Source organism: Aulonocara sp. 'chitande type north' Nkhata Bay, linkage group LG7 (genome assembly GCF_057382095.1).
Source record: "Aulonocara sp. 'chitande type north' Nkhata Bay isolate Kocher_YH1m ecotype deep benthic linkage group LG7, A_spYH_male_GT1.1, whole genome shotgun sequence".
Taxonomy (NCBI): domain Eukaryota; kingdom Metazoa; phylum Chordata; class Actinopteri; order Cichliformes; family Cichlidae; genus Aulonocara; species Aulonocara sp. 'chitande type north' Nkhata Bay.
Window position 1 is genome coordinate 68676067 of NC_141350.1, and position 72089 is coordinate 68748155.

The 72089-nt window shown below is 42.3% G+C and overlaps 3 protein-coding genes and 1 long non-coding RNA gene across 4 annotated transcripts; 3 read left to right on the plus strand and 1 right to left on the minus strand.

Moving 5' to 3' along the window:
* The first annotated feature begins 27769 nt into the window (after positions 1-27769).
* Positions 27770-30448, plus strand: LOC147326834 (uncharacterized). The gene has a single exon (XM_086302192.1). It carries the CDS (start codon positions 27839-27841, stop codon positions 29222-29224), a length of 1386 nt encoding a protein of 461 aa, XP_086158318.1. The 5' UTR covers positions 27770-27838; the 3' UTR covers positions 29225-30448.
* A 642-nt stretch (positions 30449-31090) lies between these two features.
* On the minus strand, positions 31091-32787 carry LOC147326835 (uncharacterized). Its single transcript, XR_015130632.1, has 3 exons — positions 32159-32787; positions 31962-32073; positions 31091-31884 (listed from the first exon to the last, which is right to left on the minus strand). It is a non-coding gene; the product is annotated as an uncharacterized LOC147326835 (long non-coding RNA).
* Positions 32788-46260: 13473 nt separating this feature from the next.
* On the plus strand, positions 46261-48087 carry LOC147326836 (uncharacterized). Its single transcript, XM_086302193.1, has one exon. The coding sequence runs from the start codon at positions 46324-46326 to the stop codon at positions 47707-47709; it is 1386 nt and encodes a 461-aa protein (XP_086158319.1). The 5' UTR covers positions 46261-46323; the 3' UTR covers positions 47710-48087.
* A 13840-nt stretch (positions 48088-61927) lies between these two features.
* LOC147326837 (uncharacterized) lies at positions 61928-63895 on the plus strand. Its single transcript, XM_086302695.1, has 4 exons — positions 61928-62587; positions 62887-62940; positions 63038-63385; positions 63496-63895. Exons 1-4 carry the CDS (start codon positions 62572-62574, stop codon positions 63636-63638), a joined length of 561 nt encoding a protein of 186 aa, XP_086158821.1. The 5' UTR covers positions 61928-62571; the 3' UTR covers positions 63639-63895.
* Positions 63896-72089: the final 8194 nt, after the last annotated feature.

A 72089-nucleotide genomic window follows, 5' to 3' on the forward strand; every position in this document is an offset into this window, starting at 1 on the left:
TCATCAGCCGGCAGAGATGGCTGTATTTTCTGCTCAGATTGCAGTTAATTACACCGACGTGGGATAAAGAGCACGGGTGGCTCATCTGTTTCTGCCTGATTCTTTCTAATCACTGAGAATTAACCAGAGTGTTGATGATGTTGGACGTCAGCCTCTTCGTGTCCGGTTCGGGTCCTGACATGTTGAACGCTCACAGAAACATCAAATGTCAGCGTCAGGGATACAATCACGCTGGGCTGTGAACTAAAGGATGCTTCATCGATGAAAATGATAAACCTGCAGGGGGCTAAAATCAAAAACATGACACCGTGTCCTGATGGAACTCCACCCACATCTGAAGCAGGGCGTCGCCGTGGACAGTCTGAGGTGCACCCTGGTGGTGTCGGATGGACCGAAACATAATGTCCCCGAGATGATCAGAAGAGCACGCCTATCACACGTGCTCAGGGGGAACCTGCTCTTATCTGTGAAGGGCACAGCTGTCCACTGGTGGGCCGGGCAGTGACCCTCCCTGTGAAGTGTATCTCCGATTGGTTGGTCAGAGACGTTGACCTCAGCAGCCTGCCGGAGGTCATTTTGTAGCACTGGCAGCACTCACCCTGCTCCTCCTCGGTTGTGTCATTGTTGCCCCTCTAGAGCTCCTGTTGTTAATTTCATGAACACCAAAGCAGCTGAAAGTGATGAACAGCCCCTCTGATGCTTGACTGACCAGGTCAATATCCCAGACGTTTAACTGACCTGATGCCGTACTCTGATTAAAACGTCCTCCTTTGATGTTTCCCTGAAACGTGTTTCAGGAACAGAATTAAAGTGTTTAATTAATACATACTGAAAACACAAGGACAACAGCAAGTTTAGCAGGTGAGTTTGTAGCTGCTTTTAAAACATGATCACAGATGTAAGACTTCCAGAGTCTGCGAGCCACTGTTGCAAATAATGAGTCGAGCCATCTGTGTGACTCATCAGATGTGTGCGACAGCGAGTTGACGACTTTGGAAAGTAAAGTTGAAAAGTAATTCACAGATGAGCAAAACACAAACACAAGCGATGCCTCTTTTCAGCCGCGTCACAGCAAACAATGAAGCGCAGCCACGTTTTTATTAAACACCAGCAGCCAGTCTATCAGGTCGAATGTACGCTTCATTAAAGAATGTAAAGGTTACTGGATAAAATGATACTGGAAACCTGATGGTTATGAAACTCAGTTCTGACAAAGAAAAAAGGCTTTTGCACATTTTCGATGAAAGATTTTTGATAAAACTGTAAAGCAGCTTCAGCGTCGTGTGAAAGCTGTCAGACGCTGGAAAGTCTAAAGCAGGAGAGAGAAACTGTGTCCATGGTGACACCATCCATCAGCGTCACTGCGAGTGTCAGAGTGGACCCGTCGAAGCAGAACGCCGCAGGGCGCCGAAAAACGTTTGACAGCTGAGAATGATGCAGCTACTGCGAGGCACACCCCCTGACTGAAGATCTGATGATCGCTCATCTTTTATCAGAGACGCTCGCAGCTCAGTGATGATGATGAAAACGCAAAAAGATGAGCTCATGAATTATCAGCCTGGTTTAACTTTACTATTCTGGGACACGCACGCACACACACGTGCGCATGCACACACACGTGCGTGTGCACACACACACACACACACACACACACACACACACACACACAGGTTAAGATAAGATAAACCTTTATTCGTCACAGCAGACAGTACAAGCTGAGAGCAGGAAAATTAAGAAAAAAACAGAAAACAATGTGATAGAATAAGATGCTACTGTATATAAAATAGAATAAAATACCATGTACAATAGAATAAGTACTATACAAATAGAATAAACACTTGCACATCAGTGACAGTTACATTTGTGTGCATGTGTGTGTGTGCAGTCATCTGCAGAGACCACGTTGTAGAGTCTGACAGCAGTAGGGAGGAAACATCGTGGGTGCCGCCACTGATGGAGCGGCTCAGTGCAGCTCAGGTTCAGCTGCTCAGTGATGCAAATCATCTAATCGGCCAATCATGTAGCAGGACGGTGCACAGCAGCATTTAGGCATGTAGACACAAACTGAGAATCAGACTGAGGTCAGCTTAAGTGACTTTGACTGTGGTGTCATCTGCTGGGATTCAGATCCAGGGTCCTGCCTTGCATCAGCAGTGCAGGCTGGTGCTGTAATGGTGTGGGGGATCTCTCCTTGGCTCACCCTTGACCTCCTTAGTCCCAGTTTAGCACATACCTCAGCCTACCTGAGTGCTGTTGTCCATCTCTGTACGCTGCCTCCAGCAGGACGTCACAGAGCTCAGACCTTCTCAAACTGGTTTCTTGAACATGACGATGACTGTCGCTGTGGTTTGGTGCTACATAAGTCAAACTGGACTGAAGTCAAGTCAAGTAATCTTTATTTCCCTGTTGGAAATAATCCCTGTTGGACAACATCTCCCACCCCATGCAGCAGACTGTGACAGCACTGAGCAGCTCCTTCAGTGGGAGACTGCGGCACCCACGGTGTGGGACGGAGAGATTTCGCAGGTCTTTCCTCCCCACTGCTGTCAGACTCCATAATAAAGACTTTAACTGATCAAGCACACACATCCACACATATGCAATAATACTAAGTGCAATAATCCTTTCTGTCATCGTTGTATTTTTACTCAGTTGTATATAGCATTCGTATTCTATTTTTATCTTATTGTATATTTATTTTATTCTACTGTATATAGTATATTATTTTATTCTATTCTGTACAGCTGTGTACTGTATTTATTCTTATTGTATTCTAATTTTTGCCTCATAACTTTTGCACTGTCCACTTCCTGCTGTGACAAAACAAATTTCCCACGTGTGGGACTAATAAAGGTTATCTTATCTTATCTTATCTTATTTATATAGCACATTTAAAAGACGTCAAGTGTCGGCCAAAGTGCTGAACAGAGGGATGATATGGTCAAAGAATTAAAAAAAAAAAAGAATTGTAAGACATGTAAGAGTATATAGCATATAATGTAGATGCAATTTTCCCATAGAAACATAGAATTGAATAAAATCGATTCTATGTTTAACTGGTAGCCAATGTAGAGATGCAAGTACCGGGGTAATAGTCTCTGTTTCTAGTACCCGTCAGGAGCCTTGCGGCTGCATTTTGAACAAGTTGCAGGCGGGTCAGGCTTGAGTGACAGATGCCTAAATAGAGAGACTTACAGTAGTCAAGACGTGACAATAGGAAAGCATGGATAACAGTGTTCAGGTCTTTAGATGACAGGATATTTTTGAGTTTAGAAACGCTCCTGAGTTGAAAAAAACTGCCACGAACGACTGAATTTATTTGCTTGTCCAGCTTGAGAGTGGAATCAAAAATGAAACCAAGATTTTTTACGTGGGGATGTACACGAGCTGATAATGGGCCCAAATCGTTTCTTATGAGACTAACAGAGTCCTGCTTACCGAAGATTATCATGTCGGTTTTGTTGTGATTTAATTTGAGAAAGTTCAGAGACATCCAGCAATGTATGTCGCTCTGAGACTTTCTGCAGCGTACTGTCAGCACCTGGTTTTAGAGAGAGGTAGAAATGTGCATCGTCTGCATCGGAGTGACAGGAGATCTGGTGTTTCTGAAAAATGGAGCCTAATGCGAGCATGTATAAGGAGAACAAGGCCGGGCCCAGAATAGAGCCCTGAGGTATTCCACAGGTGAGAGTAGCTGGGAGGAGTATTTGTTACCCAGCATCACAGAGTAGGATCAGCTCTCCAGGTAAGAGGCAAACCATGTTAGAGCAGAGCCTCGAATGCAGACACGTCTGTAGACGGTTTAACAGGATTGTGTGGTCGACAGTGTCAAAGGCTGCGCTCAGGTCTAGAAGGATGACAACTGTGCTTTTTCCAGAGTCACCAGCTAGAAGCACATCATTGAACACCTTCAGTAGAGACTCTGCTGTGCAAGGCTCTGAAACCACACTGATATTTGTCTCAATCTCAGAATTAAGGCAGTTCTAAAAAGAGCGTCCAACCCAGTACAACAAAGCCCCAGTCAGTGTACTTTCTCATTTGCAGTTCAAAACCAGCTGGGCTTGTTCAGACTCGAGTGCCTGATTACAAAAGCTCTTTGTGTTCTGCGCACTCTGACCTGCAGCTCAGCAGGTCATCTACTTATTGAAACAGTTGGTAGTTTGATCCCTGCCTGCTCCAGACAATCAAGACACTAACCCCCGGTGGCTCTTAGATGCATCCTTTGGAGTGTGAACGATAAATAATATATTCATGAAGGTAAAAAGTATGAACCAGTCCCAGTATGAGAGTGGTGCTTTCTGTCCTCACGGCTCATGAGCAGTGAAAGAAAAGCCTCTCTGTGGTTTTGAATGTTTCTACATCATGTTTGTTTGGAAACATTTCTATTTTGTTGTCTTCTTTCCTTCCCTGATCTTAAAAAGCAGTCTGACAATGAAAAAGACGTCAGGAATGCAAAATCAGGAAGGCGACACAGGAGAGGAAAACTTCCAGGATGAAAAAATGAAGCTCGACGGCTGAGGCTGTCTTCCAGAAACAGCCTTGGCAAAATAAAGATTCAGATGATCTCAGAGGAGCGTGTAGCTGAAAGCCGGGTGGAAGCAAAACAGGATGAAGCTACGGAGAAACAGAGAGAGCCAAGACGTGCAGGAAATGTAAAGGTCAGCCTGGATCCACGAGGCTGTTTTTCAGACCGCAGCAGCTGAAGGTAATCTGAGAGTGCCAGATGTCAACAGCTGCAATCAACACTAAGAAGGAAAAACAGCAAAGTGTTCGCCTCGTGCTTCTCCAAATGCTGCAGGAAGGAATAGATTCAAGATACAAGCAGACATCTCACAAACAAAAGGACAACTGACGCAGCCTAAGTGCTCAGCAAAGGCCATGAAACACCAGAACCGAGCCCAGAAATCACCATCCTCACGGTGTCGCCTCAGAAACTCGTGTTTCTAAGGCTCGTATTTTTATGTATCTGCCTTTAATGCTGCGTTTTTCATCCAGACCGGTGCACAGATCTCTGTGGTGCAGGGCACAGCTGTGATTGGCAGTGTTTTAGGAAGTGCCCAGTTTGTTTTTGCATCGCCTTCTGTTGGCAGAGCATGCATTTTAATATTGCTTTATGGTGTTCGTTTGAGTGAAGCCAAGATCGAGATTTGATCAATGGTGCAGGCCTTGATTCAAACTCGTCTTTTATTCTCTCACACCTAAATAATAAATGGATCGTCCTCACAGACCAGCTTCACTCTGACGCCCCAGTAAGAATGTAAAGCCTGAGGTGGCAGGTCCACACTAACAGTCCCTCATGTGGGTGCAAAGTGATTGACCGGAAGCAGAGGAGAACATGTCAGCTCTGCACAATCATCAGTAAACTGCAAATATATTTAGCACCTTTTATCCTTTAAAGTCTCCATCAGTCCATCGATTCAGCCAACACGGCTGCTGTGTCAGTGTCAAACGTGTGGCCTGTGGCCCAGAACTGGTCACCAGTTAAAAGAACCACTACTGTGGAACTGGTTCAGTTCTTTTCTAATCCAGATTCAGGATTTTACCTGTTCAAGTGACCGGCCTCAGCCACACCTCTGAAACTCCGGAATCATCTCCCTCTTCACATTATCGTCCTCACTGACAATCTTTACCTGAAAACAGCCTCGTATTATTATTTTTCTCAGCTTCAGACTTGTTTCAGGTTCCTGTGTTGTTGTTTTTACTTTAATTGAATGATTGACTGCCTCTTGCCTTCTAGACAGCTGGGATACGCTCTGGTCCCCCGTGATCCTGAACTGGATAAGGAGAGGAAAAATCGATAGCTTTGGAAAGAAAAGCGTGGGGACTTCTTTAAGTTTCCTGAAGATGTTTCATCTGAGAAGCTTCTTCAGTTCTCAGAGCAACTGGTGGAAAGTCCCAGGTTTAATCCCTGTGGGACGGACCCCCCAATCATCCTCTGCCTAATCACACAAGCCAAGGTGTGAAAACTGGTGTGGGTCACAATCAGCAAAGGTTTCAGGTGAACCCACTGTGAAACCTGGCCCCACCCTATCATGTGATTTCCTGAGCTCAGATGGCCCCTGAAACTACGGATACTGGATGCCTGTGCTGGCATTTCTCCTGCGGTGTTGCTATCAGTGTGTGAAGAGTGGGAGAAGAGGGTTGCATTGACAATCCAACACAATGGGCAGCACATTGAACACATTTTATAAGTGGTCAGAAACGTAAATAACTCATGAAAGAACAAAGTTACGTTGAAACCAAGCACACCATTGTTGTTCTTGTGACATTACCAATAAGTTTGATGTGTCACATGGCCTTCTTCCTATTGAAGAAACAAAAGTTGTATCCAAGATGGCCGACTTCTAAATGGCCACCACCCATCTTAAGGAGTTTGCCCCTCACATATACTAATGTGCAGCAAACAGGACTTTAATATCACCAACCATTCCCATGTTATTATGGTGTATCCATATAAATGGCCCACCCTGTATATGGCAGACAGTTGGTGTTGTAAGCCCCGCCCTCTGTTAAAAGATGGTCGTTCACAGTGGACATAGATGTTTCTTTCACTCCTCTTCAAACCCTCTTTCTTCTCTGTCCAACATGTGAACATTGGTGTCCTCAAAGTGTGACCTTTAACCTTCAGATGCAGATATACAGCCAAGTGTTGTCTGTGTGGAGTTTGCGTGGGCTCTGTCCGGGTACTCTGGTTTCCTCCCACAGTTCAAAGACATTCAATTCAATTTTATTTATATAGCGCCAAATCACAACAAAAGTCGCCTCAAGGCGCTTCATAGATACAGAGAAAAACCCAACAATCATATGACCCCCTATGAGCAAGCACTTTGGCGACAGTGGGAAGGAAAAACTCCCTTTTAACAGGAAGAAACCTCCGGCAGAACCAGGCTCAGGGAGGGGCGGGGCCATCTGCTGTGATTGGTTGGGGTGAGAACACTAACATGCAGTTAGTGGGGTCAGGATTGCCCATAGGTGTGAATGTGAATCTGTCTCTATGCGTTAGCCCTGCAGCAGACTGGTGACCTGTCCAAGGTGTGCCCCGCCTCTCACCCTAAGACAGCTGGTATCGCAACCCTGACAGGGATGGATGTTTCTTTGATACTTTTGCTTCCTGTGCAGCACTTTAGTCAAAATCTGAGTTTAATTTTGCCATAAAAATAAACTGACTTTAATGAGATGGATGTACGGAGCGTAGACATGTCCTCGATGCAGCTGAGGAGCTACAAAGTGCAGTGTGACTGAGAGCAGCGAATAATAAAACTTTCAGGCACTGGCTTTCTTCTTACTTCCTTTTAATGGTCAAAATGAAACGAAAGGCGAAACTAAGGTCACGTTCGTGCTTAAAAACGTTGATGCTTTCCTGCGTGATGTACAACTTCTACCAAGACTGCTTACCTCTCAGTGAACCAATCAGATGATGTTGGACAAAGATCACAGCGCAAATTATTCAAGAGGTAAAAGGTGTATGCTGTAATGTCCGATGATGTCAAGGTGGGTGAACGACCTGCTGTATGTGTTTGTAATGTTCGCCCAGAAGGAAACACCAAGCTGCATGACTGTGATTCAGAGATGATTCGAAAAACATTTGAAGTTCTTCTGAGAACACGAAAGACCTGAAGAGCTCGAAATGACGTTGAAGCAGAGATAGGTGGAAAAACACGCATGTCACATGTCCTAAACCTCATTGTTTGCCACACCTTCAAAGCCGTTTCTGAAGCTATGGATCTGTTTATCAGTGTGCCCACACTCCACCACGACCAGTTTCCTGCCGTTCAGAAAAAGCGACGCAATGAGCACCGAGAGCTTGAACACCCAGAGGTCATGCACTCTGCTAATTCCTGCAGCCTTCAGATGATCAATGAGCATCTTAATGCAGCCAAAACTGTTTTGATTTCAGTTCCAGTAAATGCTGAGCAAAGCCTCGCAGTGAACTCCTGATCTGCAGAACTGTGAGAGATCTATCAACTGCATTCATCATCTCGTACAGAAACAGCTGTTTGTCAGCGCTGCATGGCTCAGTCAGTCAGCTCTGTGGCTTTTAGCTTTGAGGTTGAGGGTTCAACTCCTGCTGAAAACACTATTCTTTCTCTTCAGCCACAACATTTAGATGTTTCTGCTTCGGGGTCCATGAATGCAGCATCGACTTGTTTGGTAGGAAACGTGACGAGCTTGAAACACCCGATCGAGGTCGGGTTCATGATTATTCATACGGCACATTTAATGTAGAGCACTTGGGTCACACGGTCTTAAAACTGTATCTAACCCCGAGAAAAACGTCACTAAGGATCCAGAAAAATCAAATAAAAACGATAAATAAAAGTAAAAGCAGAATAAAGTGCAGTCAAAAGCTTCATCCCCTCGCCATCAGAGCATCTGGACAGATGACCTCAGAGCTCTGATGTCTTGGTCGGTCGGTCCTCCTCGGACAACCTAGTTTTTGTATGCATGCATTCTCCCTTTTTCCTCTCCCCTGCCTGTGGGACTTTGTTTACAGAAGTTTCCAGTTAAGACGTGGCTCGAACGGCCTCCAACCCGGAAGTTTGTTGGATTTTTGGGGCACTGTAAATAAACGCACTGTTTTCATCTTCACCAGAGCGCTGCACCTCCACAGCTTACAGGTGTGAGCTTTGAAATCAAGTTTAAGCTCAGTCAGTCAGTTTTTGTAGCTTATTTCCTGTTTGCACTGTTAGTGCCTCCTTCATTACATCCATGAACCAACTCTGAGGTCATAATCTTTTCAGCCACCACTGCGCCTCCTCTGTGCATATCCAAACTGTCTCAGCGTCGCTTCTCTAGCTGCTCAGCCTGAGCCGTCCCTCCGATGAACTCGCTTCTAATCCTGCCCCTCCTGGTGATCCTCAACTCTGCCACCTCCAGCTCGGCCTCCCGTCTTTGTGTCGGCGCCAAAGTCTCCTCGCTGCCGTTTAATGAGAGCTTATCAGATTTGTTGGCTTGGACAAATTGCTTTGCTCTGAAACAGTTCACTGCCCTGACGGGCGAGGACGGTTCAATTATCACTGCAGAGCCAAACGAAAGTGGACAGAAAGAGCGTTAACCGTTTCTGCACGCTCACCATCTGCAGTCGCACGAACAGCACGGACTTCAGGTTTTGCCTTCTTCAGCATTTTGCAGCGTCTGTGAGAGATGCAGTGGAAGATCAGGTGTTTTTGTGCCATGAATCATTAGCTTTAGATGGGTTTTGTTGATTGGTCCAAACTCAGATGCTCATCTGTCTCTTTTGGAGGTCTCAGATTTACAAGAGATAACCGTCCCACTTTAGAGACCTAAAAGTCCACCTTAAGAGGTTGGAGGGATGGTGGTAGTATCACCATCCTGTCTGGACCTTTACATTCTGCATTTTCCTTCATCATAATTTCTTCCAAACTCACTGATTTCATTTTTTTTTCTTGTTAGGTTTAGTCACTCAAGACTGCTCGGTCAGGTTTTAGGTGCTAAAAGCACCGTGGCTGGGTCGAAGAACACACACCTGACTGCTGAACCTTTGCATGGCTCAAGTGTGACAGTTTGCGGTGCTGCATTAGAACAGACTGTTTGTTACAGTCTGGCTGAGGCAGACTGTAAGGAGTGAAGAGGCAGACCGAAGTGCAGACACGAGACAAGGAAGAACAACCGACGCTCGGACGAGGAATGAATGAACACACAGACTAAAAGCACACAGGAGGTGGAAACACGTGGAGAAACAGCTGACGCAAATGAACATAATGACGTCACAGTGGAAGAGTAAAACTAAACACATTGAACACAGGAACACAAGACCTCTTCAAAATAAAACAGGAAACATCATGTTGTCATGTCTGTGTCTCATTAACTTGACAATAAGAGACATGCAGACATGAAACACATGAAGGAAAAGGGAGACGTAACACGGGCTGAAAACACAAGCGGAGACTAACAAAGCCTAAACCCTAACCATTAAAAATGAATGCCTAACCCTAAACCTAACCAGTGATGGGAATAATGGTGTTACAAGTAACGGCGTTACAAACGACGTTAATTTTTTTTAAGTAACAAGTAATCTAACTAATTACTATTCCTATCGTTACAACACCGTTACAGTTACCAACAAAAAATGCCGCGCGTTACTATTTTTCAGCAAACAGACGGTTGAAGTTGTGTTCAGTTTACCGCTTCTTATATCAGCTGCACGGACGGTAACGATCACACCTGGATCGCACGAGTGCTGCTGTTTGACTGAGGAAGAGTAAAGTAGTCGTGGCAAGCCAATCACATGACCACTTAAAGACAAAGCAACAAGGTGACATATACCAGTTTATAAACTGTGTTGATCGGCCACGTAAAACCAGAGTCATGATAAGAGTTTTGAGATGTGAGAGATTTGTGACGTTCAGCGTGTTTGGAGTGTGTAGTTAATGTGTTGTCTTGTGTAGTTAGTGTGTAGTGCTGGGAATAGTGTGTGTCAGAACAATGAGGCGACTGCTGTCGCAGTCTGTGGAACCAGCTTCCAGTTTGGATTCAGGAGACAGACACTATCTCTACTTTCAAGATTAGGCTTCAAACTTTCCTTTTTGCTAAAGCATATAGTTAGGGCTGGACCAGGTGGCCCTGAATCCTCCCTTAGTTATGCTGCAATAGACGTAGGCTGCCGGGGGATTCCCATGATGCATTGAGTTTTTCCTTTCCAGTCACCTTTCTCACTCACTATGTGTTAACAGACCTCTCTGCATTGAATCATATCTGTTATTAACCTCTGTCTCTCTTCCACAGCATGTCTTTATCCTGTCTTCCTTCTCTCACCCCAACCGGTCGCAGCAGATGGCCCCGCCCCTCCCTGAGCCTGGTTCTGCCGGAGGTTTCTTCCTGTTAAAAGGGAGTTTTTCCTTCCCACTGTCGCCAAAGTGCTTGCTCATAGGGGGTCATATGATTGTTGGGTTTTTCTCTGTATCTATGAAGCGCCTTGAGGCGACTTTTGTTGTGATTTGGCGCTATATAAATAAAATTGAATTGAATTGAATTGAATCCAGGTAGAAACAGCAGTGACACACCTGCTGCTGTCAGACCTGCAGGTATCAGGCTGTGATGTTTCCTTTATAGTGGACAGAAATTATTGTTTTGGAGTGGCACAAATAATTTGTGGCATCTTATTGAAGAACAGCTGATTGTTCTGTAAATAGTTTGAAATGGTTATTTAAAAAAGGGTAAAAGGTAAATGGCTGCAAATAACTTTGTTGTTTGCAAAACTTGTGCATATGATTTTAAAATTGACCATTTATATTTGCATTTAAAGTTATGAAATGTGATTCATTAAACATGTTTGTGGTTCTTACAGTAAAAATATAACTTTTTCTATTCTGATATGTGTGTTTGTCTGGTTTTAGATCAATTGTGTTAATACAGTTTGTCAAAATGAAAACATGACTGTAAATTCAGACACGTGAGGTTGTGCTGAAAAGAATGAGACCAAACAAGGCAAAGTAAACAGTTTTTAAAGGTAAAATGTGGGAAAATCAAAAGTAGTAAAAAATGGCCAATTCTACCCTGGAGCCCAGAGGGTTAAACTTTTTTTTTTTAAAGTGACGCAGTAGTTACTTTTCAAGTAATTAATTACTTTTAGAATATTGTAACTCAGTTACTAACTCAGTTACTTTGTTGAAGTAGTAACTAGTAACTATAATTAATTACTTTTTCAAAGTAACTTGCCCAACACTGAACCTAACCTTGTGAGTGTGTCCTCACAAGTATAGTAGAATGCAGATATCCGTCCTCATAAAGATAGCTAGACAGGAACACACACACGCACACGCACGCACGCACGCACGCACGCACACACACACACACACACACACACACACACACACACTGAGTCCAGTTGTTGCAGAAAGAGGCTGGATCACAGCTGCTCCACAGGAATAACCAAAGTGGGTGAGCTTCATATTGTCAGGTAGATCCTACAGTAATATACAGAAAACCCAACAATCATATGAGCCCCTATGAGCAGCACTTTGGCGACAGTGGGAAGGAAAAACTCCCTTTTAACAGGAAGAAACTTCCAGCAGAACCAGGCTCAGGGAGGGGCGGGGCCATCTGCTGTGATTGGCTGGGACGAGAGAAGAAAGGCAGGATAAAGACTTTTGTCTTTGTTTTCACCAACTTCTTGTGTTGATCCCAGGATGATGGGCAGCACTATATCAACAATATCGACTGGATGAGCAATCAGCTTTGGCAGGGGGGCGTCGTCACTTTGCTTTCCCTCACACGTTATGCATATTTACAACAACACACTCAGAGAGAAAGGTTATCAAAGTGAATAAAGTACATACATATCGGACAGACACACCATCAGGGAACTTTGCTGATTAGTTAAGTCTGCGCAGCGGCTTAGTCCCAGTTCTCTCAGTTCTCTTCGCACTGTGTATGTGCAAATACTCTCACTCTGACTTTCAAGCATAAAACCGAGTTGTGCTATTGAAGTCTTGAACGACTTTCATCAGAACACTGAAATTCACACCTCTCTCTCTCACCTTCGTCCTCCCAGGTTTTAGTCAAACGTTGGGATGTTCTTCACACATCGGGACCTCTCCTACATTTAAATCAGGATGAGCTCAGAGTACTTTCACTTGTGTTGTTCTCACTCAGGTTTTTTCATTTTATCTTTCACTTCTTAAACTTTGTCATTTTGTCTTTTGTTTTGTGTTATTCGATTGTTTGTGATTTACAACAAGACATAAACCTGACTTGGTGCAGGACACGTGCGTCCGTTATGGTGAACCTGTGGGCGGTTCTACAATAGATGCAGCTCACAGCTTCACATCACATCAGTCACACGTGAGAGCACAAATTTCCAGCATGGATCACTTTAACCTGCTGTCTCTCCAGGACTGTGATTTGCACTTGTGTGAGAATAGAACAGGAAGTGGTGAATTCACAGTGAGTGGGTGTCATGTGTCCCTGCCTGTCTCCACGGCTCACGCTGGCCATCGCACCTCAACCAGATCCAGCAGTGTGTCTGTGGTGGACAATTTCCTGCAGCGTGTTACACGTGACAAAGTCTCTCCTGAGTTCATGTTTGGAAACGGCTTCAGAGTCCTGTGAGCGCCATAAGAGACCTGCACATCCTGCTCCCTGGATTGATTCTGGAAATTGATTTTTTTCTGCAGGTGTGGACACAACCTTTTTCTCTTCATCTAAAAATCTAGACATTGCCTTCGGCCTTTTATAGACACTGAATTCTAAAATCAAAGGGTTTTTGTGCACAGAGAATCGCACTAACTAGGCTTTGCCCGCAGCATGCTGGAGGAAGAACATTCCTGCAGCTAAAGGGCAGCTCGGCTTTGTGGAGAAGGCACCGCAGACCAATTTGAAGGATGAAAAGCACACAGAGGTGAAAAGAGCAGCAGCCTGTTATACAGGCTTTGGATAGAAATGTTCAAAGGGTTATCTCTGTGCAGCCGCCCAGTCAGAACTTTCTAAATCTCTCTGCTACGATTGTTAGACCACAGGGGAGGCGAGAGGCGGGGTCTGGGCTGGACTGATCGCCAAGCTCATGCAGGGCTATTGTTTCCTGTTTCTGCATAGAAAAGGTTTATTAAAAGACAGAAGGTGCAGAAATAATGCACGGCACAAGGAGACGGCAGCAACATGCGTGAAACGATGCGCAGCTGCAGACTCACACTGAGGGGGATGCAGATGACTCTCAGTCCAAGCACGACACGGCGGGACTGAAAGTGTTAAACAGCGTGTTTTTGTGTGTATTTAATACAGTGCAGTATTTGTTACCGTGGTAGTAATCGCTTTAGTTAAAGCTGGTTCAGTCTGCTGAGTGTTCCTGTCACCAATCGCTGGATCAGCGATCCTCCTGGAACACGTCACCTGTGCCGTTTCCTGTTTCAGGTGACAAACGGAGGCTAAAATGAGGCATCAAGAGGACCAAACGCAGGTCTGCAGCAGCAGCAGGGCGAAAGCTTTTAATCCGAGAGACGACCGGCACGTTACCTGCAGCAAGGAGATGAACATAAAACCCGTTTGCTGAACACCCGTGTGAATGTTGGACGTTTCTCGGTGCTAACATTAGAAAATGAACTTTCTCCCTAAAAGGTCAAATAAAAGCTGAGAGTAACGTGGTGTGAAATGCTTTTCTGATGGTTTTCTCGTGTTGTGCCTCACTTACCTGAAAGCACCCTCGGGGTGTTATCAGCAGGCTGCACATTAAGGGTCTGTCAGTACCCTTGAGTGCAGACAAGCATCATGAAACGGCCCAGAAAATACCAGAATTGGACCAAATCTAACAGGACGGCCGGGCCTGTTACCTGCAGACGGACAGAATGTCGGCTCAGTGAATTATTTTTTTGTTTGCTCTGATTTTTTTTTCCTAAAGAGTTGTTTTGATAGTAAAGAGGAGCATGATTGGCTAAAAGAATCCTCTACTTGGTCTTTGTGCCTTTCTTCTGCCTCCTTAACAGACTTGTAGAGGCTCGTTCCCAATCATACATGAAAGTTTCGAGCACTAAGTACAAATTCAGGTCTTTACATCTTGGCTCATCAGGATGATTAAATGTCCTGAAGCTAAAATCGGTTCAGACGAACATCTCAGTCACACCAACATCTCCAACTAAAGGAAGAAAGTGAGCTTTTAATTCAGCAGGAAGCTGTTGGGATTTTAAATATTGCTGCTTCAGATAAACAGCTTCCATACTGAGCAGCATCTCTTTAAAAATAATCTGTCTCATCTTCAGAGGCGGCAAAAGTACAGACTTTCAGTAGAAGTACAGATACCAGTGTTTAAAAATACTGAAGTACTGAAGCAACTTCTTTACTCAACTAAAAAAGGTTCAGTCTGTGAAATGTGCTCAAAGTAAACAGCAGCTCCTTGGAGGACAGTCATAACAGCGAATGAATGTCAGCATCATCAGCTTCAATGCAAATTCATCTCTGCTCTGTTTTCTCTGGCACAAAGAAAAAAATGCGGCTTTTTGCTTGTATTTGATGAAATTAGCAGACGATGCTCGCTCCTCATCTGTGGCACCAACCAGATGCAAGTTTACAGAGATGCAGCTCTGCGTGAGCACGGCAGCCGTGTGTGAAGGCAGGAGTGATTTTCAGCCCTAAATGCTCCAAAGACGATATAAAGGAGGAATCTAAACATTATGTATATTTAGTCCAACACTGAGCATAAAGTTCACCCTGTGAGTTTGCCGAGCTGTGATGATCTTAACTTTACCTGCTCTGATTCCTGGAAACACAGCAACTGTGCATGTAGCATGCAGACACGTGTCAGTGTGTGTTTCCTGTAGCTGTTTGAAGAGTCACCTGCCACTTAAAAGCTTCACTGCTCTGGTGCAGCGAATGTGGCGTATGAAACATCCCTGAAATGATGTGCGTGTAATTAGTAATGAAAACTGCAGGAGCTGCAAAACAAAGCTTGAGAAAAGTCCTCGTGAACCCAGCGGCACTCATTATCCTGGTTCCCCGTTTATATAAGAAACACTGTGAGCGAGGATTAATGAGTTTAAGGGTCTCGTTAGCTCCACTACGTCCTGTTTGTGTCTTTATTACAGTGAAAACATTTCACAACATTAAGTGCGAAACTAAAGCCTGCGTAAACTGTTTGATGAATGCACGTCTGAATCACTTTGTGGATAAATATCTGCATCATTTTCAAAGATGATGAAGACGGATCTTGTTTGGCCCTCGACCCTCGTCATGACATGTGTGCATAAAAACATTTTTAAATACACCATATTTCACCACTTCTGAATAATATCATCAAAGAAGCCACCGAGTTATAAATAATTACAAAACAAAGAGATTAAAAAAGATAATGTCCCATATATCATGAAAGTTATGAAGGATTGCACATGCATTCAGTTTCTGACACACAACATATTTCAGACGTGTTTTTAAACATTTGAACGAAGCTCAGATGATTCATTAGCATAGCTCAAATTTATGACACCACCATAAATACATGACCGTTTTATTAGCGTCTCAGATCATTTGGTGGGCGGGGCCATAAATCTGCATTTGACACTTGATTAGCTCTCTCTTTATGCAAGCAGACAACACGAACACAGACAAATACACATCAGTGCAAATGTTTCTGTGACATGAAAACTGTCTGTGGGCAGCTGGAGTCACACACACACACACACACACCTTGGGTAAGTGGTAGATGTATAACAGCACAGGGTCGTGAAGTACGCCGGTTTTTTAATCTTTGAAAACAAACTTTAGGCTTTAAACCTGCAACAAGGTGGAGCTCAAACACTGAGTCTGTTTGTCCAAGTCTGAAGGAGGGCTGTTTGGGATGACGTGCTGCTGCCTCGCTCTCTGTGCCGACTTGGCTGAGAACTTAATCACATCTCACTAGTTTGGGGTTCTAACCCATGAAGCCGCACTGTACACAAAAGCAACATCTAGCAAATCGGCATGTCTGCGAAGGCAGACGTCAGGTTTTCCTCTAATGCTCAGTGTTAATCACTTCATCAGTAATGATGCAGAAACACCCGCAGTTCACTCACTTCCTGGAAAAGACCGATCGTTTCCATCTTTAGATTCAGCCACTTCTTATTGGAGAATCCCAATCAGCATAATTAGAAAACTCGAGGCCGAGCAGATAAACAGCACAGCAGTAATTAAGCTAAACTGGCTGCTGCCTCCGAGCATTATGACTGAAAAGGCTTCAGTTTGGCTCTGGTGCTTTTTAGAGGCTGAGGAAGCAGCAGCAGCTCGGTGGTTTATTCTCCTCTCTGCACCCGTTACAAGCATCTTTTAATTAGACACAGGCTGCTCGCACCTGGCGAGGAAGCTGTGCAGGAGAAAGCTCCCCTCAGCGCGTTTTACAGGGAAATTATAGCTGCATGGAGGTTCCCAGCGGACTCTCCATAAGTCAGAGGAAGCCGAGACAAAGACACGGCTGTGGGTTTCCCTTCATTTAAATTCAGCACACGGCTCCACATGCTGCTTCTGCCAACTTGAATCGAGAGCTGAACTCAGCTTAACAAAAGGCAGCAGAGTTAGGGCGTCACCGATAACCTGAATCGCCGCCGCACGGCTCCAGGAACCAGTCCAGCCCTGCCTAGTGTCCATGTGTTAGTTTAATTTCAACTAGCACCGCCGACGCTGAAAGAACAGGTATTCCCATCTACAGCAGCTTATGTTGGGAGGAATGGCTGATCTCACACCTCCTCACTCTATTAACCTTTAAGACCTACCACAGACAAGCTCGCCAGAGTTTATATCTTTATATTTTTACATGCTGTAGGGCCATTTCAAGTTCAACCGTTATAGCCCCAACTTTAATATGTATGCATTAAGTCCATAATAACTACATACATTGCAAAAAAGTGCAATAAACTACAAAAAATTGATTTTTTTTTTTACAAAATTTTCTAGTTAGAGAAATTTCAGAGGCTTATCCCTCAAAACTGTAAATACAAAAAAGTTGCACTAAATAGTTTCCAACCACAGGAAAGTTATTTTGAGTGTCTTCATAGTTTTATTTTTGAGAAAATAAACATTAAAATGCAAATTTGCAAAAAAAAAAACAGCATATGCATCAAAGTAAAGTATGTCCAGCAGCAACTTGAGTTCTAAGCATCCCAGAAACTATAGAGAAAAGCATAAAGTCAAACATGACTTTTAAAAACACCAGTATAGGCTTATAAGGCCCTGAAGGTAAAAAAAAAAAAAAAAGAAGCAACAAAACTTTCCACGAAAATGACATCACTTCTGGTTTCAGGCAGGTAATGGCGGACATGCCATAGTTTGCGCTATGAACAGCTGATCGGATCGGCAAAGCGTGTTTCTGGAATATTGTTTTTGTTGCTGCAAGTGCTTTTTATGCAAGGAAACTGACGACATAAGATGTAAGTACAACTCCTCAGCTTTCATGTGCAAAAAAAATTACCGGGATTTAAAAATAGTTATGGTTGGTTTTTATTGTTTTACATTGCCATTTACTGTTACATTGTTTTATATTTCCATTTCTTGTGTTGTAAAGCACTTTGTGGTTTTTTTATCTGTGAAAAGCTATATATAAATAAATTTTACTTACTTACTTTTCCTGGGGAGACAATGACGTCGGAGGGTGAGCAGAAACGAATGAGCTCATTGTGCACAGGTTGGATATGGGAGGTCGTGGAGGAACGAGGAGGTAAAACATTAACAAGACGAAGAGAAGACATGATCTTCCTCGGCTCTTTGGTAGACTGGATGCTGGTTCTTTTGGATGACGAGGTTGATCAAACACAGGCTGCCTGAAGAGCAGGAAACCCCCAGAATAGCTGCTCAGCCATCCTGGACTTCAAACTGAAACAAACCAGGAGCACGACAACAGAAAAGATGAAAGTCTTTTAGAACAGAGCATGTACATGAAAACAGCCTATAACATCCAACAATCCAAGCAGTTCCTACTGACGACAACGGCCAAAAGCGGGATCACCGGCACCTTAAAACCAGTTAGCTTTGGGCATACGAAGCTTATTTCCCAAACTTCCGATGGCCGGCACAGCTTGAAATCTGAACCTGTTCTGTGGCACGCCCGAACTTTTCTCAGACAAACCAAAAGTGTCACGGTGGTGCAGTGGTGAGCACTTTTTCCCCACGGCAGGTTCCTGGTCTGAATCTCCTCATCGGCAGTGGCCTCTGTGTGGAGTATCCCCCCCGAGAAGTCTGGCTTCCTCCGTGCTCGATCGTACGGCAGCGTCCTGACCTTGTAGCTGTAACAGCCTGCTCACACGACCCAAACCGTGCATCAGGCGGCTTTTTCTGTCATCATTTATTAAACGTGAGTTTCTTTGGGTAAGATGTGCGGAGCTGTGGGCGTCACTCTCAGTGTCACATCTGGTCCCGAGCGTCTCGCCGTCGTTTCCTGCGAGCAGCAGATGCGACTCGTCGTGCCTCATTAAGACACAGCAGGTTCCATCTTCAAGCCCTGACACCTTTTACTCACCCTGCTTCCTGTTTAACATGTAAGGTGGTATCACACATCTACCTGACTGCATCTTTATCTGTTAAACTGTCATCACAGCTCCATTACCAACACCACTGAAGGGTAGAGACGTCTAAATTTTGCACCGTGAAGTGGATTTTTCCTGGGTGGCTGCCTTTAGCAGCAGGGAGAGTGAATCTGGTTCAGGATGGCATTAGTATTATCAGGGAAGCTCAGCGGGGAAATTGCCCTCCTGTCAAAGGGTTATTTCAGTCAGTCTTCCACACAGAAGAAATTTCCAGAGGGACTGCGAAACCATCGACCTGACACTCGGCCGCCCACTGAGCGGCAAAACTGCAAATACGAAAGGATCCGATTCGCTGCAAAGCTTCGGCCTTTCCTTTTTGCTCCTCCTGGCCATTTCTCACTCTAAATGCGTCTCCGTTTTCCTTCTGCCTTTGCTTTAGTTTTCGCTCGTATCCTGCAGATCAAACCTCCCATTTTATCAGAATGTGATGGTTCTACATGAGGGTGAGTAGGGCATGACATGACGGGACAAAGACGCCAAAAACAGGCCAAACTTCAGCCAACAGAACGCCTGAGACAATCCGTCCATATCAGTCATGAATGTTCTGCTGCGTTGGATTAAGCTTGGGATCAGGATAGTTAATGTCCGCACGTCTACTAACATATGTGCAGAAACTGATTTTGCATGTTTTGTGTTTGTTGCACTTAGTCATTTATTTAGTTACTATAACTAAATAGTTCCTTTTAGCTTTAGCTATGCATATTGTTTTGGGAATATAAAGGCTGTATTAATGCACTGAGAGCTGAAAAGCTCCAAAAATATCTACAGTATGTAAAAATGTAAAGAGAAGCTCTGAGACTCGCATAAAACAATCTGACTTAAACACAAACTTGCACAGATTCATCACACCACTGTCATTTTTCTTATTTGTGCCATTCTTGTCACAGTGATGGTTTCTGGTTTTGACCCAACAGTGAACAGTAAGAGACAATTTGGGGAAGTGGAGCTGAGAACCGTGCACAGCGTTTCTGTCCCTGCTGTGAAGAACTCGACGGCTGCAGTCATCTCTGACTCACGTTGGCCTTTGAGCTCAGGGCTGATGGTGAAACAAATCTCAGATGTCTTTGTTTAATACTATGTTAGTACACATAAATAACCCAGCACCATGGGGGGCTTACATAAGCACACTGGCTTGTGCTTATGTAACGTCTTTGCCAGAACAAACATGCAGATCAGCAACAATGACATCTCCGTATCGGATCAATCAGGGTGCGACGGAAACCGAGGCCAAAGGAAGCAGAGAGAGAGCTGACAGTATGATGTGCTTACTGTTCTGCCATGGTGAATATAGGAAGATAAAGGGTGTGGGAGTCATTCTGAAGGAGAGAGGACCAGACAGGATCATGAGTCTGAAGCTGGAAATCCAAGTGGTGACGCTGAATGTTGTCAACATCAGTTTACTGTAAAGCAGAGGTGTCCAACTCCAGGCCTCGAGGGCCGGTGTCCTGCAACTTTTCCATGTGTTCCTGCTGCAACACACCTGAATAAAATTAGCAGGTCATTAGCAAGAGTATAGAACGTGACTGCATGCGTGGTGATTCAGCCATTTAATTCATGTTACAGCAGCTCATGAGTGAATGAACACGGTGCAATAAAAGTACATTTGTCCAAACACATACTTCACTTTTATTTACTTGAGTAGGGTTACAGGTTGCCACCTCGGCATGCAGTCAAGTTCGATAGTCTTGCTAATGATCTACTCATTTTATTGAGGTGTGTTGCAGGACAGCCGCCCTCGAGGACTGGAGTTTGAGAACCCTGGTCTAAAGGATGCATTTGGAAATCCAGAAGAGGAAGCAGAAGAAGGATTAATGCTGCACAGAGTTCAGGAAGGAGCTGAGTGGTAGGGAAGAGTCGGCAGGTGACTGGGAAAGTTCAGCTGCAGTGCTGAGTGAAACTGCCAGGAGGTGTTTGCTGTTTCCTCTGAGGAAAGAGGACGAGGAGACTTTGAATACTTTCCTGCTCTTCCTCATTCCTCCACAAAGGACGAGGTAAGAGAGGAGTGCTGAGAGGTGGCAAAGCTGTTGTACGTGAGTGTCGACTCTAAGGAAGAAGTCTAAGTTGCTTGAAGACGTTTCACCTCTCATCCGAGAAGCTTCTTCAGTTCAGAACTGAAGAAGCTGAAGGGGAGACGACAGAGATGGGAGCAGCAAAGTCTTCCTGAGACTCCGGGTTCGATGGGCTCGCCTTTCAGCTTCAGATATTAAATAATGATTTTATAATCCATTCTTTCTTTCTGCAGTTTTCTCAGCATTTTAAGCCAATCCTGTGAGTGAGCTCTGAGCTCGCTGTCAGCCTTCCTTCCAAACTCATTAAAGGCACAAGAAGCATCAGGTGGCCGTGGACAGGAGCACATTTTTCAGATTCTGGTTTCAGCTCCACTGCTAACACGCGATGTGATTTATTACAGTCTGAAGTGACTCATATGCCCTCCATTCATCTGTAACAGCCGTCTTATCTCTGGCACACCGATTCCTCAGCCTAGCTCATCATAGACGAGTCCTTTCATGTGCACCTGATTGTTGCTGCCACGTTTGGTTCCAAGTGAGAAAACAGAATATTCGTTTAGCAGAATTCACTCAAAGATACTTCATGTAAGAGCTGATGAGACAAAGTTAATGGTCAAAGATGTCATCTGTATATTTAGTAACGAGATGACAGGCAGCACCACATGAATGGTTTCATCTTACATAAACTGGAAGTAGCTGGCCTTTTCCTCCTTGAGTCATATAATTGGTCATACTTTTAGTACCGTCTCATACAGTCCAGCGATGTGTTGCCGACCCATATGTGCTGTGATTTCTACGTCACTTAGCGTTGCTTTGCTTACATTTGACCTCTGATTTTTTTGATCAAATCCGATGTTTTTGTCTGCTCGTTCACACTACAAATAAAATGCGACAGCAAACGCGCTCTAGTGTGAACGCTCAAAGCGCCACATGCGCAAAAGAAGACGTCACACACAACGCGCTCTGTTTAGACCCAGAGTACAGTATTGTTTGACTGATGACCTTAATATAAAGACTTCGGACTTTACGTTTCCCAATTTTTGCTTTAAGTTATTTTGTTATTGACATAATAATGTAAATAACCTAATAATGATCCTTATTGCTGTTTTAGAGGAGCGCTGCTTCAAAGGATAGCTGCAGATTTCTGTCAGAATCTGCAGATTATACAGAACAAAGAAAATGTTCACGTTTCTCCAACGCTGTCTTCACTGACATCTACACTGGTTGGACAGGAAGCGTTCGCGATGTCTTCTCCGGAGCTGATAATTGGCGTCTGTCTTGTGTCGGTGACGTAAAAGACGGATTTAATGCGACATGGCCATCAAACAGCAGTCGCTTTCTAAAACATCGGATATGTATGGGATTCAGCACCACATATGAAAGTGACCCAGATCGGATTTGATGCCCTTTCGCCTGCAGTGTGAACGTAGCCTTGGTGAGGTACGGCGTAACAAGCTGCTCTAATAAACCCAGCAGAGACTCATACGTGCTGGAAGAGTGAAAACGTGGCACTTCCAGATTATTCTAAAACCTCTGCAGCCAACAGTTTTAGTTTGTATTCTCTCAGCTGTAGACTCTGTTAAAGGATTTAAGTATTTAAATATTAGAAAATGAACTCAAACAAGCTTAGTCTACCTACAAAGTTGATGAGGTCTGCAAGTACAGCGTGGGTGTCCGTGTTTAGGATCAGATACAGGAAAAAAAAATACTCGAGGAATAAAGCTGCATCAGGAATGTAGATGTATCACTGATGCTAAAGATTTCATACACTGAGAAACATTAAACCCTCCTACTCGTCCACAGAGGACTGAGCGATCTTCCAGGAATGGTGATGGTGGAGAATTGATTGGTTGGCAGGCATCGATAATCAATAATCAAGTTCCAGGTTCCCCAAACAAAGTGACTCTCTCCTCCACGTGTTTGTGGCAGGATGAATGTTATTTCTCGGTTCAACCCACTTTCAGCCTGGCGCATTAGTATAAATAGTGGCCATTTGAGCATTCCTGGATCGCTTACCTGTGATCTCCTTTTTGGTCACCTGACTTCCCTTTGGCGTTGCAGAGATCATTCTGAAGCCTCCGTCGCGGCTGGTAGGTGTGTACTCATTGTAGTGCGTACATTACCTTACTTGGTGGTAAACAGATATTGTTTTTAGGTCATAGCTGTGGAAGCCTCCTATGAGCCACTCTGCTCATGTTTCATGACGCGCTTTACTCAGTACGTAATTCAATTTTGTTACGATCTCTGCCTTTTGTTGTTCTTTTATAGTAATTATTATGCTTTGCAGGAAGTGTGGGCCTTAGTTTTAGGCAACGCCACGCTAACTGAAGTGCTGCTGCTTTGCTTTGACCGTCTGTTCCCGTTGCGAGGTTTCTTTTCCTGCTGCTGCCAGCTTTTCAAAGTGGACGTCGGCGTGGACAGCGGCCATATGCATGCCGGTTATGGGAGTCAGCTGGCGTACATATTAATTGACCGGATGATTAACTTATAGTCGGGCAGACGGCAAGTTGGAGCAACGCGGCGATTCCGTTTGCTCCAGATTTTAAAGTTTGAACTCGATTGTATTGTATGTTGTTTTTTAGTTTGGATTTTTGTTACGCCACTGGTGGGAGGCCCTTTTTCTTGCTGCAGATCACCAGTGTGGTCATGCAGTTGGGTTATTCTCCAGCGCTACATTAGTTTTGTTGTAATATATTAAAATTTTCTTTATTCTTTTTTTCAGATGCGGAGTGCCGACGTGGAGGAGACGAGGGTGGTGGGATCCTTTGAGTGCACACACCTGCCTTGTTTAGTTTATTAGTGTGAGTGTGTGATTTTGTGTTGCACTTGTGTCTTGGTGTGTTTTCTTTTTGAGTTTGTGCGTGGCATCCCTGCCCCTCCACTGGTAAGCCTCAGCTCTGAATACCTTTTTAAGCATATCTGTACATGGATATTTATGATTGTGCTTTTATACGGTGTTTTAAATAATTATTAATAAATTGTCAACTTGTTTTACCATTGAACCTCGTCTCTGTACTGAGTATAACAAACCTAACTGCCTTCTTGGTGATTAGTGTTACTTCCAGTATTCTCTGGGTGAAATTCCCAGAGTGGCGTTGTCTTTTAAACTGTGAAGAGTATTTACTTTATTCTCCAGCACAAATTAATCATTAAGCAGCACAATCGACACATCAGAGTTACACCTGTTAAAGTGTTGGGGGGTAAATTTAGAACTGGGTTCTAGATGTCCTGTTCCAAATTGGGCGCTCCTGGTTTCTGGATAGTCGGGGAGGACATCCTGCCCTAAACCCCACCAAGCAGCATGAACGTTGTTTATGTCATTCACATTATTCACTGAGAAGCAGCTCACAGTGCCTCCTGCTGAACTGCAGCCAGTGTGTGTTTGCGAGGCCAACAAGAAGTGCAATACCTCCCCTCAACTGACTGCACACTCACAAGAAAAATTCAATAATGAAAGCCAATATTTTGATTAGAAGAATAAAACTAGAGTGTCTGAAACTGTAACCCAGTAAATTCGATTGCTGTATTGTGCCGGCCTCTGAGCATTCACTGAATTACCTCTTAAATGTCCTGAGAACAAAATCACATCTCTCACAGCTCAAGTTGAAAAAATAGAGGACTGAATAAAGAAGCATCTTCAGCTGTTTATTGAACACTGTGCAGGATTCATTTTAGCGACGACTTCCTCATTCAAACAAAACACACTGAAAAAGCCAGAACAGCAACAACACACACATTTCAGATTTAATGAGGAAGTCTCAGAGCAGAAAAGACGAATGATTCTCTTTTCAAGTCTGCTCACACTTCACCTTTTATTCAACAGACGTAAATGTGAAGAGCTCCGACAGCCCCCCACCCCTGCTCGGCTCTGCCCCCACCACATGGCAGGTGGGGAATGCTGAGGACGATTAGGTGGAGGAAGGCAGAAAGCCTGGGCTTAGCACAGAATACAGCAGTGGACCAAACGTTCTGATGAATCGCCTTCAGTTTTCTTCACACACTGAGCTTTTTAGATGTACTAGCTTATCTGTCACGGCCTTATAAGCCCAAAACAAAAAAAAGAGTCCAATAAAGGCCGTGGGTGGAAACAGGTGGTTCGTCCCAGAACGCACTTCCAGCTTGATTCTTAAAAAAATAAATAAATAAAAAAAAGGTTTGTTTCGTGCTAAAATTTAAACCTAAAGTCAACCCAATCATTTTTGCAACTTGGACATGAAAGTTAAATTAATTTGTTCCCAAGTGTTCAATCTTAAACCCTCGGTCGTTTCCATCGCACCCCATCCGTTAATCCATCAATTAATGGGAGGCTTTTCCAAAAGCAAGATTACAGATTTAAATAGCAAATCTAAAAGTTCTTACTGTTCTAAATTATGATTCATAAGAAGTAAGCAAAAATGGCCACAGCATTATAGCTGAAACACCAGCACGGTCTAGCTGCTTCCCTGCTCTGTGTGTTTAGTTACTCCTCAGACCGGAGTCGGTGAATTGCAGCTCGACCCCACACCACGCAGAGCACTGTAGGCAGCCAGGCTCCTGTAGACTGTGGCCCTGTTAGCTCTCCCCCAGCAGGACTTTCAGAGCAGCTGGAAATGAAGCCCTATGAACTGCATCCTCACTTACCCGAAGTCTCAACCTCAGTGGCTGCTGGTCATCAGCAGAGAGGAGGCGGCGAGAGATCCTCAGTGATGTCATCAGGATATATTCTGCACATTAGCTGATTCTTTGTTTACAAGCCTCTGAGATGTAGCTGAAGCAGGCATGATGGTGCGCTGGAGAAACCTGGAGTCACAAGAGCAGAAATTTCTGACGCTCTCGTGGTTAAAGGAACTTTAATCATCCTTTCAACACGTCAAATTTACTGATACATGCGGCAGGTCCAATGTCATCAATGCAGTCGTCGATGAGCGGTAAAGGAGATGCGCCAGGAAGCGTTACAGCGTTCCCGTTGCTCAGGTCTGTAGCATCCTAGACTTTGATCAGCTTTTATGTGCAGTGACATGGAGAACTCCATGAGCTACAGCGTCTAACGAGAGATTCCACTTCCTTTTTCATAACCTCTTTTTATTGGGTTAGCATGTTATGTACTCTGTTTAATATGTGCAGGATTGGTGAGAACAACCACCACAAACCTTTAACAAACAGAAGAAATGCCCCAGAGCAGGAGGAGAGAGCCCAGCCACATGCAGGCTTCGATCGTGGCTGGTAACACTCAGTAAGACTTAACTAGTGAGTGAGACAATAGACCCATCAGGAAAGAGCTGACTGATCTGAGAGATCATGTGAGCAGCGGTTTCACTTCCTCGTACTCCTATACAGTGGCGTGTCCAGCGGGGTGGCCTGGGGGGGCACAGGCCATCCCCCCAACCAGACTGGCCACCCCAGGTGCCACCCCGAAGCTAAAACAATAAAATTCAATCAAATATCAAATGTACGATCATGTTAATGATGATAATAATGGATTGGATTTATATAGCGCTTTTCAAGGCACCCAAAGCACTTTACAATGCCACTGTTCATTCACTCTCACATTCACACACTGGTGGAGGCAGCTAGAGTTGTAGCCACAGCTGCCCTGGGGCAGACTGACAGAAGCCAGGCTGCCATATCGCACCATCGGCCCCTGTGGCCAACACCAGGGTAAAGTGTCTTGCCCAAGGACACAACGACCAGGACAGAGAGCCCAGGGATCAAACCGGCGACCTTCCGGTTTTCACAGTGAAGCTCAGATATCCGAGTGTAAGTGAATGCAGCATCGGCTTCTGCACTATGAGCATCACCTTAGGAAAGGTAGGAGAGCCAAGCACGAAAGACGGTGTTCTGGGAATCCATCCTACCTGGCAAACCATCCTACCCGTTGTTTCTGCGCATGCGCACAACACGAAATTAAGTGCCAAACCGTCCTACCTTTGTGAATGTCACCTACAAGCATACTTAAACGGCTAAAATTTAGTGGCAAATCGTCCTACTTTTGTTAATAACAGCTACAAGTATACTCTGATGGGCAAAGTTAGGTGGCAAACCGTCATACCTACTTAAATTGGTGCTGGAATTACTCTGTGACAGCAGAAATGTGCATAAACTACTTACGGTAGGACGTTTTGCCAAAGTAGGATGGTTTGTCAGAAAACAATTTTCGGCGAAAGAAAATGAGGAGAGAATAAATGTCCCGGTACGTAATATTAAGTTTGTTGAGTTTAGTAAACTTCGGTGAAATTAGAATACAAAGAAAAAAATAACACTTGAAGAATTATTGCAGCCGTCGAATATTTCAGACAGTATGCTACTGAGGGAGCTAACATAAGAGTTATGAGTTATAAGATATAATCCAAGTCGTAACATTGCTGTATGGAGCTGCAGATTTGGTTGCAGGTTAAAGGCCGGTCTGTGAAAATATTGTCGGGCATAAACCGGTCCGTGGCGCAGAAAAGGTTGGGGACCGCTGCTTTAAATAATGTTTCCTTTTATAAAAGTAGGATAATGAAAAAACATTTATCATAAAATTTATTATTGACATGTTTGTGGCAATTAATATGTGAATCAACTAAATGGGGGGGGGGGGGTGTTAGCCCAACTGGTCTTAAACTAAGAAACACTAAAGTTACATTTGAAAACAATTTAAAACAAAACATCCCCATTCTAAAATGTCATGTGACAATCTGATTGGCTTACGGAGTGATGATGTCACAAGGACTTTGTTGCCTTTGATCTGAAGTCTATAAATAGGGGTCAGAAGCAGCAATTAATCAGTTTGTTCACAGCCTTCAAACATTCGACCAGAGATACATTTGGAAATATTTCTAAGCCTTTTCAGAGTCACTGTGCACGGGCTCCAACATGCCTCCACGAAAAGGCCAACAAAGACAAAAAGATTATGCTCCCTGTCCTTTGTGTTCTGGCCGGCCAATCTCTCCAGGAGAAATTGTGCGGCCAATCTCTCCAGGAGAAATTACCACGGATGGTGTCTTATCAGTCCAAAGAGCATTACAGGAAAGTCAGAAGGAAAAATCTGACCTACATTACAAAATTAAACAAATTGAAGAAGAGAAGCTTCAACTAGAGGAAAAGTGCAGACAACTGGAAGCACGAAATAAAGACCTGGAAGAAAAACAGCAACGCCAGCCTGATATAAAAATGATCAACGAGGGCTCGGGAGTGAAGTTTGATGAAGGACGAGAGAAGATTTTTTCTCGTTTTCTTTCATCAGGAACACAGAGTGCTGAATTAAAAGAAACATCTGCCCAGCTTCAACGAAAGAAAGCTAATATTGAGGAGATACAGTGGGATCTCCAAAACATTGAGAAACAGAATCAGGTGCTTCGAGGAAAGCTCAATGAAGCGGAGAAAACAATTGAAAAAATCCACCAACAGAAGACTGAACAGGAAATACAAATGCAGGACGAACTCAAAGCCATGCAGAAATTGTACAACAATCTGAAAGTCAAGTGTGGTGAAACAAAGCGCAAAAATAAAGAGCTTCTTGAAGAGAAAAAGCAACAGGAAGAAGAAAAACGTATTATCCAGGACTTTGAGAGAAGGCATCTAGAATTGCAAGAATTTTATAATAAAGAATATGAGGAAACACTTCAACTGAAAAGAGAAAAGGAAATACAAATGAAGGACAAACTCAAAGCCACACGGAAATTGTACAACAATCTGATAGTCAGGTTTGGTCAAATAAAGCGCAAAAATAAAGAGCTTCTTGAAGAAAGAAAGCAACAGGAAGAAGAACAACGTATTATCCAGGACTTTGAGAGAAGGAATCTAGCATTGCTAGAACTTTGTGAAACACCTGAACTGGAAAGAGAAAAGGAAATACTGGAAAAACGATGTTCAGAGATGCAGTGTAGGATTGATAGAATGAAGAGGAAACACTCAAAGGTCATTAAGGAGATGTTGTTGGAGTCCAGTGACTTGAAGAGCCAAATAATTGAAATGCAGGCACAAAAGCAACAACAAGAGAAAATGCATGAAGACCTGCAGCGTACGAGTCAAGAAATCCAGAGAAAAAATGAGCTGTTAGAAGAGATGCACAACAAAAAGCAAGAAAAGCTTAGAAAAAAACAAGCAACCTTAAAAGAAATGAAGCAAAGATGCCAGCAACTCGAGCAGCAGAATGCAGAAACAAACGATCAGCTGAGAACCCTTATCCTGGAGAAGGAGCTCATGGAAAAATACCTGAAAAAGAAGAAAAAAGGCTGGTTCTGCCGCTTATTCAGATGATTTAGCCTCGTCCTCCTCCACCTGTGATCCATCTTACTTTTCACCTCTCCTGTCCCCCCTAACACATATTCTCCACCTTCTTCATCTTTTTTCGTTTTTCACCCTCCCCCCCCAACCAGTCCCAGCAGTTGACTGTCCCCTCCTGAGCCTGGTTCTGCTGGAGGTTTCTGCCCGTTAAAAGGCAGTTTTTCCTCCCCACTGTCGCCTCGTGCTTGCTCAGAGGGGGTTGTTGGGGTTTCCTCCCCTCCTCCTTTCCCCCCTTCATTTACTTATTTGCTTGTTTAACTTTTCTTTTGTTGTTTCTGTAGTTACTTGTTTTACTTTTTTCAACTTATGTAAGAAAATAATAAACCAATTGAATTTATCCTTTGAGTATTTTTCATCTAATCTTTACAGAGTTAAGCTCTGTCTTTTATTTGCTTGTTAAAACCCCATCAATGGTGAAGTAAAAACCCTGGGACATGGTTTAAAACGTTGAAATAGACTAACCAGCTAGTCTAAAACTAAGAAACACTTAAATATTACGTTAAATTGAAAACAGTTCAAAAGAAATATCCCCATTCAAAACTGTCATGTGATAATCTCATTGGCTTATGGAGTGATGATGTCATAGGACATCATCACTCCAGCAGTTCAATAAGGCTGATAGAAGGGTACAAAGAAAGGGGCAAGGCAAACTGATGCAAAACTAAACTTTAACCTAAACTGGGTGAACTAAAACACAACATGAAGAACCCTGACATGAACAAACCTGGACATGAATACATGCGACCTGGAAACATGGTGTGAAACAACAGACGACCTGGGCCCTGTTTCAGGAAGCCGGTTTAGAAAACTTAGAGTGAAAAACGATACTCAGGGTTGAGTAACCCCGAACTGTCCAACTCGGAATATTCGGTTTCAGAAAGGCTGATAACAAGTAGTTCAATCAACGCGGAGTTGCTTTAACCCCAAGTGAAGCGCGCGGACGAGCATACATAAAGCCCTGATAAGCGGAGCACAGAGTAAGCGAGTCACCATGGAGACGGAGGGAAAGAAGGCGCGGTCAATGTATTTTACAGCGCTTGAGGCCGAAATTCTGATGGCAGCATATGCCGATAACATGCAAATTTTGCGGAAAAAAAGTAACACAGCCTCAGCTGCAAAAGAAAGGGAGCATGCATGGCAAAACATAGCCGACAGCGTCAATGCGTGAGTGTTAATATAAACATTGATCTAGGGATTTCCACCCATTTAACACGTTATTTTATCATATGTTATTTTATTTGTTATTTTATACATTTTGTTGTGATGTGATGTGAGCGCAGGTGCAACCCAACAGGCCCCAAACGTGCCTGGCAGCAAGTAAAAATGAAATATAAAAATATAGTCCAAACAGGTGAGGTGTAATTGTATTATGAGCCATAGTGCTTGGTCTGTTTGTCCCATGTAAATCAATTGCAGTTAGAGGCTACATTAATATTCTTTCTGTAAGCACTTATTGAAATTATCTGAGCACATTACAAGTACATATTTGCTTACTCTGTATGCTCAAATGTGACCCCGTTATAGCCAACAGAAAAAAAGCGGAGGCCCGAAAAACAGGTGGGGGTCCTCCACCACTACCACTCACAGAGGCTGAGCAGTTGGCCCTCAGCCAAAACAGTGGGCGCCCTGTGGCTGAAGGCATCTCTGCGGGGACATCCTCTGAGTCAATAACCCCGCAAGACACAAGTGCCTACATAGGGGGTAAATTCAAAATAATACATGATGTGCATACATCCTTTCTTCACAGTCACCTTTGCAGTGCGACACATTCATTTGATAAACTCTTTACCATAATGGATTATTTTGTAGTGAAGTTATTGTCCTACTGATTTTGCCTTCCCTCAGTCTTGGTTGTCCTTGAGAGCATAATGACAATGACGTGTAAGCTGATTGGTATGTTTGTTAATTGCCATTTGGTCCCTTGTAAGTTATAAGTGACCTGTATAAACCTCATATTCTATCAGTTGATGGTGATGGTGTACTGCATCTGGTGCAGCCTCCTGTTGAGCCAGACCAACATGCAGTTGTGAGTAATACTCCACAGATTATATGAGTTTACAGTAGAACAGCAATGTTGTTTATTTCTTTACTACAGGAAAATAATGGAGAAACATTGACAGCTGTTACAGAGGAGGAAGCAACAGAGACACTTTATGAGGTTTACATCTTTTAATACTTTGTGTACAGGAAACACAGGTGACCAATAAAGCCAGTTGAACAAAAAATCTGTTTATTCTTCTTTCAACATGTTGAGGTGATGGGTCAAAAGAAATGATTGTGACATATGGTGTCTCTGACTGCGCTTCCATCTTGTATGTCCGTGGGAGGGTCAGGATGTTCATGGTTTGGATCACTGCTGATGTTTGGTTCAGAAGGACAGTGTTCTCCTCTAATTGTGGCAATGTTGTGAAGAATCACACATGCCACAATAATGTCACATGCCCTTTCTGGGGTGACCCTGAGTCTTTGCAGGCACTGGAACTGGGCCTTAAGCATTCCGATAGTCATTTCAATTCTGGCTCTTGTCCTGCAATTAGCCAGATTATATCGCTGCTGTGGGTCAGGGTAAGGGGTAAGCAAATAGGGTAAACATGGATACCCCCTATCACCAAGCAAGTAGCCAGTGAACTCTCCTAAGACAGGATACACTTCAGTTCAAATGTCCCTGAAGCAATTGGTCTTTATATATTTTAAAGTATTCTCAACTCACCATGTCCAAATTTTGTGCTCAGTGTACATTCACGGAATATTTGTGAGTCATGGACAGAGCCTGGCCACTTGGCTTCCACATTTGTGATAATGTTGGCAGCATCACATATGATCTTCACAGTGCAGAGAACACAAATTAGCATCCATTACTATAATGAAATAATTTGTTAGTTTGAAATGCTACAGGGAACTATGTACCTGTACATTAATGCTGTGGAAAGACTTCCTGTTCACATAGTCTCCTCCATTTACTGAAGGAGCAATGATTGGAATGTGAGTGCCATCTATACAGCCAATCACGCCTGGGAACCCTGGAAATAAATGTAAAATTTAAGTAGTAGTTCAAGTATCACCACATCATGAATTAAGTTTTGTTCATCCTGCTACCTGCAATTTTGTGGCATCCCTCTTTGATAAATCTTGTGGGTCTATGACCGGGGAACACCACAGACGAGTACAGGAGACGTTTCAGTGCAACTGTAACATTCCTGACTGCCCGACAGACGGTAGCCTTGGAAACGTGCTCAGCGTCACCAATATTATACAGAAAGCTCCCGTTTGCAAAAAACGAAGTGCAATACAAATAATATGCAATGAACTGAGAGCATGTCCGCGATGTGTCACATGCGTAATATATGGCCTGAGGATGTTATCCAAATAACTTATAGATTGTGCTGTGAAACGGTAACGTTCGCACAGACAATCATCAGGAAATGATAAAATGTCCAAACGCGCTCTGATCACTCTCTCCCGGCGGAGAGCTCTGCGGAGAATTTGGGCTTCACGATCTACTGGCTCTTCAAGGACGGGGCACGCCATGTCTGACACTTCCTACTGTCAGGTTTCCGACAAAGGGGCGGAGAACGTCAGGGTTAGTTGAAGCAAACCTGCTAGGGGGCAGGTTAGCTTCACGGCGTGTGTCGTCATAGTGACTCACTGAGGCTTCATCTGAACTCGCTTTGTGAAACCGAAAACCCAGAGTTTTCGTTAACTCAGGGTATACTTACTCAGTTTTTCCACTAAACCGGCTTCCTGAAATAGGGCCCTGGACATGAATACATGCGACCTGGAAACATGGTGTGAAACAACAGACGACCTGGGCCCTGTTTCAGGAAGCCGGTTTAGTGCAAACTCTGAGTAAGTATATCCTGAGTTAACGAAAACTCTGGGTTTTCGGTTTCACAAAGCGAGTTTAGATTAATTCTGAGTGAGTTACTATGACGACACACTCCATGAAGTAAACCTGCCCCCTAGCAGGTTTACTTCAACTAACCCTGACCTTCTCCGCCTCTTTGTCAGAAACCTGACTGTAGGAAGTGTCAGACATGGCGTGCTCCTTCCTTGAAGAGCCAGTAGATGTTGAAGCCCAAATTCTCCGCAGAGCTCTCCGCCGGGAGAGAGTGATTAGAGCGTGTTTGGACATTTACATCTTACTTTAAATGGAAAGAAGACAGAAATTATTGTTTTTGACCAAAATATGCCTCTGGGACAATTGACTGACACATTTGGGCCTGTTGCTAACTACCTTACTGATACTGCCAGGAATCTTGGAGTTTTCATGGATAGTTCCTTCAAACTTGACAAACAGGTCTCTAATGTGGTAAAAACTAGCTTTCATCAACTACGCCTAATCTCTAAGGCTAAACCCTACATACCACACAAAGATATGGAGAAACTCATCCATGCTTTCATTATGTCAAGACTGGACTATTGTAACTCTCTCTACTTGGGTCTACAATCTTCTCTTCTGCAGCGTCTCCAGCTGGTCCAGAATGCCGCAGCACGTCTCTTGACCGGCACTAGAAAGTTTGACTCTATCACCCCTGTTCTGAAAAATTTACACTGGCTTCCTATCAAATATCGAATTGATTTTAATATTCTATTGTTTACTTATAAAATTTTGAACAATATGGCACCTGACTACTTAGCTGATCTCCTCTGTCTGTACAGCCCTCAGAGAGCACTAAGATCATCGGGCCAACTGCTCTTGGTGCAACCTAGGTCTCGGCTGAAGACCAGAGGAGGCCGTGCCTTTGCCGTTGCTGCACCCAGGCTATGGAATACTCTCCCTCTTCATATTCGCGCGTCAGATTCCATTCAGTCTTTTAAATCACGTTTAAAAACGTATTTGTTTGATCTGGCATTTAAGGCGAATTAGGGTAATTTACATCTGGCTCTGTATTTAGATTATGTAATTATCTTATATTTTATATATTTGTAATTTATATTTTATTGTGATTTTATTTGTACTGCGATTTTAATGGAAAGCACTTTGGTGTACTTCGGTCTTAAAAATGTGCTATATAAATAAATTTTGATTGATTGATTGATTTTATCATTTCCTGATGATTTCCTGTGTGAACGTTACCGTTTTTCAGCACAATCTATAATTTATTTGAATAACATCCTCAGGCCTAATATTGCTCATGTGACACATCGCGGACATGCTCTCAGTTCTATTAGATTATTCTGTTATTATATGTTACCTTATATATGTAATCAAAGTAGGTGAATTAGAATACTGCTGTAGATCACATTATACCCTTTAATATAGAGTGTGTGAGCTGTATGTAGTTTAGTTCTCATTATACTTTTGAGTTAACAGAACATATTCACATATTAGTTCATTAGATAAATGTGCATCACTCTGTATCCTTGATCTGCTGGGAATGTGTTACACTGTTTTCTTGACATGCTTAATTGTTGAATCATGAAGAGAAGGTTGTAAGCAGGAGACTCTGTGTCTAAAGACAGGGGAGATAGACAGACCACATTCCACACCCCCACCTTACAGAAAGCAGAGAAACAACTGCCGAGGTCATAACTTAGGCGCTGTAACAGAGAAAAAATGTGATGTTTTGGCTTTTACGACTAGCTGGGGGCCACTAGAGACTATAAAAAGCTGAGCAACCCGTCACCATTTTGAGACATGTGCCTGACCCTCTGGTAGCATCTCTCCCGTCCGGACGTTGTAATGCTCTGACTGTTGAATTGTATGGAAATAAATGATTGTTGATTGAGCATTGATACACCGAGTATTGTCCCTCCTTCAGCCCAAAGATTCAAAGAATTGGGAGAATTCAACAACTTGGTGCCGTGTGACCCGGATCTTTGGTGTGCTGAGGAGGTGCAGATTTGACCTTTGGTGAGATCGTGAGGCGAGGTGAACAGAAGGCCGGCCTAAAACAGAAAGGTAAGCACAGCCTGTTGTATTATAAATACCAAATGTGCATATTGGGCTTTCCAAATTACTCTGTTCGCTGAGTCACATGTATTTTCACAGTAAATTTGTCGGTGTCTGGTTTTTGGCGCAAGATACTAACAACATAAGTTGAGGCTGAATTCCAGTGTGTTAAATAAACTGCTTCTACCGAGAAACTAATAAGATACTACGTTGAGCCAGTTGCAGCCACTTTACCTTCCACATTTAATTTTGTCTAATACTGGCTTCTGTAGCAATAATACATTAGAATTTATTCTGAAGACGCGGCCATTAGTCCAGTACATTGAAGTCGAGGTTTGTTTATTTTGTTTATGGTGTCAGTGACGTCCTGGCTTTTGCCGGCTATGAAATAGAAGTTGATTTAAGGAAAAGCAGATGCTGGCTTCACGGTGCAGTTGAACGCTGGCAACGCGAGAGCGAAACACGTCCGTAGGTTTGGTTTATGATACTTTTTTGTGTTACTTTTTTCCGCGGAATTTGCATGTTATCAGCATATGCTGCCATCAGAATTTCGGCCTCAAGCGCTGTAAAATACATTGACCGCGCCTTCTTTCCCTCCGTCTCCATGGTGACTCGCTTAATCTGTGCTCCGCTTATCAGGGCTTTATGTATCCTCGTGCGCGCGCTTAATTTGGGGTTAAAGCAACTCCGCGTTGATTGAACTAATTGTTATCAGCCTTTCTGAAACCGAATATTCCGAGTTGGACAGTTCGGGGTTACTCAACCCTGAGTATCGTTTTTCACTCTGAGTTTTCTAAACCGGCTTCCTGAAACAGGGCCCAGGAGGTCACACAAACGCACGCCCAAACACACACACACACACACACACACACATTGGAATGCTGATTCACTGAGAAGTGATCCACACACACACACACGCACACACACATACACGCTGATGCAATGAAGAATGCTTTGCTTATGCTGATATGCAAAATGCTGCACACAAACATCCCAATACATAATTTTTATGAGGAGCCATTGATTACTTAGAATGTGTTATATGTCACCTAGAAGGCATTTATGTAGATTTTAGGAATAAGGTCTAAAAAAGTTTGGTTATGAAAACAATGTCTGTGCGTGATGTCTGTTTATGGCTCAAGGCCTTGACTGAGTTCTTTGCTGTGCTTCACACAGCCCTGATGAGGAACAGTGGCACAGAGTGAAAATGATGAATTAATAGTGTAAGGTTAGGTTGGAGTACGGCATTTTCTGTGATTGAGTTTTAATTCAAGGAGGAACAAAAGGTGTTACGGCACCTGAGCTTCTCATTCCCACACAATATTGTCCCGGCAGGAAGCAAAATGTTCCTGTGAATTTCTGGTTGATTGTTTGGTTTTGTTTAGCGCTAGTTTCTTAATGATATTCTTGTAATCACTGATACTGGACGCTCTATGGTCCTAGTTTTACTGGACCTCTCTTCGGCCTTTGATATGGTAGACCATAACATTTTATTACTAAGACTTGAGCACACTGTGGGTATTAGAGGCACTGCCCTCGACTGGTTTAAATCATACCTCGCTGATAGATCCTTATCAGTTCACTTAGGCACCTTCTCCTCTTCCTCCGCTCCGGTCTGTTGTGGTGTGCCTCAAGGATCAGTTTTAGGCCCTATTCTCTTCTCATTGTATTTGCTCCCTCTAGGCGCAATCTTTGAAAAATACAATATCGCCTTCCATTGTTATGCCGATGACATACAGATCTATTTTGAACTTACTGACGACCTTGCTGTGTCCCTGCACTACTTTCAAGAATGCATGCGGGAGGTCAAAGAATGGTTCCTGAGTAATTCCCTCGTTTTAAATGATAAGAAGACTGAGATTGTGGTGTTCAACAGTAAAATCCCTCGTGCCCAACTCTGTGCTGCCCTGGGTTCCTTTGCTAGTTTTTCTTGTGACTATGTCAGTAACTTGGGTGTACTGCTGGATAGCTCGCTCAAACTCGATAAGCAAGTGTCTGCTGTAGTGAGATCTAGCTTCCACCAACTGCGCCTTATCTCTAAGGCTAGGCATTATATTCCGCATGAGGACCTGGAGAAGCTTATTCACGCTTTTGTGACCTCCAGGTTGGATTATTGTAACTCCTTGTACTATGGTCTTCCCTCTTCTCTTCTTCTTAAACTGCAAACAGTCCAAAATGCAGCAGCCCGCCTTTTGACTGGTACCAGGAAATTTTGCCATATTACCCCTGTCCTAGCTAGCCTGCATTGGCTGCCCATAAAGTACCGTATTCAATTTAAAGTATTACTCCTTACTTTCAAAACTATTAATAAATTAGCGCCAAGTTACCTTAGTGAACTTCTCAAACCACATACTCCTGCTAGAACACTCAGATCTGCCACTCAACTACTTCTGACCCGACCCAGATCTCGACTGAAGTCCCGGGGTGACCGTGCGTTTGCTCTGGCTGCCCCGGTACTGTGGAATACCCTTCCTCTCGACCTCCGCGCATCTGATTCCATTGCACTGTTCAAATCACGATTAAAAACCCACTTATTCAATCTTGCCTTTCCCTCTAGTTAATATTTCTTTTATGATTTTATATCATGCACTTTTATGCTCATTTAAATTCTTGTTTGCTCTGTACCTGTTGCTTTCCTATGTATTAGTGACAGTTATCTGTTTGCATATTTAGTACTTGCTTTGGTCCTATTTCTATTATCCTCCTCCTATACTCTATTTTACTTGTTAAGCACCTTGGCATACCCTTGGTTTTTAAGTGTGCTTTATAAATAAAGTTTATTATTTATTATAGTTTGATGTTATCAGTGAGCTTTGGCTTGTGTTCTTTCTCGTAAGCGAGAGAGGGATAGTTTTATGCTTGGACATGTCTGCAACGGGCCCTAGTTTGTGTTATTTTAGTAGTATTTTGTTGGTTATGTCTGTTTTCGTTTTGTTACAGTGCACTGAGATAAGAAAATCTGAGAGGTGTGATCCACCGGTGGTGATATGTTGATATTTTGTGAGTTTATGATTTAACAATCAGCTCTTTAAACCAGGCCTGAAAGATTGAGATTTAAAGCGCTATAAAATATTCTTACAAAAACAGTTGCAAAGTGTGCTTCTCCATGATTGCAATTGGCTTGGGAGAAATTCACTTATAGGGAACACTGAGAAGTTCTGAGTCTAAAAGGATTGCACCGAGTCAATCCGGCCCAAAAAACAACAAGGAATTGTTTTCCTTTAAAATGATGACGTCATCTTGCTGGTGATGGAGGCTCGAATAGGTTGCGCGTGAGACTCCATTATCAGCAACATCTGGTATGAATGTGTATGGATGTATGCATGTGACTGGACTGTGATGGACTGACGACTAAAAGTTTTGACTGACTTGATACTGAGACAATGACTGCACCAACTTTAGGATTAGTAAATGCCAATAAACAATTCATAAACAATTCACCCAGCTGACAAGAGAAGGGTGGATGCTTCGCTTTGTTTTGTTTTGTTTTTTCAGGAGCAGGAGGATAAGAGAGACTGGAGGAGGAGACTCTAGCTTCACATAAGTATGAACTGCAGACTTAACACTGTGGTTGCTGATTTTGAGTTACTGATGTTTGCATCAAGAAAACTGTGCTATATTAACTGTGTTTTGATTAAGGTATCATGTTATATTATTGGGAATGCCAAATGCTACAGTGGAGATAACTATTGATATCACTCATGACTGGAATATGTTATTATTAACCATAGCAGGCCACTGTAAAAAGTCAATTAAATTTTATAGAGGAAAATCGCCAAAATTGAACAATACCTATGAATGACTGGCCACATTCAGAATAGAGATATGCAATAATAAACATTGGTCCACGTGATTTAGGTTCTCACTTGAAATAGTAAGTTATTAAATGTAGAATATAATCACCAGGGACATTTGATAGGATGTGGTACTGCAAAAGAACAAGAGCAAAGTAAATAAAGAAAATATTGTGTTTAGTTTGGATAAATTCAAATTAAAATGTACCATTACACTCAGAGGATCAATATGGAATAAAACATATGCAAAATTTGTAGGAAGTACATGACTGATAACTGTTCTGTCCTGAGCGTTTGTTTCCAGAGCACCCACTTGACCACACCAACAGTTTCTCGCCACCGAGGCGGGGTACTTGTAAAAAGAATAAAATAAAAATCTGAGTTTAACAAAACATTTTAAATGTAAATATCAAGCTTACCTTTCTTTTTCCATGAAATGTGCTTGTGGGCACGCCAGCCATTTTGAAAAGGTGGGCAAAACAATTGGCAAGGCCACACCCCCACACGTGTGATATAATTTTAAAGGTACTGTTGCCCTCTCTAAGAAACATCAGGACTTAGAGGAGTGGCAAGTAGAGTATGCGAGCTACAAGCAAAAACTAAAATGTGTACTACAGTGTGCAAAAATGAAATACTGGGTCATCAGGGGGTCATGAGGGACATTTATAAAACTAAAAGTCCCACTAACCTTAAAGTGCACTTGAAAAGCTCACACAAGAAGGTTAACCTAGCTTACCTAGAAGACCTCATCAGGGGGAGCACACTCCCCCTCCTTGAAGAGCTCACCCACTCAACCCGCATCCCCAGAAAACAGCTAACCCCAGATAAGGCAGCGTGATGTATCCCGAGACAACAGGACTGGGACATCTAAATAAAGGTGTGAAACAATCGCCTTCAAAAGGTTATCAATTCACTTCAACCAAAATTAGGACCACACGGTGCGGCAAGAGTTAATAGTTATTAGTCTCAACACCCAAGGATAACCAGAAGAGCATGACTGATATGATGGAACTGGGATTTTGTTACACTTAATTTTTGCAAAACACAAACAAAACTAAATTGAAACTAAGGATTTTCAGAAAATAAAAACTACACTAAACTAGCAAAGAATTGGTAAAAACTGATTAAAACTGATGAAAATTGCAAAACTATTACAACCCTGGTCCAGACTAAGATGGTGTTGGACATCTTCAGGGCAGAAAAGGGTTGGTGTGACCAAGGTGTGGTTTGGCTTGTTGTATGTACATTTCAAAATGTTACAGCTCTGGATGGACCAGTTACCAGGGCATGGAAGGATGACAGACTTTATTACATGAGGAGAAGGGACATTTTCGGGATCGAAGATCCTCAGGGATGACAAGGCTGGAGCAACGGTACTCGAGAGAAGAATTTCTGATACTTTCTGAGATATGATGTCACCAACCTTCTCTTTTAATTGTCTAGCTCCAATGAATTGACACATGGGAGTGTGTCAAAAAGGGGGAGTTGAGTCCGAACATCAAACAATGGTTTTATGAACATCTTATGACGTTATTTCTGTGTTTAATAATTTAGCTATGGTAAAACTTAAGCTTATAATGTGTTAGACTTAGAAAGGGTTCACTAATTTTTGATTTCTTTTACACACACATAGATTATGATTAGAATAGGTCCTGAACATAATATTTTAAACCAAATTTGAATCATTAGAAGAACAATGGATAACAATATTAGATTATCAAGGCTAGGGAGAGAGGTGTTTTGGTTTTCTGTCTCTTGCAGAGAAAGGAACAGACACCAGACGGGGACACGGAGATGTGAGGACCCTTCACAGCAGAGACAGATGTAGGGACAGCCGAGACAGCAACTGGGGTCAAGTGTCATGACGTTTGGGCTCCTGGAGAAGATGGATCCCACAAACACAGCAATAACCATGAAGGGGTTGGCGAAAACCAGGAACACCAGACACGCCGGTGACCCCAAAATACACAGATCCTTGTTTGAAATCGGGGCAGAATAATCCCCAGAACTGTGCAATGACTAAAGGGTGGTCTAACCCCGGAGGTCGAAGAAAGAAGCTGAGAATCACCCAACTGGAAGACACTGGTAGCTGCAGCAATAAAAATAAAGGTTAAAAGCTCCTTAGACAGAGGTTCTAGTCTAAGTACATTTGAAAGGTATAAGGTGGCATTAAAATGGGAGTGGAAAACTGGAGCACCAAAATAAAGCTGTGGGAGAATTGGGGAGTGATGGGAGAGTCATCTGTAACTGCTGTTATGGTTGTAAATCTAACTTTGCTTGCATCTGAACTGCGTGAACACAGAGGTCATCCCACATATGGTCCACCCGTTAAAGGGGGACAGAGGGCCTCAGGATCAAGAAAACTTGGACCTTGCGACCCTGGAGTGCATGTTGTAAGTGATCTCTTTCAGAGATCAAAAGGGGGAATTATTAGATTATTCTGTTATTATATGTTACCTTATATATGTAATCCAAGTAGGTGAATTAGAATACTGCTGTAGATCATATTATACCCTTTAATATAGAGTGTGTGAGCTGTATGTAGTTTAGTTCTCATTATACTTTTGAGTTAACAGAACATATTCACATATTAGTTCATTAGATAAATGTGCATCACTCTGTATCCTTGATCTGCTGGGAATGTGTTACACTGTTTTCTTGACATGCTTAATTGTTGAATCATGAAGAGAAGGTTGTAAGCAGGAGACTCTGTGTCTAAAGACAGGGGAGATAGATAGACCACATTCCACACCCCCACCTTACAGAAAGCAGAGAAACAACTGCCGAGGTCATAACTTAGGCGCTGTAACAGAGAAAAAATGTGATGTTTTGGCTTTTACGACTAGCTGGGGGCCAATAGAGACTATAAAAAGCTGAGCAACCCGTCACCATTTTGAGACATGTGCCTGACCCTCTGGTAGCATCTCTCCCGTCCGGACGTTGTAATGCTCTGACTGTTGAATTGTATGGAAATAAATGATTGTTGATTGAGCATTTATACACCGAGTATTGTCCCTCCTTCAGCCCAAAGATTCAAAGAATTGGGAGATTTCAACAGTTCATTACATATTATTTGTATTGCACTTCGGTTTTTTGCAAACGGGAGCTTTCTGTATAACATTGGTGACGCTGAGCACGTTTCCAAGGCTACCGTCTGTCGGGCAGTCAGGAATGTTACAGTTGCACTGAAACGTCTCCTGTACTCGTTTGTGGTGTTCCCCGGTCATAGACCCACAAGATTCATCAAAGAGGGATGCCACAAAATTGCAGGTATCAGGATGACCAGAACTTAATTCATGATGTGGTGATACTTGAACTACTACTTAAATTTTACATTTATTCTCACGGTTCCCAGGCGTGATTGGCTGTATAGATGGCACTCACATTCCAATCATTGCTCCTTCAGTAAATGAAGGAGACTATGTGAACAGGAAGTCTTTCCACAGCATTAATGTACAGGTACATAGTTCCCTGTAGCATTTCAAACTAACAAATTATTTCATTATAGTAATGGATGCTAATTTGTGTTCTCTGCACTGTGAAGATCATATGTGATGCTGCCAACATTATCACAAATGTGGAAGCCAACTGCTCAGCCTCTGTGAGTGGTGGTGGTGGAGGACCCCCACCTGTTTTTCAGGCCTCCGCTTTTTTTCTGTTGGCTATAACGGGTCACATTTGAGCACACAGAGTAAGCAAATATGTACTTGTAATGTGCTCAGATAATTTCAATAAGTGCTTACAGAAAGAAAATTAATGTAGCCTCTAACTGCAATTGATTTACATGGGACAAACAGACCAAGCACTATGGCTCATAATACAATTACACCTTACCTGTTTGGACTATATTTTTATATTTCATTTTTACTTGCTGCCAGGAACGTTTGGGGCCTGTTGGGTTGCACCTGCGCTCACATCACATCACAAAATAAAATGTATGAAATAAAAAATAAAATATAATAAAATAACGTGTTAAATGGGTGGAAATCCCTCGATCAATGTTTAAATTAACACTCACGCATTGACTCTGTCGGCTTTGTTTTGCCATGCATGCTCCCTTTCTTTTGCAGCTGAGGCTGTGTTACTTTTTTCCGCGGAATTTGCATGTTATCGGCATATGCTGCCATCAGAATTTCGGCCTCAAGCGCTGTGAAATACATTGACCGCGCCTTCTTTCCCTCCGTCTCCATGGTGACTCGCTTAATCTGTGCTCCACTAATCAGGGCTTTATGTATCCTCGTGCGCGCGCTTAATTTGGGGTTAAAGCAACTCCGCGGTGATTGAACTAATTGTTATCAGCCTTTCTGAAACAGAATATTCCGAGTTGGACAGTTCGGGGTTACTCAACCCTGAGTATCGTTTTTCACTCTGAGTTTTCTAAACCGGCTTCCTGAAATAGGGCCCAGATAAGGAACGAATGAAAACACAGACTAAAGCACACAGGAGGTGATCAGGGGTAGTGAAAGTGTTGGAGTCAAATGTTAAATGTTGCCATCATTGTACTTAAACTTGTAAGTCTTGGTTCAAACTATATGGTCAAGGACATTCCTTTGTTTGTGACCCCCTCCCCAGCCTGTTGAATGGTGGGGGAGGCTGTAGTCTTTTATTACAGGCACAGCCTATGTGAGGGTTCTGTTTTCTTGTTTAGTAAACGTCCTGCCTTTATGACCCTTTTGGTGAGCAGGAGGTCACACAAACGCACGCCCAAACACACACACACATGCACACGCATACACACAGACACATACCTAGAAACTAGAATTCTGTGATCTGTTGTGTACACGTAGCCTGGGTTTTGGGGTAAGTCGCGTTTCCTGCCGCAAACGTAAAAGAAGTCCAAGGGTGAAATACACTGCAAAGTATTTATTGGGCAGTACGTGGTGTGTGGATCGTTGACGAATGAAGTGAAATTGTGCGCTAAGCAGAAGTGAGTGTGTCTGGCATCACGGTGTGTGTGAAAAGGTATCCAGCTGGGGCAGACATGATTCTGCAGGTCACCTGCCCAGTGGACAAAAAGAAATAAAATATTTGTGTGGATGAAGTATGAATGATAACATGAAGAGTGTTTGGTGTTTCTCAGTCTGAAACAACTGTAACGCTACTTTCTGTTTTGGAGAAAAGGACAGTTTAAAAAAAACAGAGAGATGTGTGTTGTTTTAAGCAGTGATGAGAATAATGAAAATTTGATGACAGAGGAACACAAAAACATACAGAAAATGCATTAACCATGCTAACCCTACATGCATATACACATACAATGATACTCATGAAGACCAGACGGCATCTTAAGCATGAGATTCTGCTTGTCATCTTGTCCAAGTCACTTAGTGTGATGAAAAGTGATGCAAAGACCATTGGACTAATAGCAAATTAGTTTAAAAAAAAAAAAAGATCAAATAATAGCAAACAAGTGTGTAGGAAAGGCAGCTTTAACAACATGTTCTGCTGGAGATGCAGCTCCTCAGACATCGATTAAACCTGCCTAATAACACACACACATGCAATGAAAATCAGCTTGTTACCAAATGCTGAATTTATCCAATGCTGACAAATTAACTCTGTAGGCTGCAGGACAACAGTTTAACTTTTGTGGGGAAAAAGATTCTGGTTTGAACAACCAGTGATCAGACAATAAATTTAGTTGTTAATATAGTAAATTGGGAGATGCTTTCTGTCTGATGCAGCACAAGTAATTTACTGTATGAGGGAAATTCTATTTTTGTGATAACATTTTGAACATGCATTTCTGTTGTCCTGTCAACTTGGTGGGATGGTAGCTGATATGCAAATTAGCTGATCATAATTAGATTAAGGAAAGGTGACTGAATTTTAGCACAAGTGAATGGGATGTGTTGGAGACTCTAAAACACTGAGTTTCCTGTTTTGATGTGCGAGTGAACCCTGCACCCAGATACACAATACTGAACACATAAGAACAAACTTGTTTTGTGAAGTGCATGACAACATGTCACGTGTTTTATGATGAAGGGAAAGAAGGAAAACTGAATAAAACGTGTCTGTGGCCTAAATGAGTGAGCTGATTGTGAGTTTCTGGTGTGTGAGAATTTAAAAAACAATGGGGAACTGACTGACTGGTTAAAGCTGACAAGACTGACTGATTTAACATCATTGTGTGAAGTTCAGTGGCATGTCCAGCGGGGGGGCACGGGCCACAGCCCCAACCAGACTGGCCACCCCAGGTGCCACCCCGAAGCTAAAACAATAAAATTCAATCAAATGTACGATCATGTTTTCACAGTGAAGCTCAGATATCCGAGTGTAAGTGAATGCAGCATCGGCTTCTGCACTATGAGCATCACCTTAGGAAAGGTAGGAGAGCCAAGCACGAAAGACGGTGTTCTGGGAATCCATCCTACCTGGCAAACCATCCTACCCGTTGTTTCTGCGCATGCGCACAACACGAAATTCAGTGCCAAACCATCCTACCTTTGTGAATGTCACCTACAAGCATACTTAAACGGCTAAAATTTAGTGGCAAATCGTCCTACTTTTGTTAATAACAGCTACAAGTATACTCTGATGGGCAAAGTTAGGTGGCAAACCGTCATACCTACTTAAATTGGCCTGGAATTACTCTGTGACAGCAGAAATGTGCATAAACTACTTACGGTAGGACGTTTTGCCAAAGTAGGATGGTTTGTCAGAAAACAATTTTCGGCGAAAGAAAATGAGGAGAGAATAAATGTCCCGGTACGTAATATTAAGTTTGTTGAGTTTAGTAAACTTCGGTGAAATTAGAATACAAAGAAAAAAATAACACTTGAAGAATTATTGCAGCCGTCGAATATTTCAGACAGTATGCTACTGAGGGAGCTAACATAAGAGTTATGAGTTATAAGATATAATCCAAGTCGTAACATTGCTGTATGGAGCTGCAGATTTGGTTGCAGGTTAAAGGCCGGTCTGTGAAAATATTGTCGGGCATAAACCGGTCCGTGGTGCAGAAAAGGTTGGGGACCGCTGCTTTAAATAATGTTTCCTTTTATAAAAGTAGGATAATGAAAAAAACATTTATCATAAAATTTATTATTGACATGTTTGTGGCAATTAATATGTGAATCAACTAAATGGGGGGGGGGGGGGGGGGGGGTGTTAGCCCAACTGGTCTTAAACTAAGAAACACTAAAGTTACATTTGAAAACAATTTAAAACAAAACATCCCCATTCTAAAATGTCATGTGACAATCTGATTGGCTTACGGAGTGATGATGTCACAAGGACTTTGTTGCCTTTGATCTGAAGTCTATAAATAGGGGTCAGAAGCAGCAATTAATCAGTTTGTTCACAGCCTTCAAACGTTCGACCAGAGATACATTTGGAAATATTTCTAAGCCTTTTCAGAGTCACTGTGCACGGGCTCCAACATGCCTCCACGAAAACGCCAACAAAGACAAAAAGATTATGCTCCCTGTCCTTTGTGTTCTGGCCGGCCAATCTCTCCAGGAGAAATTGTGCGGCCAATCTCTCCAGGAGAAATTACCACGGATGGTGTCTTATCAGTCCAAAGAGCATTACAGGAAAGTCAGAAGGAAAAATCTGACCTACATTACAAAATTAAACAAATTGAAGAAGAGAAGCTTCAACTAGAGGAAAAGTGCAGACAACTGGAAGCACGAAATAAAGACCTGGAAGAAAAACAGCAACGCCAGCCTGATATAAAAATGATCAACGAGGGCTCGGGAGTGAAGTTTGATGAAGGACGAGAGAAGATTTTTTCTCGTTTTCTTTCATCAGGAACACAGAGTGCTGAATTAAAAGAAACATCTGCCCAGCTTCAACGAAAGAAAGCTAATATTGAGGAGATACAGTGGGATCTCCAAAACATTGAGAAACAGAATCAGGTGCTTCGAGGAAAGCTCAATGAAGCGGAGAAAACAATTGAAAAAATCCACCAACAGAAGACTGAACAGGAAATACAAATGCAGGACGAACTCAAAGCCATGCAGAAATTGTACAACAATCTGAAAGTCAAGTGTGGTGAAACAAAGCGCAAAAATAAAGAGCTTCTTGAAGAGAAAAAGCAACAGGAAGAAGAAAAACGTATTATCCAGGACTTTGAGAGAAGGCATCTAGAATTGCAAGAATTTTATAATAAAGAATATGAGGAAACACTTCAACTGAAAAGAGAAAAGGAAATACAAATGAAGGACAAACTCAAAGCCACACGGAAATTGTACAACAATCTGATAGTCAGGTTTGGTCAAATAAAGCGCAAAAATAAAGAGCTTCTTGAAGAAAGAAAGCAACAGGAAGAAGAACAACGTATTATCCAGGACTTTGAGAGAAGGAATCTAGCATTGCTAGAACTTTGTGAAACACCTGAACTGGAAAGAGAAAAGGAAATACTGGAAAAACGATGTTCAGAGATGCAGTGTAGGATTGATGGAATGAAGAGGAAACACTCAAAGGTCATTAAGGAGATGTTGTTGAAGTCCAGTGACTTGAAGAGCCAAATAATTGAAATGCAGGCACAAAAGCAACAACAAGAGAAAATGCATGAAGACCTGCAGCGTACGAGTCAAGAAATCCAGAGAAAAAATGAGCTGTTAGAAGAGATGCACAACAAAAAGCAAGAAAAGCTTAGAAAAAAACAAGCAACCTTAAAAGAAATGAAGCAAAGATGCCAGCAACTCGAGCAGCAGAATGCAGAAACAAACGATCAGCTGAGAACCCTTATCCTGGAGAAGGAGCTCATGGAAAAATACCTGAAAAAGAAGAAAAAAGGCTGGTTCTGCCGCTTATTCAGATGATTTAGCCTCGTCCTCCTCCACCTGTGATCCATCTTACCTTGCACCTCTCCTGTCCCCCCTAACACATATTCTCCACCTTCTTCATCTTTTTTCGTTTTTCACCCTCCCCCCCAACCAGTCCCAGCAGTTGACTGTCCCCTCCTGAGCCTGGTTCTGCTGGAGGTTTCTGCCCGTTAAAAGGCAGTTTTTCCTCCCCACTGTCGCCTCGTGCTTGCTCAGAGGGGGTTGTTGGGGTTTCCTCCCCTCCTCCTTTCCCCCCTTCATTTACTTATTTGCTTGTTTAACTTTTCTTTTGTTGTTTCTGTAGTTACTTGTTTTACTTTTTTCAACTTATGTAAGAAAATAATAAACCAATTGAATTTATCCTTTGAGTATTTTTCATCTAATCTTTACAGAGTTAAGCTCTGTCTTTTATTTGCTTGTTAAAACCCCATCAATGGTGAAGTAAAAACCCTGGGACATGGTTTAAAACGTTGAAATAGACTAACCAGCTAGTCTAAAACTAAGAAACACTTAAATATTACGTTAAATTGAAAACAGTTCAAAAGAAATATCCCCATTCAAAACTGTCATGTGATAATCTCATTGGCTTATGGAGTGATGATGTCATAGGACATCATCACTCCAGCAGTTCAATAAGGCTGATAGAAGGGTACAAAGAAAGGGGCAAGGCAAACTGATGCAAAACTAAACTTTAACCTAAACTGGGTGAACTAAAACACAACATGAAGAACCCTGACATGAACAAACCTGGACATGAATACATGCGACCTGGAAACATGGTGTGAAACAACAGACGACCTGGGCCCTGTTTCAGGAAGCCGGTTTAGTGCAAACTCTGAGTAAGTATATCCTGAGTTAACGAAAACTCTGGGTTTTCGGTTTCACAAAGCGAGTTTAGATTAATTCTGAGTGAGTTACTATGACGACACACTCCGTGAAGCTAACCTGCCCCCTAGCAGGTTTACTTCAACTAACCCTGACCTTCTCCACCCCTTTGTCGGAAACCTGACTGTAGGAAGTGTCAGACATGGCGTGCTCCTTCCTTGAAGAGCCAGTAGATGTTGAAGCCCAAATTCTCCGCAGAGCTCTCCGCCGGGAGAGAGTGATTAGAGCGTGTTTGGACATTTACATCTTACTTTAAATGGAAAGAAGACAGAAATTATTGTTTTTGACCAAAATATGCCTCTGGGACAATTGACTGACACATTTGGGCCTGTTGCTAACTACCTTACTGATACTGCCAGGAATCTTGGAGTTTTCATGGATAGTTCCTTCAAACTTGACAAACAGGTCTCTAATGTGGTAAAAACTAGCTTTCATCAACTACGCCTAATCTCTAAGGCTAAACCCTACATACCACACAAAGATATGGAGAAACTCATCCATGCTTTCATTATGTCAAGACTGGACTATTGTAACTCACTCTACTTGGGTCTACAATCTTCTCTTCTGCAGCGTCTGCAGCTGGTCCAGAATGCCGCAGCACGTCTCTTGACCGGCACTAGAAAGTTTGACTCTATCACCCCTGTTCTGAAAAATTTACACTGGCTTCCTATCAAATATCGAATTGATTTTAAAATTCTATTGTTTACTTATAAAATTTTGAACAATATGGCACCTGACTACTTAGCTGATCTCCTCTGTCTGTACAGCCCTCAGAGAGCACTAAGATCATCGGGCCAACTGCTCTTGGTGCAACCTAGGTCTCGGCTGAAGACCAGAGGAGGCCGTGCCTTTGCCGTTGCTGCACCCAGGCTATGGAATACTCTCCCTCTTCATATTCGCGCGTCAGATTCCATTCAGTCTTTTAAATCACGTTTAAAAACGTATTTGTTTGATCTAGCATTTAAGGCGAATTAGGGTAATTTACATCTGGCTCTGTATTTAGATTATGTAATTATCTTATATTTTATATATTTGTAATTTATATTTTATTGTGATTTTATTTGTACTGCGATTTTAATGGAAAGCACTTTGGTGTACTTCGGTCTTAAAAATGTGCTATATAAATAAATTTTGATTGATTGATTGATTTTATCATTTCCTGATGATTTTCTGTGTGAACGTTACCGTTTTTCAGCACAATCTATAATTTATTTGAATAACATCCTCAGGCCTAATATTGCTCATGTGACACATCGCGGACATGCTCTCAGTTCTATTAGATTATTCTGTTATTATATGTTACCTTATATATGTAATCAAAGTAGGTGAATTAGAATACTGCTGTAGATCACATTATACCCTTTAATATAGAGTGTGTGAGCTGTATGTAGTGTAGTTCTCATTATACTTTTGAGTTAACAGAACATATTCACATATTAGTTCATTAGATAAATGTGCATCACTCTGTATCCTTGATCTGCTGGGAATGTGTTACACTGTTTTCTTGACATGCTTAATTGTTGAATCATGAAGAGAAGGTTGTAAGCAGGAGACTCTGTGTCTAAAGACAGGGGAGATAGACAGACCACATTCCACACCCCCACCTTACAGAAAGCAGAGAAACAACTGCCGAGGTCATAACTTAGGCGCTGTAACAGAGAAAAAATGTGATGTTTTGGCTTTTACGACTAGCTGGGGGCCACTAGAGACTATAAAAAGCTGAGCAACCCGTCACCATTTTGAGACATGTGCCTGACCCTCTGGTAGCATCTCTCCCGTCCGGACGTTGTAATGCTCTGACTGTTGAATTGTATGGAAATAAATGATTGTTGATTGAGCATTTATACACCGAGTATTGTCCCTCCTTCAGCCCAAAGATTCAAAGAATTGGGAGATTTCAACAACTTGGTGCCGTGTGACCCGGATCTTTGGTGTGCTGAGGAGGTGCAGATTTGACCTTTGGTGAGATCGTGAGGCGAGGTGAACAGAAGGCCGGCCTAAAACAGAAAGGTAAGCACAGCCTGTTGTATTATAAATACCAAATGTGCATATTGGGCTTTCCAAATTAATCTGTTCGCTGAGTCACATGTATTTTCACAGTAAATTTGTCGGTGTCTGGTTTTTGGCGCAAGATACTAACAACATAAGTTGAGGCTGAATTCCAGTGTGTTAAATAAACTGCTTCTACCGAGAAACTAATAAGATACTACGTTGAGCCAGTTGCAGCCACTTTACCTTCCACATTTAATTTTGTCTAATACTGGCTTCTGTAGCAATAATACATTAGAATTTATTCTGAAGACGCGGCCATTAGTCCAGTACATTGAAGTCGAGGTTTGTTTATTTTGTTTATGGTGTCAGTGACGTCCTGGCTTTTGCCGGCTATGAAATAGAAGTTGATTTAAGGAAAAGCAGATGCTGGCTTCACGGTGCAGTTGAACGCTGGCAACGCGAGAGCGAAACACGTCCGTAGGTTTGGTTTATGATACTTTTTTGTGTTACTTTTTTCCGCGGAATTTGCATGTTATCAGCATATGCTGCCATCAGAATTTCGGCCTCAAGCGCTGTAAAATACATTGACCGCGCCTTCTTTCCCTCCGTCTCCATGGTGACTCGCTTAATCTGTGCTCCGCTTATCAGGGCTTTATGTATCCTCGTCCGCGCGCTTCACTTGGGGTTAAAGCAACTCCGCGTTGATTGAACTAATTGTTATCAGCCTTTCTGAAACCGAATATTCCGAGTTGGACAGTTCGGGGTTACTCAACCCTGAGTATCGTTTTTCACTCTGAGTTTTCTAAACCGGCTTCCTGAAATAGGGCCCAGGAGGTCACACAAACGCACGCCCAAACACACACACACACACACACACACACATACACGCTGATGCAATGAAGAATGCTTTGCTTATGCTGATATGCAAAATGCTGCACACAAACATCCCAATACATAATTTTTATGAGGAGCCATTGATTACTTAGAATGTGTTATATGTCACCTAGAAGGCATTTATGTAGATTTTAGGAATAAGGTCTAAAAAAGTTTGGTTATGAAAACAATGTCTGTGCGTGATGTCTGTTTATGGCTCAAGGCCTTGACTGAATTCTTTGCTGTGCTTCACACAGCCCTGATGAGGAACAGTGGCACAGAGTGAAAATGATGAATTAATAGTGTAAGTTTAGGTTGGAGTACGGCATTTTCTGTGATTGAGTTTTAATTCAAGGAGGAACAAAAGGTGTTACGGCACCTGAGGTTCTCATTCCCACACAATATTGTCCCGGCAGGAAGCAAAATGTTCCTGTGAATTTCTGGTTGATTGTTTGGTTTTGTTTAGCGCTAGTTTCTTAATGATATTCTTGTAATCACTGATACTGGACGCTCTATGGTCCTAGTTTTACTGGACCTCTCTTCGGCCTTTGATATGGTAGACCATAACATTTTATTACTAAGACTTGAGCACACTGTGGGTATTAGAGGCACTGCCCTCGACTGGTTTAAATCATACCTCGCTGATAGATCCTTATCAGTTCACTTAGGCACCTTCTCCTCTTCCTCCGCTCCGGTCTGTTGTGGTGTGCCTCAAGGATCAGTTTTAGGCCCTATTCTCTTCTCATTGTATTTGCTCCCTCTAGGCGCAATCTTTGAAAAATACAATATCGCCTTCCACTGTTATGCCGATGACATACAGATCTATTTTGAACTTACTGACGACCTTGCTGTGTCCCTGCACTACTTTCAAGAATGCATGCGGGAGGTCAAAGAATGGTTCCTGAGTAATTCCCTCGTTTTAAATGATAAGAAGACTGAGATTGTGGTGTTCAACAGTAAAATCCCTCGTGCCCAACTCTGTGCTGCCCTGGGTTCCTTTGCTAGTTTTTCTTGTGACTATGTCAGTAACTTGGGTGTACTGCTGGATAGCTCGCTCAAACTCGATAAGCAAGTGTCTGCTGTAGTGAGATCTAGCTTCCACCAACTGCGCCTTATCTCTAAGGCTAGGCATTATATTCCGCATGAGGACCTGGAGAAGCTTATTCACGCTTTTGTGACCTCCAGGTTGGATTATTGTAACTCCTTGTACTATGGTCTTCCCTCTTCTCTTCTTCTTAAACTGCAAACAGTCCAAAATGCAGCAGCCCGCCTTTTGACTGGTACCAGGAAATTTTGCCATATTACCCCTGTCCTAGCTAGCCTGCATTGGCTGCCCATAAAGTACCGTATTCAATTTAAAATATTACTCCTTACTTTCAAAACTATTAATAAATTAGCGCCAAGTTATCTTAGTGAACTTCTCAAACCACATACTCCTGCTAGAACACTCAGATCTGCCACTCAACTACTTCTGACCCAACCCAGATCTCGACTGAAGTCCCGGGGTGACCGTGCGTTTGCTCTGGCTGCCCCGGGACTGTGGAATAACCTTCCTCTCGACCTCCGCGCATCTGATTCCATTGCACTGTTCAAATCACGATTAAAAACCCACTTATTCAATCTTGCCTTTCCCTCTAGTTAATATTTCTTTTATGATTTTATATCATGCACTTTTATGCTCATTTAAATTCTTGTTTGCTCTGTACCTGTTGCTTTCCTATGTATTAGTGACAGTTATCTGCTTGCATATTTAGTACTTGCTTTGGTCCTATTTCTATTATCCTCCTCCTATACTCTATTTTACTTGTTAAGCACCTTGGCATACCCTTGGTTTTTAAGTGTGCTTTATAAATAAAGTTTATTATTTATTATAGTTTGATGTTATCAGTGAGCTTTGGCTTGTGTTCTTTCTCGTAAGCGAGAGAGGGATAGTTTTATGCTTGGACATGTCTGCAACGGGCCCTAGTTTGTGTTATTTTAGTAGTATTTTGTTGGTTATGTCTGTTTTCGTTTTGTTACAGTGCACTGAGATAAGAAAATCTGAGAGGTGTGATCCACCGGTGGTGATATGTTGATATTTTGTGAGTTTATGATTTAACAATCAGCTCTTTAAACCAGGCCTGAAAGATTGAGATTTAAAGCGCTATAAAATATTATTACTGTAAACAGTTGCAAAGTGTGCTTCTCCATGATTGCAATTGGCTTGGGAGAAATTCACTTATAGGGAACACTGAGAAGTTCTGAGTCTAAAAGGATTGCACCGAGTCAATCCGGCCCAAAAAACAACAAGGAATTGTTTTCCTTTAAAATGATGACGTCATCTTGCTGGTGATGGAGGCTCGAATAGGTTGCGCGTGAGACTCCATTATCAGCAACATCTGGTATGAATGTGTGTGGAGGTATGCATGTGACTGGACTGTGATGGACTGACGACTAAAAGTTTTGACTGACTTGATACTGAGACAATGACTGCACCCACTTTAGGATTAGTAAATGCCAATAAACAATTCATAAACAATTCACCCAGCCGACAAGAGAAGGGTGGATGCTTCGCCTTGTTTTGTTTTGTTTTTTCAGGAGCAGGAGGATAAGAGAGACTGGAGGAGGAGACTCTAGCTTCACATAAGTATGAACTGCAGACTTAACACTGTGGTTGCTGATTTTGAGTTACTGATGTTTGCATCAAGAAAACTGTGCTATATTAGCTGTGTTTTGATTAAGGTATCATGTTATATTATTGGGAATGCCAAATGCTACAGTGGAGATAACTATTGATATCACTCATGACTGGAACATGTTATTATTAACCATAGCAGGCCACTGTAAAAAGTCAATTAAATTTTATAGAGGAAAATCGCCAAAATGGAACAATACCTATGAATGACTGGCCACATTCAGAATAGAGATATGCAATAATAAACATTGGTCCACATGATTTAGGTTCTCACTTGAAATAGTAAGTTATTAAATGTAGAATATAATCGACAGGGACATTTGATAGGATGTGGTACTGCAAAAGAACAAGAGCAAAGTAAATAAAGAAAATATTGTGTTTAGTTTGGATAAATTCAAATTAAAATGTACCATTACACTCAGAGGATCAATATGGAATAAAACATATGCAAAATTTGTAGGAAGTACATGACTGATAACTGTTCTGTCCTGAGCGTTTGTTTCCAGAGCACCCACTTGACCACACCAACAGTTTCTCGCCACCGAGGAGGGGTACTTGCAAAAAGAATAAAATAAAAATCTGAGTTTAACAAAACATTTTAAATGTAAATATCAAGCTTACCTTTCTTTTTCCATGAAATGTGCTTGTGGGCACGCCAGCCATTTTGAAAAGGTGGGCAAAACAATTGGCAAGGCCACACCCCCACACATGTGATATAATTTTAAAGGTACTGTTGCCCTCTCTAAGAAACATCAGGACTTAGAGGAGTGGCAAGTAGAGTATGCGAGCTACAAGCAAAAACTAAAATGTGTACTACAGTGTGCAAAAATGAAATACTGGGTCATCAGGGGGTCATGAGGGACATTTATAAAACTAAAAGTCCCACTAACCTTAAAGTGCACTTGAAAAGCTCACACAAGAAGGCTAACCTAGCTTACCTAGAAGAGCTCATCAGGGGGAGCACACTCCCCCTCCTTGAAGAGCTCACCCACTCAACCCGCATCCCCAGAAAACAGCTAACCCCAGATAAGGCAGCGTGATGTATCCCGAGACAACAGGACTGGGACATCTAAATAAAGGTGTGAAACAATCGCCTTCAAAAGGTTATCAATTCACTTGAACCAAAATTAGGACCACTCGGTGCGGCAAGAGTTAATAGTTATTAGTCTCAACACCCAAGGATAACCAGAAGAGCATGACTGATATGATGGAACTGGGATTTTGTTACACTTAATTTTTGCAAAACACAAATAAAACTAAATTGAAACTAAGGATTTTCAGAAAATAAAAACTACACTAAACTAGCAAAGAATTGGTAAAAACTGATTAAAACTGATGAAAATTGCAAAACTATTACAACCCTGGTCCAGACTAAGATGGCGTTGGACATCTTCAGGGCAGAAAAGGGTTGGTGTGACCAAGGTGTGGTTTGGCTTGTTGTATGTACATTTCAAAATGTTACAGCTCTGGATGGACCAGTTACCAGGGCATGGAAGGATGACAGACTTTATTACATGAGGAGAAGGGACATTTTCGGGATCGAAGATCCTCAGGGATGACAAGGCTGGAGCAACGGTACTCGAGAGAAGAATTTCTGATACTTTCTGAGATATGATGTCACCAACCTTCTCTTTTAATTGTCTAGCTCCAATGACTTGACACATGGGAGTGTGTCAAAAAGGGGGAGTTGAGTCCGAACATCAAACAATGGTTTTATGAACATCTTATGACGTTATTTCTGTGTTTAATAATTTAGCTATGGTAAAACTTAAGCTTATAATGTGTTAGACTTAGAAAGGGTTCACTAATTTTTGATTTCTTTTACACACACATAGATTATGATTAGAATAGGTCCTGAACATAATATTTTAAACCAAATTTGAATCATTAGAAGAACAATGGATAACAATATTAGATTATCAAGGCTAGGGAGAGAGGTGTTTTGGTTTTCTGTCTCTTGCAGAGAAAGGAACAGACACCAGACGGGGACACGGAGATGTGAGGACCCTTCACAGCAGGGACAGATGTAGGGACAGCCGAGACAGCAACTGGGGTCAAGTGTCATGACGTTTGGGCTCCTGGAGAAGATGGATCCCACAAACACAGCAATAACCATGAAGGGGTTGGCGAAAACCAGGAACACCAGACACGCCGGTGACCCCAAAATACACAGATCCTTGTTTGAAATCGGGGCAGAATAATCCCCAGAACTGTGCAATGACTAAAGGGTGGTCTAACCCCGGAGGTCGAAGAAAGAAGCTGAGAATCACCCAACTGGAAGACACTGGTAGCTGCAGCAATAAAAATAAAGGTTAAAAGCTCCTTAGACAGAGGTTCTAGTCTAAGTACATTTGAAAGGTATAAGGTGGCATTAAAATGGGAGTGGAAAACTGGAGCACCAAAATAAAGCTGTGGGAGAATTGGGGAGTGATGGGAGAGTCATCTGTAACTGCTGTTATGGTTGTAAATCTAACTTTGCTTGCATCTGAACTGCGTGAACACAGAGGTCATCCCACATATGGTCCACCCGTTAAAGGGGGACAGAGGGCCTCAGGATCAAGAAAACCTGGACCTTGCGACCCTGGAGTGCATGTTGTAAGTGATCTCTTTCAGAGATCAAAAGGGGGAATTATTAAATTATTCTGTTATCATATGTTACCTTATATATGTAATCAAAGTAGGTGAATTAGAATACTGCTGTAGATCACATTATACCCTTTAATATAGAGTGTGTGAGCTGTATGTAGTGTAGTTCTCATTATACTTTTGAGTTAACAGAACATATTCACATATTAGTTCATTAGATAAATGTGCATCACTCTGTATCCTTGATCTGCTGGGAATGTGTTACACTGTTTTCTTGACATGCTTAATTGTTGAATCATGAAGAGAAGGTTGTAAGCAGGAGACTCTGTGTCTAAAGACAGGGGAGATAGACAGACCACATTCCACACCCCCACCTTACAGAAAGCAGAGAAACAACTGCCGAGGTCATAACTTAGGCGCTGTAACAGAGAAAAAATGTGATGTTTTGGCTTTTACGACTAGCTGGGGGCCACTAGAGACTATAAAAAGCTGAGCAACCCGTCACCATTTTGAGACATGTGCCTGACCCTCTGGTAGCATCTCTCCCGTCCGGACGTTGTAATGCTCTGACTGTTGAATTGTATGGAAATAAATGATTGTTGATTGAGCATTGATACACCGAGTATTGTCCCTCCTTCAGCCCAAAGATTCAAAGAATTGGGAGATTTCAACAGTTCATTACATATTATTTGTATTGCACTTCGGTTTCTTGCAAACGGGAGCTTTCTGTATAATATTGGTGACGCTGAGCACGTTTCCAAGGCTACCGTCTGTCGGGCAGTCAGGAATGTTACAGTTGCACTGAAACGTCTCCTGTACTCGTCTGTGGTGTTCCCCGGTCATAGACCCACAAGATTTATCAAAGAGGGATGCCACAAAATTGCAGGTATCAGGATGAACAAAACTTAATTCATGATGTGGTGATACTTGAACTACTACTTAAATTTTACATTTATTCTCAGGGTTCCCAGGCGTGATTGGCTGTACAGATGGCACTCACATTCCAATCATTGCTCCTTCAGTAAATGAAGGAGACTATGTGAACAGGAAGTCTTTCCACAGCATTAATGTGCAGGTACATAGTTCCCTGTAGCATTTCAAACTAACAAATTATTTCATTATAGTAATGGATGCTAATTTGTGTTCTCTGCACTGTGGATCATATGTGATGCTGCCAACATTATCACAAATGTGGAAGCCAACTGCTCAGCCTCTGTGAGTGGTGGTGGTGGAGGACCCCCACCTGTTTTTCAGGCCTCCGCTTTTTTTCTGTTGGCTATAACGGGTCACATTTGAGCATACAGAGTAAGCAAATATGTACTTGTAATGTGCTCAGATAATTTCAATAAGTGCTTACAGAGGGGAAATTAATGTAGCCTCTAACTGCAATTGATTTACATGGGACAAACAGACCAAGCACTATGGCTCATAATACAATTACACCTTACCTGTTTGGACTATATTTTTATATTTCATTTTTACTTGCTAAAATAAAATAATATAATAAAATAACGTGTTAAATGGGTGGAAATCCCTAGATCAATGTTTAAATTAACACTCACGCATTGACTCTGTCGGCTATGTTTTGCCATGCATGCTCACTTTCTTTTGCAGCTGAGGCTGTGTTACTTTTTTTCCACGGAATTTGCATGTTATCGGCATATGCTGCCATCAGAATTTCGGCCTCAAGCGCTGTAAAATACATTGACCGCGCCTTCTTTCCCTCCGTCTCCATGGTGACTCGCTTAATCTGTGCTCCACTAATCAGGGCTTTATGTATCCTCGTGCGCGCGCTTAATTTGGGGTTAAAGCAACTCCGCGTTGACTGAACTAATTGTTATCAGCCTTTCTGAAACAGAATATTCCGAGTTGGACAGTTCGGGGTTACTCAACCCTGAGTATCGTTTTTCACTCTGAGTTTTCTAAACCGGCTTCCTGAAACAGGGCCCAGATAAGGAACGAATGAAAACACAGACTAAAGCACACAGGAGGTGATCAGGGGTAGTGAAAGTGTTGGAGTCAAATGTTAAATGTTGCCATCATTGTACTTAAACTTGTAAGTCTTGGTTCAAACTATATGGTCAAGGACATTCCTTTGTTTGTGACCCCCTCCCCAGCCTGTTGAATGGTGGGGGAGGCTGTAGTCTTTTATTACAGGCACAGCCTATGTGAGGGTTCTGTTTTCTTGTTTAGTAAACGTCCTGCCTTTATGACCCTTTTGGTGAGCAGGAGGTCACACAAACGCACGCCCAAACACACACACACATGCACACGCATACACACAGACACATACCTAGAAACTAGAATTCTGTGATCTGTTGTGTACACGTAGCCTGGGTTTTGGGGTAAGTCGCGTTTCCTGCCGCAAACGTAAAAGAAGTCCAAGGGTGAAATACACTGCAAAGTATTTATTGGGCAGTACGTGGTGTGTGGATCGTTGACGAATGAAGTGAAATTGTGCGCTAAGCAGAAGTGAGTGTGTCTGGCATCACGGTGTGTGTGAAAAGGTATCCAGCTGGGGCAGACATGATTCTGCAGGTCACCTGCCCAGTGGACAAAAAGAAATAAAATATTTGTGTGGATGAAGTATGAATGATAACATGAAGAGTGTTTGGTGTTTCTCAGTCTGAAACAACTGTAACGCTACTTTCTGTTTTGGAGAAAAGGACAGTTTAAAAAAACAGAGAGATGTGTGTTGTTTTAAGCAGTGATGAGAATAATGAAAATTTGATGACAGAGGAACACAAAAACATACAGAAAATGCATTAACCATGCTAACCCTACATGCATATACACATACAATGATACTCATGAAGACCAGACGGCATCTTAAGCATGAGATTCTGCTTGTCATCTTGTCCAAGTCACTTAGTGTGATGAAAAGTGATGCAAAGACCATTGGACTAATAGCAAATTAGTTTAAAAAAAAAAAAAGATCAAATAATAGCAAACAAGTGTGTAGGAAAGGCAGCTTTAACAACATGTTCTGCTGGAGATGCAGCTCCTCAGACATCGATTAAACCTGCCTAATAACACACACACATGCAATGAAAATCAGCTTGTTACCAAATGCTGAATTTATCCAATGCTGACAAATTAACTCTGTAGGCTGCAGGACAACAGTTTAACTTTTGTGGGGAAAAAGATTCTGGTTTGAACAACCAGTGATCAGACAATAAATTTAGTTGTTAATATAGTAAATTGGGAGATGCTTTCTGTCTGATGCAGCACAAGTAATTTACTGTATGAGGGAAATTCTATTTTTGTGATAACATTTTGAACATGCATTTCTGTTGTCCTGTCAACTTGGTGGGATGGTAGCTGATATGCAAATTAGCTGATCATAATTAGATTAAGGAAAGGTGACTGAATTTTAGCACAAGTGAATGGGATGTGTTGGAGACTCTAAAACACTGAGTTTCCTGTTTTGATGTGCGAGTGAACCCTGCACCCAGATACACAATACTGAACACATAAGAACAAACTTGTTTTGTGAAGTGCATGACAACATGTCACGTGTTTTATGATGAAGGGAAAGAAGGAAAACTGAATAAAACGTGTCTGTGGCCTAAATGAGTGAGCTGATTGTGAGTTTCTGGTGTGTGAGAATTTAAAAAACAATGGGGAACTGACTGACTGGTTAAAGCTGACAAGACTGACTGATTTAACATCATTGTGTGAAGTTCAGTGGCATGTCCAGCGGGGGGGCACGGGCCACAGCCCCAACCAGACTGGCCACCCCAGGTGCCACCCCGAAGCTAAAACAATAAAATTCAATCAAATGTACGATCATGTTTTCACAGTGAAGCTCAGATATCCGAGTGTAAGTGAATGCAGCATCGGCTTCTGCACTATGAGCATCACCTTAGGAAAGGTAGGAGAGCCAAGCACGAAAGACGGTGTTCTGGGAATCCATCCTACCTGGCAAACCATCCTACCCGTTGTTTCTGCGCATGCGCACAACACGAAATTCAGTGCCAAACCATCCTACCTTTGTGAATGTCACCTACAAGCATACTTAAACGGCTAAAATTTAGTGGCAAATCGTCCTACTTTTGTTAATCTGAGCTAGAAGCATACTTTAACAGCTAAGATTCAGTGGCAAATCATCCTACCTTTGTTAATAACAGCTAGACACATACTCTGACAGGTAAAATTAAGTGCCAAACCATGCTACCTTTGTGAATGTTACCTACAAGCATACTTTAACGGGTAAACCATCCTGGCTGTATGAATATGAGCTACAAGTATACTCTGATGGGCAAAGTTAGGTGCAAACCGTCATACCTACTTAAATTGGCCTGGAATTACTCTGTGACAGCAGAAATGTGCATAAACTACTTACGGTAGGACGTTTTGCCAAAGTAGGATGGTTTGTCAGAAAAAATTTTCGGCGAAAGAAAATGAGGAGAGAATAAATGTCCCGGTACGTAATACTAAGTTTGTTGAGTTTAGTAAACTTCGGTGAAATTAGAATACCAAAGAAAAAAATAACACTTGAAGAATTATTGCAGCCGTCGAATATTTCAGACAGTATGCTACAGAGAGTGATATTATACCCCTTTCGTCAAAAAAAGTGACAGGTTACTTCCGGAGCTCATTAATTATTCATGAGCTCCGGAAGTAGGAAGTAATTAAGTAATAAAAATATGATATTCATAAAAATATGATATTCATAAAAATATAATTGATTATTTAGAAAGTTTCTTATATATCAAAATAGCATTCTTTTATTTCTTTAAGCAATTAAATTTTTATTTTTATTTTTTTTTATGCTCAAAAAACGCCATCTGGTGGCGGGTCAGTGTGTGTGTGTGTGTGTGTGTGTGTGTGTGTGTGTGTGTGTGTGTGTGTGCGCGCGCCTGAGGCTGTGTGTCTGGGCGCGCGGGGGCGCGCCCGTGTCTCCGGACCGTGCTCTCTCGGGCTCCGTGCTCATGTGTTTAAAAATGTATTAAACCATATTAAAATTGTTTAGTTAAACTTGTGCTTTTGTAACGTTCAGTATGGCCACAAACACATGCTGCATGCCTTGGGGGAAAACTTTATTTAGATTTATATGCATTTGTAGATTTAGAATAAAACTCATACTCAGAAAAAACTCGCGATCCCCTAACCCTCCTTAGATACATAAGCAGGGAAAACTCCTTAAAAAACCCTCCGCGATTTCTCCAAAACCCTGCAATAACTTGTTAGGGTACCCCCTCTATTCCCAAAACCTTATATTCGATAACAGGGAAAATCCTGAAAAAATCCTTAGTCTTTTTTCTCAAATTCAGCGCCCCGCGGCTCCCTTCATGCTCAGCCAAACAAAGCCAAAACTCCTTTTAAAAATTTCTCCGCGATTTCTCCAAAACCCCTAGAATAACTTGTTAGCTACCCCTCTATTCCCAAAAACCTTATATTCGATAACAGGGAAAATCCTTATTCTTTTTTCCTTCAAAAACTTCCCTCTTACTAGCAAGCTCTAAAATTCAACCCACACTCTAAGTTCTACCTCGCTCTTAATCTCCGATCCACAACTTCTTGCAGAGCACAATTTTTTCCTGCTTGTTCGCTCCCCGCTCTGCTCCCTAATGCGCTGCTTACCTCGTTTGAAAATTCCCCCCTTAGACCAACTCCGCCTCACTGCGCCCCGCTGCCAATCACATAACCCTTGCACCGCTCCCTTCGCACCCCGGTTAGCCAATCCGCTCCAGGTCTGATTTTACGATCTCCCGCTGATGTTAAGACTATCTTCGAACCCCCAGAAGACATCTGACTTCAGAGGTATCAACAACTGGCGCCGCTCAGACTGCTTGCGAGCTCAACAGCCATGAAACCAGGGATCAACAACTACCTTCGCGTGCCCTATGTGCATATCACTCGGTAAGTGTTAATCTTCCTCTCTAACTACATTTTCGCATTTTCCTTTTTACCATTCTGTCAATCCTTTCATCTTCAAAAAAGCCATGCAAATAGGCTCTGTAACACTTGGAATACACTTTTTAAAACATATATAAACTCCCCTCTAACACTCAGAGCTAAAAAGTGCGTTTGTAAGTTAAACTATAGCAGCGATCATGGCCTCATCAGGTACCTCATTTTTTCTCACTCTTGTTCATATAATGTTTATATTTTTACTGTTTTTTCCCCGTTTGTAAATACTCGATGTTATTTCTTTTCAGACTCTGAGATAAACCTGCTCAACTCCTCTTTTTTTGAGTCTCTCGATCGAATTGGTAGGTTTGGTTCATTCTTGTTCCCCTTCTTAACAGCTAATTGTACAAGAAAAACAAAACATTTACCCTCTTTTTTCATTTTTATCAAACTTTCTAGATATCTCTGACTTGGACACCTTTATTGGTACGAGTTCCCCGAATTCTTCACCACCAGTGCTTGTGCGATCCACAGGAAAGAATATTCGTCTCTCCACACGGGACAGACAGCATTTGCTCTCTACGCTAGATCGCCCTGCTTCATCTGGCCCCAGTTCCATTCCCGTCGGAGCTTGTTCTCTCCCGCAACCCTCTGGGAAAAACTTGCGCCTGTCCGCCGGGGACAGGCAAGATTTGCTCTCCGAGCTCACTCCCGATGCTCCGGCCGATCGGAGCCCCAGAAACGCTTCTTATTCTCCGCCATCAGACACACGAAATGCACCGCGCCTGCCTTTGAGACCCAATCACGGTCAGTCTCTCTAGGTTCTCGCTTTTTTTCTCATTTCTTTTTTAAAATAAAAACTAACCCTTTTCTATTTAACTTTACTAACTGTTTGTATCTTACCCTCAAATTCTCAGGGCGTTTCAGAAGGAGGAGTAGCAGGACCCGCAGGATCGCAAGGACAACGAGGACAACGCGAACACGCACCCGAAGGCAGCTGGCTTCAATCGCTCTTCGCGCGGTCTCTCTGTTCGCTGAATTAGTTCAGCTCATCTTATAAAAACTTTGTTTTTGATTTTTTTTTTTTTCAGTTTGCTTTTCAAACATACTCTCTTTTGTGGTTTTTTGTTCTTTTAATATATTCCTGTTAAACAATAATAATAAAATAAATGGATAACCAGGAACAAGATATTACAGACCCGTTTCTTGCTTTAGAAACAGCGTTAGCTAGGTTAAATGAAAATATACACCATTCTCAGATTACATATTCACAAAACAGTGAGCAACCTGAGGTGATCAATAATAATGATCCTTTAGAATTGCTTAATTTAGCTCTTGCCCGATTAGCACCCAATGAAAGTGCCTTTCAAAATATTTCTTTGAGTTTGGGATTGGATCATGATGAGATCCAAACAGAGTCAGACGCGGTTCATTCACAAATGAGTCTGACACAAAACATCTCCTCTTCTGATCCGTTTTTAGCAATTAATAGAGCTTTAGAAGCTTTGGCCCAAATACAAAATGAGGTTCAAATACCGCCAGAGTTATTGAGTCAAATAAACAGGCTAAATCAAAATCGTTTCATTGATTCTCAAAGCCAGCATTCGCTAGTCTTTTCCCCAGAAAATGCGTGTCCCAACGAACCGCTCAGCCGCAGCCCCCCGATACAGCTGTCAACCACTTTCAATGACTCTAATCCTCATCAATCACTCAGCTCTCCCGCAGACATTGTCTCTGCGAACGAGCCACTTAACCCAGTAAACCATGATCACTCCTTTCAACAAGGGGGTAATCCAGACCAGAGTTGCGCCAGTAATTCAGCACAACCCTCTATAGTTATTAGAAATAAATTTAATAACGTTGAAATTAGAGAAATTTTGAATTTTCCTCCTCCAAACGATATACCCGACTATGCGCATTATTATCAAAGCGTAATGTCTAGTGCACGTGAAATATCAAACAGGGTTTTCTCTCACGCACGTCCAGGTGATTATATCCAGTTAGAATTGATAGGCCAGCAGCTACAAAATAATGTTTCAGTGATTTTACGTGATAATCATGATTTATCTGAATTTGAAAATTTATTCTTGAGAGCGGTACAGTCAAACTGGTCAGTAATGTGTGATGGCTCGTTGGAGGTTGTAGCTCAGATTGTTACACCCCCAAATGGCAGTGGGAAAAGATTGCTTAAACACATACTCGACAGCGAAATTGTGAAAAAGAAAACACGTTTTTTTATACGTGGTCCATAACCCCTCGAATAAGTTGTGTTTTGCTACAAGTGTTGCCCACCTTCTGCAACCCGATTTTAATGACTATCAAGCACAAACATTAGCTAGAGAAATTCAACAAAAAGCTGGTCTAAATGATCAAACGCCTGTTGGGTTTAATCAAATAATTACATTTGAAAGGTTACTAGGATGTAAAATTATAGTATTTTACCGTAACGAGCATGATCGCACCCTTTGTAAATTTCAGACTAGTACAGTGAATAGCGCAAAAGCCTTGTGTTTATTTTTATTTGACAATCATTACTACGCTATCAAAAATCTTAAAGGATTTTTGGGCACAGCGTATTTGTGTACTCATTGTTACATAGGCTTTAACCATGTGTTATCCCATTTCTGCCCTGCTCGTTGCTCAGTCTGTATGCAGCCTGACTGCAACGATCATTTCCTCTCCCCTATTGTATGTACCGATTGTAATCGCACCTGTAGATCTCGTTATTGTTTTGAGAGCCATAAAAAAACTCGTTGAGAGGCGTGAAAGGTCTGCCAGCAACTGTGAGCTCTACAGGAAATGTATCAAGTGCTCAAGGCTATATTACTTAGCAGCACATGAAAAACCTCACAAATGCCAAAAGAGAAAATGCCAAATCTGTCGTCAGGAAATCTCTAGTGATCATCAAACACATCAGTGCTACATGCAGGTTTTACAACGTGAAACAAAACATAATAACAAGTTGATTTTTTATGATTTTGAAACTTTTGTTAACGAACACGGTGAGCACAGCCCTTTTCTGGTGTGTACAAAAACATCAGATGGTAAATCTTGGAGCTCTCAGGGCGAGCATTGCGTTGAAAACTTTCTTGCTCATTTTAGACGCCCCCTCTTCAAGGGCTCAATCTTTATCGCTCATAATGCAAAGGGTTTCGATGCGTACATTATCCTTCGCGGGTTAGTTAGGCGAGGATTAAAACCAAACTTGATAATGCAAGGTTCCAAAGTGATCAGCTTTACAGACCCAGACTTTAATCAACGTTATATAGACTCGTCATGCTTCCTACCTATGCCATTGTCAGCTATCCCGAAAGCGATGGGATTTTCAGATAGTGTTAAAGGTTTTTTTCCTCATTCTTTCAGCTCCAAACAAAACCTAACTTATGTTGGACCGTACCCTCCCCCTTCCGCATTTAGTCTCGAGCGCATGACATCAGAAATTAGACAGGAATTTTACAAATGGTATGATTCAGTCAGCTCTGGCCCCTTCAATTTCATGAAACAGGCACTGTTATACTGTAAAAATGATGTTGAAATTCTAGCTCGGGGTTGCACATTGTTTAGAAACGGGTTTATTGAAGAGACAGGAGTAGATCCTTTCAGTCGCAACACGCTTGCAAGCGCTTGTCTTAAAACGTATTTGACAAACTTCATGCCTGCCAATTCTCTGGCCCTGCCCTGTCCTTTAAATTACCATAATCAGGTAAAATCATTTTCCTCATCCTCAATTCAATGGCTCGAATATCTCTCGTTTACGCAAGGTGTTTTTATCAGACATGCGCTCAATCAAGGAGAAAAACAGCTCGGTAGTTATTATGTAGATGGATATTCCGAAAATAATGGTAAAACATACGTGTGGGAATTTTTGGGCTGCTACTTCCATGGGTGTATTAAGTGTTTTTCCAATCAGTCCGATGTTAACCCCCTGGTAGGTTCCTCTTTTGCAGAGTTAAACAGCGCCACTCAAGACAGGCTCGCTAGATTGAGAGCTGAGCATAATGTCTCTCTTGTTATAATCTGGGAGCATGAGTGGACCGAGTTAAAACGTAGTGATGAGAGTGTAATCAGCTTTCTCAAACGTTATGATCCACCAGAGCCTTTGAACCCCCGCCATGCTCTCTGTGGAGGCCGTACAAGCCCAGCACAACTTCGCTGTAGTGCCGGGCCCCGTGAGAAAATCAACTATGTCGATGTCACATCCCTGTATCCATATGTAAATAGTACATGTAGTTACCCCTTAGGTCATCCTCAAATAATCTTTCGAAATTTTCAGCACCCTAAAAACTACTTTGGGTTTATCAAAGCCACCGTTTACCCACCACGACGGCTCTATTTTCCGGTCTTACCATTTAAAACAAAATCAGGAAAACTTCTCTTTACTCTCTGTCGCACTTGTGCTGAAATGAACAACCAACAAGGAGCCTGTAACCATAGTAACGAGGATAGAGCACTGAGAGGGGTGTGGACCACTCCCGAGTTTAACCTCGCATTAGAAAAGGGTTATGAAATAGGTCGAATCACAGAGGTATGGCACTTTGAGAGACAGAGTAACACAATATTCACAGACTATGTACATCATTTCCTGCGCAAAAAACAAGAAGCTTCAGGCTACCCATCAGATGCTGTAACTGAGGAGGCTAAACAGCTTCACATTAAAGACTACCAGGTTAAGCAAGGCATCACTTTAGACCCTGAAAACATAAAACTAAACCCTGCTAAAAGACAAATGGCCAAACTGTGTTTAAACTCTTTTTGGGGAAAATTTGGTCAGAGAAATAATCTCACACAGAGCAAACTGGTGAGTGACCCCGAGGAATTCTTTAACCTCATGTTCTCTCCAAAATACAAAGTGAGCTATTTCTCTTTTGTCAGTGATGATGTGGCTCTTATTCAATGGTGTTATGGTGACCTCTGCACTCCACTCCCAAACTCCACAGATAACATCTTCATTGCGGCCTTCACTGCTTCATATGGGCGTATGAAACTCTACAGTTACTTGGATCAGCTGCAGGAAAGAGCTATTTACTATGACACTGATAGCGTAGTGTATCTCACTAAAGAAAATCAATCTGAACTAGAAACAGGCAGGTATTTAGGCGAGCTAACAAATGAGTTAGACCAGGATGATTTCATTACAGAGTTTGTTGCAGCAGGACCTAAGAGTTATGGTTACATGACCAGAAAAGGTAAAGTTGTTTTGAAAGCAAAAGGAATCACACAAACACATGATGTCTGCGAGAAGGTCAACTTTGAATCTGTAAAGACTCTTGTTGACAATTACATTGATAACTGTGAAGGAGGGTCTACACTTGAGGCCCCTCAGCACAGTATCGTTCGTAATAAATCAGCCTTTTCACTACAAAATTCATCATTTCCCAAAAAATTCCGTGTTGTTTATGACAAGCGTAGATTGCTGCCAGGAGGTCTGACTTTACCCTTTGGTTATTGATTTTTTGTTATTCGTTTGTTTGTTTTTTAAAAAATGTTTCAGCCTGCTTTAATCGAGTTTGACCCCAGACTTCATGTGCCATTTTCCTGTATGGTTGTCGGGCCAAGTGGCTCTGGAAAGACCTTTTTTGTGAAATCTGTATTGGAAAACTGTGTACATGTTTTGAACAAGCTTATTGACAATGTTGTGTGGGTTTATACATCCTTTCAACCTCTGTATTCTGAGCTTCAAGAGAAAAATAAAAACATTAAATTCATCGAGGGCATTCCTGAATCATTTCAAGATGAGACCTTGTTTCCCTCACACCAAAGTCATCTCATTGTACTGGACGATGTTATTTTTCAAGCAGCTAATCATCCGGAAGTGGTCCGGATTTAAAAAATAAAAATAAACACACTATCAAAGCGCCTGCTCTCATCTGAAAGAGCCTGTCACGGCCTTTATGTTCCAAACCTCCCGTTGCCACCCACGGCCTTTTCTTGGACTTTTTTGGTGTTTGGAACATAAGAGGCCGTGACATTTAAGTCAAAATAATTTTCTAACCCTCCCGTCTTCCCATCAGACATTTGGCAAACAAAAAACCATCTTTACCACACCCCTCTTTTTTTTTGAGACATAAAGATGTGAAAACATTTATTTAAAAACATTCAGAAAAACAAAGTTTATTTTATATAGATTCAGAATTTTAACATCTGTATGAGTACACTCATACAGATGTTACTTTGCAGCTGGTGTGTCTACAATATCTGGGCTTGATCTTGTAGTAAACTGTTCTAAATAAGAAAGCCTATCCTGCATGTTATCAGTCTTAGTTTCTATTCCTTGCTCAAACGCCTTAAGAAAGGATCTAAAATGCAAAGGATCACCACCAAAAACAGGAATTTCTATTGCTGGAAGCAGTGACAACCTGTCTCCTGCCTTGGGCTTTCCCCTTCTGGTTTAACCTTAGCAGGTGCATGTGTCTCTAGTACACAAACAGCAGAACAACACTTCTTCCCTGTCACTGACCAAACCCACAGCACTGCGTGCACTGAGAGTGCATGCTGTCCATTCTGAGAAATGACTGCACATGTGCTGTCAGTGTCAGGACACGTGTCATACATGGCACAAACCTTTTGCAGTCCACTCTGTAGGCTCAGTAAGTTCACCTTCAAACACATCAACATCTCCACTGACAAAACCTCCGTACTGCCCCGGTGCCGCCGTCATCGGGAGGTTGACAGAACTGTTATCAGGTGTAGCTGTAACATCCGCGTCCACAAACACTGCAACACTCTCCCTGTCATCCACGTCTCCTGACCTACCTGCTAACAGCATACCACTGTATCTAAAGAGTACTTCAGATTTCTTAGAAACGTATTTCTTATTCACAATATTTCTTATTTACGTTTAATGTGGAAAGACTTTAGCCCTCCTCTTAATCTTCCATCTTTTTATAAGATTTTAACTAGTTACACACAGACCTTAGAGTCAAAGAAAAGTCGAAATGAAAACATTTATAAAATGTTCACTTCTGTCAGCATCTCCTCCTTTGTCTGAGTCGTGGCCTCAGTCGCATCTACGAGCAGCCAACCCTCTCTTCAGCTGCACCTGTCGTACCAACAGTCCCGTTGCCCTTGCACAAAGGTCATCTCTGCTAACCCCTGGGTCCAGGCATGCATACTGAAATTACAAAATATTTTGGATCATAGCAATTTAGAAACAACTATAGATGCAATAATTTCACATGTCTAACTATACTCCACTGTGAAAATTTAATTTCCATGATTTTTCCCTTTAGTATTCAAAATACAGAGTCCTAGCTTTTACCTACATCGGTTTGGCTTATTTGTAAAAGTTGACAGTTGGATTCTTGTCGTAACTCTTCCACTTCGGGATCCTTAATCCCAGATATGCCATTCTGTAGTAATAAAGTATCGGGTTAATTAGTTACATCTACAAACATGAGAGCTTCAAAGACAAGAAAATGCAAATTTATTTACTTATTTTTCTGGACAAACTAGTCTTAGCATAAACCTTAAACATGTTTTTGGAAACATGACCAAATAAGCAAGACCAGTTCTGCTCCTTCCCCAGCAGGAACAGACGGTGGTGTTCCTGCTGGGGAAGAAGCCGCGGACGGCTGGAGGGGACTCTCCACCAGTGGGAACAGAAAGGGAACCAGCAGGTGCTGAGACCTCTGGCTGCACCGCTTCCTGAGGTCAGCAGCTCGGCCTCTGGGGAAGCGCTTGGAGGGAGTGAAAGTCTCTTGAGATGCCAGTCTAGCAGCTACACGTCTTAAATTCTGACGAGAACAGCTCAGATGAAACAGTCTTTAAATTTACAGTCCGTCTTTACCGACCCCGAAGAATCAGGCTGAGTTAACAGACTCGGGGTTTGCAACTCCAGGCCCAGGAAGAGCAGAACGAAATCAGTCTGTCATTTCAGTCTCAAAAGGAGCAGGAAAATTGTCTCTCACCACAGCTGACTGCTCTGAAGTCGTGGGGGGGCGCTGCCTCCTCCTCGAAGGTGGGGCTGGTGGGCTAGGAAGGTAAGCGGTTGCAGTTGGGGGTGGAGAAGAAAGTCTGAGTGGATGGAGTGGGTCTAGTAGCCAGAGAGGCCAGAAATGAGTTGCTATAGCCGGCTTGGTACGGCACAATAGTACTCCCTCCTGGATTGATTCAGCCACTGGTCACATAGGTTGTCAACTGAATAAATGATGCCCCCCGCCCCCACGGTGTGGCTGGTTCATACCGTCAATGTTGGTGATGCAGACGTGGGGAGAGTGTGGACCCAAGGGCAGCACTGACGACTGACAAAATACAAAGAAAGGCAGAACACGGCAGCGACTTAACTAAGAAAAGCTACAGAAATAACACAAAGGAACAGAACGCCTGGGACTCGAGACATGAAACAAAAACCTGAGACAGGGAACCGCGGAACATGAAGACCAGCGAGGGGAACTTCAACAGGAGACACACAAACCTGCCTGTGTATTTAACACATTAAATACACAGGCAGGATAACGAGAGGATGGGAAACTGGTGGGAACACAGGTGGGACAGATCAGACATAACGAGACAAAAGAAGCACGCAGAATACAAAGACCCACTGAGACATGACTGAATGGACATGCAACAGGGAAGACACAGTGAGTGAAACTAGGAGCTAGAACTGCAAATATAATATGAACAGACAACAACCAAACAAAACAAATTGCTGGTACTCATGCTGCCCCGACATCAGCCAGCGCATACTGGGAATGTCACAGGCACCGATCGGTCTTCTGTCGCCCATTTGCTGGGAGTAAGGGCGCCCTCCGTTTGCGAGGTGCGCCTGCTGCTTGCAGCGCAGACAGGAGAGGGCGGGGCGGTGGGGGATTCACTGGTGGCTGGAGCAGCATCTAATAACCAACTCGCAAAATAAAACAAAATGAAAACAAAACAACAAACACGAAAACACCAGACATCCTGATACAGACGTATAATTTGCACCGATGTTTTTTCGAAACGTGAGAAGTGAGCGCGAGAGCCCTCTGGTGCGCGTGCACCAGAGGGAGTGTACGCCCAGGGCGCCAAACAGGCTAGAACCGCCACTGCTGGATGGTATTTTAACTGCTGGTTACACACATGCTATGCATCAGTGTGACATTACATCAGACGGTCCAACGCCACCTGGTGTTTGTAGCCCTCTCATGGCTGCCTGCAGCTTTAATTTAAATTATATCCATAATCCGCTCCCCTATTTGCTATTAAAGCGGACAAAGATCTACATTTACATCCTTTATTAATTCTTTAGGGCTCCTATCATTATTAGCTTATCTACATTGATGAATATCAGAAACCTCACTATCGTCCCACATTTGTATCTTTCTCGTATTCGTACTCTCGTCATTACAGTCCTGTTAAAGTCTGTCCTAGAGATGGCATGATACCACTTTGTCCGACACTGATGTCATAAATTTGGATATCTGCCGATACTGATATGAATCCAATATTATGTATCTTATAATCAATAAAACAGTTTTTTTTAATCTTTCTACCTTGTGTATGTTATACCTGTATGTAAAAAATACACTGCATC

Bases quoted from the DNA above. Each gene is read 5' to 3' on its own strand.
- LOC147326834 (XM_086302192.1), top strand. From the start codon at position 27,839: ATGCCTCCACGAAAAGGCCAACAAAGACAAAAAGATTATGCTCCCTGT.
- LOC147326836 (XM_086302193.1), top strand. From the start codon at position 46,324: ATGCCTCCACGAAAACGCCAACAAAGACAAAAAGATTATGCTCCCTGT.
- LOC147326837 (XM_086302695.1), top strand. The intron at 62,941-63,037 runs GTAGGTTTGGTT...CAAACTTTCTAG, and splicing joins TGAGTCTCTCGATCGAATTG to ATATCTCTGACTTGGACACC. The intron at 63,386-63,495 runs GTCAGTCTCTCT...TCAAATTCTCAG, and splicing joins GCCTTTGAGACCCAATCACG to GGCGTTTCAGAAGGAGGAGT.